The 68,548-nt window shown below is 53.5% G+C and overlaps 5 protein-coding genes across 5 annotated transcripts in view; 2 read left to right on the top strand and 3 right to left on the bottom strand.

Moving 5' to 3' along the window:
* The window catches only part of SLC5A5 (solute carrier family 5 member 5), a gene marked incomplete at its 5' end in the record, with an annotated part of 11,885 nt that extends 4,376 nt beyond the window's left edge, over positions 1–7,509 (bottom strand). Inside the window, 12 exons of the mRNA XM_081232907.1 lie at positions 742–935; positions 1,001–1,087; positions 1,556–1,626; positions 1,701–1,813; positions 2,520–2,608; positions 3,682–3,811; positions 3,892–4,032; positions 4,466–4,620; positions 5,529–5,596; positions 5,779–5,830; positions 6,208–6,273; positions 7,153–7,509. Coding sequence (XP_081089033.1) covers positions 742–935; positions 1,001–1,087; positions 1,556–1,626; positions 1,701–1,813; positions 2,520–2,608; positions 3,682–3,811; positions 3,892–4,032; positions 4,466–4,620; positions 5,529–5,596; positions 5,779–5,830; positions 6,208–6,273; positions 7,153–7,509 — 1,523 coding nt within the window. The remainder of the gene's footprint in view (positions 1–741; positions 936–1,000; positions 1,088–1,555; positions 1,627–1,700; positions 1,814–2,519; positions 2,609–3,681; positions 3,812–3,891; positions 4,033–4,465; positions 4,621–5,528; positions 5,597–5,778; positions 5,831–6,207; positions 6,274–7,152) is intronic.
* A 5,358-nt stretch (positions 7,510–12,867) lies between these two features.
* On the bottom strand, positions 12,868–16,349 carry RPL18A (ribosomal protein L18a). Its single transcript, XM_081233642.1, has 5 exons — positions 16,261–16,349; positions 14,729–14,908; positions 13,999–14,128; positions 13,229–13,338; positions 12,868–13,015 (listed from the first exon to the last, which is right to left on the bottom strand). The coding sequence occupies exons 1-5, from the start codon at positions 16,276–16,278 to the stop codon at positions 12,923–12,925; spliced, it is 531 nt and encodes a 176-aa protein (XP_081089768.1). The 5' UTR covers positions 16,279–16,349; the 3' UTR covers positions 12,868–12,922.
* Positions 16,350–30,136: 13,787 nt separating this feature from the next.
* Positions 30,137–45,955, top strand: JAK3 (Janus kinase 3). Its single transcript, XM_081231150.1, has 24 exons — positions 30,137–30,213; positions 32,495–32,691; positions 33,145–33,268; positions 33,580–33,691; positions 33,869–34,014; positions 34,439–34,733; positions 35,287–35,409; positions 35,509–35,666; positions 36,117–36,228; positions 36,438–36,624; positions 37,201–37,328; positions 37,558–37,689; positions 38,275–38,359; positions 39,164–39,291; positions 39,994–40,126; positions 40,209–40,360; positions 40,500–40,650; positions 41,296–41,435; positions 41,507–41,696; positions 42,195–42,319; positions 42,606–42,778; positions 43,102–43,219; positions 43,577–43,687; positions 44,634–45,955. Exons 2-24 carry the CDS (start codon positions 32,508–32,510, stop codon positions 44,739–44,741), a joined length of 3,315 nt encoding a protein of 1,104 aa, XP_081087276.1. The 5' UTR covers positions 30,137–30,213; positions 32,495–32,507; the 3' UTR covers positions 44,742–45,955.
* A 2,248-nt stretch (positions 45,956–48,203) lies between these two features.
* On the top strand, positions 48,204–49,423 carry INSL3 (insulin like 3; the record flags this gene model as incomplete). Its single annotated transcript, XM_081232354.1, has 2 exons — positions 48,204–48,393; positions 49,212–49,423. 2 exons carry the CDS (start codon positions 48,204–48,206, stop codon positions 49,421–49,423), a joined length of 402 nt encoding a protein of 133 aa, XP_081088480.1.
* Positions 49,424–52,296: 2,873 nt separating this feature from the next.
* On the bottom strand, positions 52,297–68,249 carry B3GNT3 (UDP-GlcNAc:betaGal beta-1,3-N-acetylglucosaminyltransferase 3; the record flags this gene model as incomplete). The annotated part of the gene is given in 9 exon segments (XM_081231243.1): positions 52,297–52,507; positions 52,509–52,543; positions 54,007–54,084; positions 54,088–54,393; positions 54,395–54,488; positions 54,490–54,625; positions 55,671–56,168; positions 57,313–57,446; positions 68,125–68,249. Coding segments are annotated over 6 exon segments (810 nt in total). The 5' UTR covers positions 54,576–54,625; positions 55,671–56,168; positions 57,313–57,446; positions 68,125–68,249.
* Between the last annotated feature and the right edge of the window lie 299 nt (positions 68,250–68,548).

Raw genomic sequence — 68,548 nt, 5'->3', positions numbered from 1 at the left:
AGGGAGGTGGAAATGGGGAGTGACTGCTAAAGTGTACAGAGTTTTATTTTTTTGGTCTTTTTTGTTTTGTTTGTTTTTGTTTTTGAGGTAATGAAAATATTGTTCAGTTAGTGGTGATGATTGTATAACCTGGGGGATATACTAAAAGCCACTTTTAAATGGCTAATTTTATGGTCTGTAAATGATATCTCAATTTAGAAAGAAAAGAATCAGATTCCTCTGGCTGGACCTCATCTCCTATCCTTACTCCTCGCATGAAAAATCCACCCCAACCTCACCATAGTTGGAATGAACTAAAGTGAACACTGCGGGACTTCCCCGGTGGCGCAGTGGTTAAGAATCCGTCTGCCAATGCAGGGAACATGGGCTCGATCCCTGGTCCGGGAAGATCCCCCATGCCCCGGAACAACTAAGCCTGCAAGCCACAACTGCTGAAGCTCGTGCTCTGCAACAAGAGAAGTTACCGCGATGAGAAGGCCGCGCACCGCAACGAAGAGTAGCCCCTGCTCGCCGCAACTAGAGAAAGCCCGTGTGCGGCAACGAAGACCCAACGCAGCAATAAATAAATAAATAAATAAATAAACAAACAAACAAACAGAACCCTGGTCTCAGAGCCTCTGCACTTTCCTTCCCCTCTGCTGGGAATGCCCTTCCCTCACTTCTTCCTGCTCCCCACTCCTCCTCTCAATCGGGCCAGGATCCCTCCCTGGCCACGCCTCCCGCTCAGACCAGCTCGCTCACCTGGAGGCCCTGCTGGAGGCGTTGGTGGCGAGAAGCTGGTCTAGGAGGCCAGAGGCGTTGGCCGAGGGCACAGCACAGCCGGCGGCCGATGAAGGCAGGACCCCCATGGACTGTGCGCTAGGCGGGTAAAGAGTGGCACCCACGGCCACCCACAGCGACAGCGCCAAGCCCACCGCCAGCCCGGACAGGACGCCCTGATGGGGGACCCAGTGTCAGTGGAGGGTACTCCCAGCCCCTCACCTCGCTCACCCCCACTCACCAGCGTATTGCAGGCGGGGATGAACATTCCCAGGATGAAGGCTCCTAGGAGGGGGCCGCTGATGACTCCCATGATGGTGAAGGAGCCCTGGGAGAGTGGGTGGGGTTGAGACTGAGAGCAGAGCTCTCCCACCTTTCCTGTCCTCAGTTTACCCGCTGGGAAAGGAAGACCTGGGGAATTCTACTGTGGACCTTGAGACTCCTCTGTGCCCTAAAGGGGAGGCGATCCCCAAAGGGGAGGGGACTCCTTATGCCTGCCTCTCTCCCAAAGATGCTGATTCTGTCTCTTGACAAACTTCGTTCCACCTCCAGGCCAGAAGGAGGCCCTTCTTGCCCCCAGGCCACCACTCCCCCTCCTAGCTCCCCCCCTGACCCCCACCCCACCCCACCCCCACCCCCGCTTCTGGCCAGGTGGCTGCAGGAAGTATCCTGCCTGTGGCATCAGTCAGAACTCAGTTCTGCCGCTGACATGTATAACCTTCTTGGAGCCTCATTTCAACGTGGATGTTGTCTCACCTCTTGGGGAGATTAGGGCAGGGTGGGGAGCGGGGCTCACCTCGAGAACGCCGCCCCCCAGCAGGGAGGACAGAGCTGCCACAGTGAGACAGGCTGAGCCATAGATGAGCGCTGTAGTGGATGGGGATGGCACTGTCAGCGGGGAGAGGCTGCCCTGGCCCCCCACCCGGGTCCCCCCAACTCACACAGCCCCTTGGAGATAATGACAAGTCTCCGGGGGGTCAGACTCGGCAGCCGAGGTTTGATGAGGTCCTCCACAGTGACGGCAGCCATGGCATTGATGCTGGTGGATGCAGTGCTGGCGGGTAGGGAGGGGGGAGGGGTGTCCTCAGGCCACATGAAGGGATTGACCACACCCCCCCTGGGGCCTACCTGCTAGGGGAGGCCTCCAGCTGCCCATACTATCTGACCTGCCAGGACCCCCAGCCAGCCCGAGGGCAGAGGCAGGGGCGACAGAATTCCTTAGGAGTGGAGATGTCCACATCTCCACACTCCCCCATAGACCTGAGACACCTTCGCAGGAGCAAGGACACCCATGACCAAGGACACAAATGACACAAATTCTCACTACAGAGCAATAATGGGGTGCAGAGAACAGTCACATGGAACTCTGGTCACAGCAGGAGCAGGCCAGAAGCTGTAGATGATTTGAAACCACCAGAGTGTGAGGCCCCTGAGGGCAAGAGTGGGGGACCACTTGGCCATGGCTGTGCCCCAGTATTTAGAACAGCAGTCCCTGCCCCATAGGTGCTTAACAAACATTTCTTTGGGGGATGGAGGACAGAAAGAAGGGAAAGGAGTCTCGTGTGGCCCTGCCGGGCAATAAGAAGGTAAAGACTCCGGAGCTGGGGTCCTTATGCCCTTTGCCAGAGCCCACCTGATGGGGACTGAGCAGTAAATGATGGACATGCCCAGCACATTCCATCTCACAGGGGAGTGGCTGGTACAGACAAGGAGGACCCACGGGCTCAGATGCGGCCAAGTGAGCAAGCTGCGCCACTCACCTGAGGGTGCCACTGTAGGCACAGGCCAGAAAAAGCCCAGGGACTCCAGGCAGGTCCACGAAGATGTCCAGCACCATCAAGGGCATGTACTGGGGGGAGTCAGGGGTCAACCTCTAGGACAGCAGCACCCCAAGGGCAGGGGCTTCTGTCTGTCCTTACACTGCACATCCCCAGCACCCTGTACAGACCAGGCTCACAGTGGGCACTTAGCGTGTGTGTGTTTGTTGATTGACTTTGTGATACCATGCAAAGAGCCCTGGGGGGCTTCCCTGGTGGCGCAGTGGTTGAGAGTCCGCCTGCCGACGCGAGGGACACGGGTTCGTGCCCCGGTCCGGGAAGATCCCACATGCCGCGGAGCGGCTGGGCCCGTGAGCCACGGCCACTGAGCCTGCGCGTCCTGAGCCTGTGCTCCGCAATGGGAGAGGCCACAGCAGTGAGAGGCCCGCGTACTGCAAAAAAAAAAAAAAATACCCAAAGAGCCCTGGGACCTGAGTGAAGCAAGGTCCTGTGTCATCCCCACTTTACTGATGGAGCCAGTGAGACCAAAGAGGTACACACCTTGCTTGAGGTTACACAGTCAGACAGTCCAGGATCTGACCCCAGAGGAGGATCTGATGGGATGGTCTTGCAGCCTCTGCCAGCTCTGAACCTCAGGGTCAGAGAAGCCGCCAGGGTGTGCAGGTCTAGGTCTTGGCCCTGGTGCTGCCCCTGACCTGCCTGTGGACCTCAGGCAATTGCTCTACCCACGACCTCCTGCCTCAGTTTCCTCATCTGTAAGTCAAGGGCCATGGCAACCTTGGCCTCATCACATGTTGAAAAATTTGATGGGAAATTAACTGCTTGTGAAGGGAACAGCATGAGGCACAGAGTAGACACTTGGGACATGAGAGAGGGTCATTATGGTTAATGTCATCATTTCATGATGGACCATGGTCCCATCTCCTCCTTGATAGCCTTCAGGGAGTCTGAAATGCCCCTCCCCTACTCCCTCCCATGGCTTCCCATCACCTCCCAGATCCTCCTGTGAGCTGAGCTCTTTCCTGCCTCTGGACCTTTGCACAGGCTGTCTCTACTTTTCCACTCTCACCCGCAGAGACTCATCCAGAGGTTCACAGTGGGGGTGGGTAGATAGAAGTGGCCTAGGAGCCTGGACCAGACTCACCTGGTCTGGGGCAGAGATACGCCCTGCCAGGAGAGGGTCACAGTCAAGGTAGAATGTGAACATGATGATACCACAGGCAGCAGCACTGGACACGATCAGGAACAGGCCCAGTTGGTTGATGAGCACGGCCCTGGGGGGAGAGGTGGTCTCAGAAGGGGAGGGGAGCAGCACATCCCCGAAGTATCCACTTTGCCCCTCCCAAATACTCACAGCTTGGCCTGTTTCTCCGTGCGACAGGCCATGTAGCGCTGCACCTGTGCTTGGTTCACACCATACATTGAAAGCCATACCAATGTGCCACCGACAACAAAAGTCCAGAATGTGTAGCGGCTCCTTGGGTCCAGGTCAAAGCTGGATGAGGGCAGGGCAAGTCAGCCATGTGGGGATGCCACACTGACTTCACCCTCCCAAAGTGCCCCAGATAGCCATTCTGCACCTTATGGGCCTTAAAGGGATATTTGGGGTAGGTTCTGAAGTGTGAATAGGAGTTTCAATCATTCATGTATGCATTCAGAAAACATTTTTTCTATGTTCAGCTGGGAGCTCAGAGAGCCTGCAGTCCCCAGTCTGGGCTAGGGGGTGGGGTGGTGCAGAAGTCTGGGCCCGATGGAGGGATGGGGGCTATGGGAGTACAGAGAGGGGGAGCCAGGGTTCTGTCCATGGGGAGTCTCAGGAGAGGAGCAAGGAGGGCTTCCTGGAGCAGGAGGCATTGGCTGGCTTCTCCCAGGGCAGACAGATGTCAGCTCCATCGTTTGGCAGTATCCCCCTTTATGTTTTCACTTACTCCATCAGGTTGATCCTGGAGTGGTTCTTGGCAAGCTCAAGTACTTGCCCAGGTCCACCCACGAGCATAGTTCCGCGAGCCAGGACAACCCAGAAACCACTCAGCATCACTAAGACCTGAAACACGTCGGTCCAGATCACAGCCTTCATGCCGCCCTGCAAGATGTGACAGAGAGGGAGACAGGGTGTCAGACGGGAACCTGTCTGGGGCCTACAGGACAAGGCAGGGGTAGGAGGGAGGAGTCAGGTGGCGGACCTGGCTGGGGTCAACCTAGCCTGGCCTCCAGCAGTGGCTGGGACCAATACCCCTCTCTGCCTCGGTTTCCTTATCTGTAAAATGGGGGTAATAACAGTACCTTCCTCAGGGTATCATTGTGAGGACTAAATTAGTTACTACAAGAAAAACATTTGGAAGAGCATCTGGCACTTAAAAGTGTTCAGTGAGTGATGGCTGCCACCATTATTACTACTACTGTTATTATTAGCTGTTGTTTTTACCCATCCAGCCTTCATGTCTTTGGCATGTTCTTCATGTTTTTGTCTTGGCAGCCCCTGGATTTTCCTTTGGAGAAGCCCCTTCCCCTGACCCAGGTCAGTTGGGGGAAGCTAACCCTGCTCCCAGCTCCAGGAATAGCCAATCAGAACATCCTAGCTACTCAAACATCTGTGAATGGCTCATCCTTCACAGAATACCAGAGCCAGCCACACAGAGCCCTTTGGGGACCTCAGCCAGCCCATCCTGAAATTGGAACTCACTTGCTGCTGGAAGGAAGCCAAAAGGGGTGGAAGCCTGGAGCTAATGAGGTCCCTAGAGATGGGAGAGGGACCCAGAGGACTCTGTTGTAGCCCCTGGATCCAGCCATGCATGAAGCTAGATTTTCCTTGGACTTTCAGCAATAAACCTTTCAAATCACCTTTCATAATAAAGATGAGGAAGTAGGCCCAGTTGGGACACAGGCTTCCTCCGGAGGAAGGGAAGGTAGGGAGTGGATGGGCCTGCCCACAGTCTCTCCCACTCAGTGGACATGGAGCCCCACGTCGGGTGGGGGTAGGGGGACATTCACCACAGTAGTGTAGAAGGTGCAGATGACTCCGGTAGACAGGAGCGATGCCCAGATGTCCAGCCCTGTCACTGCAAGGAGACCCTCGCATTAGGCCACTGTGCAGGGTGTAAACTTGGGCTCCACTGTCTTGGGCCCTCTTCTCTCCAGGAGGATACTTCCCTCCAAAGTCTCTCCTAGGGCTGCCCCTTCCTTCCCCTGGTCCAGTCTCTAGGCTTTTGTCCCCTCCCCGTCACCCTCCCCTGAGTCAAACCTTGGTTCAGGATGAGCGCGGGGGCGTAGATCACGATGCCGGTGTACAGCATCTGCAGGTAGAGGGCAGGGGCAGGTGAGTAGGGGCGGGGGGATTGGGGGACTCCTGGGTGAAGAAGGCATTAGGAGATAGGGGGAGAAGGGTGGTTGGGGTACGTGACTGGGGGCAGATGGACAGGGCCATGTAGGGTCGCGGCGGGCTCAGGTAGCCCGTATGCGAGAGGCCTGTGAGCCAAACTTGTACTATAGATGGAGCCTCTTGGGGGCGGGGCCAGAAGGATTGTGGGCGGGGCCTAGGCAAGGCTTTGCGGGGTCGGGGCGGGACCCACGGGGCGGGGTCGTGAGGGAAGGGAGAGGGCTGTGGGCGGAACCGACCAAGATTTGACCCGAGCTGGACCCTGGGGGCGAGGGCGGGGCCGAGGCCACTCACTGTAGCCACCAGGTACTGCAGGGTCCCGCAGAGCCGCACAGCGCGGCTGAAGCGCAGCTCCAGATACTGCAAGGAGGAGCCGAGGGCTCATGGTCACTTGGACAGGCCCTACCCAGGGGCCCGAGGCGTCTGGGGTCCTTCACTCGCCCTCTTGGCTTCTGCCCGCCCTCGGGAGGGCAACTGCGCTCTCCGCACTCTTGCCCACGGGGGCTACCGCCAGGAGCACACACTCCGACCTATCTGCACACACTTGCGCACACGCGCCATCCCCGCGCCTGTGCATATGGCGTGCGCCTAGGAGGACTGAGCCATCGAGTGTGTACACATCAGCCCCACCTACTCCCATTCATGTCTGATCGTCCCCCGAGGCTGCCGCCTCTCTGAGTCAACTTTGGCAAGATACAGACAGTGCCTGTAGCTGGCTGCCTACCGTACACTGGTCAAGATTTTAATCACTTTGCCCACTGCCCTGGAGGGAGGTCCTGTAATTAGCCCAGTTTGACGTTTGGGAAACCCGATCAGAGAGGCAACCCCATGCCGAAGGTAGGAGGAGGCGGGGATGTCGGATTTCGAATCCGGAGCCCGCCGCCCGGCGAGCACTCGGGTGTACGCAAGCCCAGGCATGTGGGTTGCAAGTGTGTGCCTGTGCGCACGTGAGTACGCCCCTGGCCGAGCCTGGCCACGCCCTGACCGGGTTTCCACCAAAGAGAATCCGGACGCCGGCTCCTCTTCCTCCTTCCTGCCCCTGGCCCCAGTGCCTGGGGCTTCTTCCCAGAACCCTCGCCACCTGTCCGCCCGGGGGCCCCCACATTAAAGCACTAAGGAGCCCGCCTGCGGCCCCCTGCGGCCCCCTGCACAGCAGTTCAAAGCCTCAGGATCTCCCCCGCCGCGACCCTGCGTTCCCAGCCAGGCAGGTCCTGACGCTGCCGGGCCTCTGCCTGGTACCTGGTAGGTGCTGGTGAGGCCCAGGCGGTAGAAGACCGGCAGGAAGAGCAGGGCAGTGAGCAGAGAGTTGAGCAGCTGTCCCAGGCACATCCAGAGGAACTTAAGGCCGTAGCGGTAGGCCTCGGCCGGCACGCCCAGCACCTGTACCGCCGACATGAAGCTGGCGGCCAGCGAGAGGCCAACGGGCAGGGCAGTCAGGCGCCGGCCCCCGGTGAAGAAATCCTCGGCGCTGCGCTGCCCGCCCCGGGCTAGCCCGACCCATAGCCCGATGCCGGTGGACACCAGCAGCATGAGAGCGAAGACCCCGTAGTCCCAGGCTCCGAACGTAGCCCGCGCCCCTGCCTCGACGGCGGCCATGAGGTGTGGGTGAGGGGACCAGGCGTGTCCTCCGCCCTTCCAGCCACCCCGTGTGTCTCGGGTAAGGGAAGCTGGCAGTGGCAGAGGAGGCAGGACTGCGCAGAGGTGGGAGGATGCTCGGCCTCGGCAACTACACGGCAAGCCTGTCCCCTTTGGTCCCCCGCGGGCCGGGACTCCCTGGGCAAGGAATCTGTGGCTCCTTGCTAAGGTCGCCTGTCTCCCTGTCCCTCCTCTTCGTCTTCGTGTCTGTCTCCACCGTCTGTCTGTCCACCTGGCCTCCCACTCGGTCCGATTGCCCGGTGCAACTGTGCGTCCACCACCCAGACGTCTGTCCCTCTCCCTGGGAGCTGTGCTCAGCGCTGACTGCAGGAGGTCTCGGTGGGGCTTAAAGGGGCAGCCCGTGGCGGCGGGCTGTGGATTTATTGGGCTCCCGGGTCGGCCAAACTCCGCCTCCAGACGTGGGGGCGGGCAGGACCCGCACCCTTTCCTCCCTGGATTCGATCGGATAAGCCGGGACAGGACACGTAGGTGGCTGCTGGGGGGGGGGGTGGCGGAGCTGGGGAGGCTCCCAAATGCCCCCCCCCTTGCTTCGTGTGGCACTTTCCGCTGACCATAAGCTGTTAATGCCTCCCTTTGACAGGTGGGGAAACTGAGGTTCTGAGATGGCATGTCACTCACCCAAGGCCACACAGCCTGGAGCAGTGGCTGCACCATTCAAATCCCCACTGTGCTTTTTGTACCTTAAGCTCACTCACCCACAGGAGTGGGGTTTACTTTCAAGGTTGCAGGGTCCCATAAGGAAAGTTTGCTCTGCTTGAACCACTGCCGCCAACTGACACCGTGACCCACTTCCTTTCTCTAGAAACTAGAGGGAGGGCATCACCAAACCCCGCTCTCAGGCTAAGCTGAGTGGGAGGCATTCAAGTCCTGAATGCATACATATTTGAGGAAGTCTTTGCTTCTCTCTGGGCCTCAGTTTCCCCATCTGTAAATGGGGGTAAAATAGCCCTTGCCTCAGAGGAATAAATTGAACCTGCATAACAAAAGCCTGACACAGAGGAGGTACCTCATTCATTCATTTCTTGTCCATTCATTGGTTCCTTCACCAAACATGAACTGAGTGTCTACGCTGTGCCAGACATTAAGTGTATAATGGAGGTCATGGGGGACGGATTGTCTGTGGCCATGAACCTGAATAAATGGAGACAGGACTACCTGGGGAAGTAGTGTCTGGCATGTCCCTATCGCACAAATGAGGAGACCAGAGGTACAGGGGAAGGGGAAGTCCCTTGTCTGGGGTCATGCCATCAAGAAACTCAGACACTGTCATCTGGAGGCTCTGACCTCTGGGTGCAAGTCCTAGCTCGACCTCCAATAGCTGGGTTCCCTCCTCCATAAGCGAGAGGGATCTAAGAATTTGCCCGGTTTCATGCTAGGGCACTGGAACCCTCCCCAGCCTCTGCCGCCCCCTGGTGGCCTCTTCTGGCCTACACACGTCACCCAAGCTGGGTCCAGCGTCCCCCAGGCATCCTCATGTTTCGCCCAGGACCGTCTTCTCACTCTCTCTCTGCGCAAGGGTGCAGAGCCGGCCTGCTCTTCCCTGCATCTGCTGCCTGCTGGTGTGCACCTTTCACCTGTGCCAGGAGGATGGGGAGGACACCGAATTCCTCCTCCTTCTACTCCCCTGCTGCATCCTCCTGGAAAACCTGGTGGGAAAGGGGTAATCCAGGATTCCCACAAGGCCAAGCAAGCGAATGCAAATATACGCAAATTGATGCAAACAGGCAAAACCTGTCCTATCTCCCCTATCTCCCCAGCGAGGTTCTAGGAACAGGACACTGGGGATACAACAGGATCCAGGTGGACCCACCCCGCTCAGGCCTCATGGCTCTGACCAAGCCAGCAGACGAATACCCATTTCAGAAGCTAATAGATGACAAGAGTGAAGCAAGGTCAAAGATGGAGACAGCCTGGGGGGCCACTTAATGTGGGGGTCTCAGGGAGGGGCCCTGCAGGCAGAGAATGAGCCAGGCTTCGAGAGAGCTGGGGGGAAGGCCCTGAGGTGGGAAGGAGCAGGACAGGGAGGGACACAGTGGACCTTGAGCCTTGGCGAGGGGTCTGGGTTTTATTCGGAGGGTGCTGGTCAGTGGGGACGGGCTGTCATTAGAGAGTCTGGAGCAAATGAGGGACCTAACGAGAGTTCTAGGTTCTGAAAAGCCCACCATGTCCAAGGCGGGGATTGAGGGGTGGGGAGAAATGGGTGGATTCAGGACATGTTCTGGACTTCCTGCACGGGAGGCCCAGAGTTGCAAGCCCTGCAGGGTGCGTAATGGAGAAAGTATGGAGGAGGGCAGGGGGCAGGGAGGGGAAGCAGTCACACCTTCCCTGACTGTGTGATTCGTCATGGAATGGGAGGAGGGCAGGCAGGACCCCAGGACCCCCTGTCGATGGGGGGAGAGGAGCAGGGTGATCCCTGAAGGCCCAGCAGCAGCAGTCTAAGCAAAAGGGGCAGGAATGTCGGGGTGTTGGGTGGGTGTCTGCTGCCCCCACTCCTGCCTGCTGCCTGGGTTCCAGCGTTCCCACATCTCACTGGAGACACGGCAAGGGGCGGAGATGAGAGGTCATAAGCTACTCTAGCCCCAGCATGACCTGCTGGGTATCTGTCCTTGAACGTCTAACCCTGCACTCAGTAAAAGCAAACCTTTATTACCACTCTGGGTGTCAGGATCTACTACAGGTCTCCTGGGCCTCCCCCCGCTCGTCTTGCCCTGGCACCTGCCCTTGGTCCTGACACAGGAGTGAGGTGCAGGGTGGGTCAGGGATGGGCGGCTCTTCCCCAGGGCTCCCAGCCCTGACCAGTCTGTGACACCCAGCACCTTGACAAGCCCAGGGGCGGGACCTGGGAGTACCTCAGCACCTGAGGAGGGAGGGGCCCACCAGGCCTCTCGGGTTCCAGATTCCTGCCCATCCTTGGGCTGGCTGGGTGAGCCCAGGCAAGGACCTGTCCCTGGGCCCCAGCTGACTACAGAGAGGAGTCAGTGATCCAAGTGGCCAGTCCTGCCTCACAGACCACACATGGATGGGCCCATTTCCTCCTAGCTCTGGGCCTTTGCGCTGGTTGGTCCTGGCATCTCAACTCCCACTGGAGATTGAGGGTTCAGTTCAGTGGTCCTCACCTCCAGCCAGCTTTGGGAAGCCTACAAAGGTGTTTACTTCTCGTGTTCTAGTCATGCAGACCCAGGGTAAAAACAGCTGCTGGAGTACCAGCCATTGTGCCTACATTCTAGCCAGATGGTAGTTCCTGGAAATGGCCCACATCACTACTGCTAGCATCACATGCCCACCCCTAAGGTAAAAGGAGGCTAGGAAACTTTTCCGGGTAGCATCTAGATATGGAGATTCCTGAGGAAGGAGAGAAGGAATATTTAGGGCAACCAGGAATTCCTGCCAGAAAGCACAGGGTTAATGAAATCAACTAGGGAAACATAAAGAAAAACTTGGCCTGGCCCCCCAAAATACACCTTAAACATCCGAAAGTACCCCGAGGAAAAAAGTATTTGCAACATGTAGAGAGATTTTTTTCAGGCTTTTGCCCCACATACCTGAGCTTTTTTTTCGGGGGACTGGGTGGGTGCACACCACATGGCTTACAGAATCTTAGTTCCCCGACCAGGGATTGAACCCGGGCCCCAGGGGTGAAAGCTCCGAGTCCTAACCACCAGACTGCCAGGGAATAACGATACCAGAGCTTTTAAAAAGTGATTCAACTTCGTAAGATTTTTTTCATTCATATAAATGATTTTTGTATCAGGGCAGAACACTTTCACATAAGGAAAAGCAAATTCAAATCCTAAGATGTGTTTTTTTTCAGCCACCAGCTTGCTAACCCAAGTTGTGGGCAAGGCTGGAGGAAAACATGACCCCTTCTTATTAAGTACTGTTGAGAATGAATTGGTACATCTGTGGAAGACATTTTGGCAGTTAACATCAACAATTTGACCCAGCATCGCCAGACCCAGGACTTTACCCCACGTGGTGCAGATACAGGTAGAGGGATATTCACTGGCCATCACTACTCTTCTCAGAGGTACTTAACTCCTCCTGGTGACGCAGTGACACAGGTGGTCCCTGCCCTCTCAGACTCAGTCTGGTGGGGGACAGAAACCCAATGGTTTACAGTCTTCAGCGAGGCAGTGATGATCTGTGGAGAGTAGTCTAGGCACAGCGCTCAGCAAATGCAAAGGCCCGGGAGGTGGGAAAGAAGCACCGGTGTTGGAACAGGTGAAGCAGCCAGCAAGGACCCAGGGCCTGTCTTTCCCATGAGAATGGCTAGCTGTGCCTGAGCCCTGCCTTGGGCACCTCTCCAAGAACAGGTGGGGTTGAAGTGAGCTGGTTTTCTGGAAACCACCCAGGATCGTCCTGCCAACTAGTCCCACCGCCACAGGTGGGGAAGGGGAGACTGTGCCCCTATCCAGGACCACCCTCCAGGACTGGTTGCTCTCCCTGCCCGCCCAACTACCTTTGTGCCTTATCTTCTTCCCAATCGACGGCTCTCTGGAACACAAGGCAGGTCCTCGTTGACCTGTGTACCCACTGCCTGCATAGTAGTGACTCCCTAAGGCTTGTCAACTGAGCAAATCGGGTCAGTGTCCAGACCTTCTGAAGAGAACACCAAGGTTCAAAGGGCCAGGGTTGCCCAGGGTGACACACCAAGGACAGATGTTCCCAACATCTGAGCTCTAAGCTGTGCCTCAGCCTCCAGGCTGAGGAGCTCAGGCCAGGGTGGGATTAGCTTCATGCCTGGAATTCCAGGAGACAGGTGCCCACTGTGAAACCTTGACCTCCTTGGGCAGGATTAGGACAGCTTCATTCAAGGGGCCCCCAGCTGGCGAAGGGGAAACAAGCTAGCACGGCAGGCTCATGACCCTCTTGGACGCCCCCTTGTGCCTGCTGTGAGGATCTTGACCAGGGTTGTAGGCTGGGTGGGGAAGGCCACACAGAATGAAACCAACCCCATCAGCCTGATCCCCCCCAGGGTGCAGCTGTCATCTCACCACCACAGAAATGGGGGGCGGGAGGCACAGAGCTGAGAACTGTGTCTAATCCAGCAGGTAAGAAAGATTTGGGGGCCAAAACCTGTGGCCTACAGCATACCCCGAAGCTCACAGCACAGAGCTGCCTGCTGGCACTGAGAGAGCTGAGGCGGGCAGGGGCTGGCCATTCCTAGAGCTCCCCTTCTGGAGAATCCAGTGTCAGGGTCCTACTCGAGGAGAGGACTCCTCCCAGAGCACTCACAGCTTGGCTGCACCCTTTTGAGTTCTGCAGGGTGTGCAAAGAAAACAACTGTATCGGGGCGCCTGGTTTTCCCAACGAGTTTTATTTGGGCAGACCTGGGGACAGGGAGGCCCTGCATCTAAAAGAAGGTGTTGGGCCTCTTGGTGGTGAAGCGTGGCTTGTGCTGGCGACGGAGGACCCGGTGGGGCAGTGGGAATTTGATCTTGGAGTCCTGTAATAAGAAAAGGCAGGCAAGGGGGTTTGGGGGAGGCTCTTAACCTCGTCTCCCAGGGACCACTGAGGTGTGGCCACCCCCACTGGGCTCCTGCGTCAAACCCGGTGCTTTACTGCATCTCCCAAGTCTGGAGGAGCTGCCAGGCCAGTCTGGTGTTCCAGGGCAGCCCCCTCAGCCCAGCCTGCCCAGCAGGGCCCCGAGGGCACTCACGTGGAACTGCTTGACTGCTGGTCGGCGGCACTTGCTGGCTGCGATCTCCTCCACCTTCATGATCTGGATCGAGTGGGCCCGGGCACGGTGCCGGGCGCCCATGTCTCGGTCTACAGGGATCAGGAATGGGGGCACTTGGGGAACGAGTGGCCACAGCATCTGGTCCCAGCAGGTACTGGCTACCAAATGTGTAGAACCTCCAACTTCACTTTGAGGGGCATGGCTGCAGGCCCCCAAAGGCGACAAGATCCACTTGCTGTTAGCACCTCTGTTTAAACCGCTGTTACAAGAAACAGCAGTTCTTGGGTTTAGGTGCTTGGGTTCTGGTCCTGGTAGGTGACCCACCCTGGGAGCACCTGGGGCTGCGAATGGCAGGTCCCAACACTGGACAGGAGCTGGACTAGGTTCTGAGCAGCAGTTGCCTCTACACAAGGCGCTGACCTCAAACCTCAAGGAGGTTCCAGATGCAGTTGGTGGTGGGCGACTGAACCGGCTCAGGAATGACTCGAGTACCCTCCCTCCAATCTCCTAAGTCCACTTGCTGCCAAGGTTCCAGAAAAAGGTGTGCTTGGGGCATCCTCTCCACTCCTGCCCCCAAAGCAACGCCTCCTGTGCCTCCCCTGTCACCAGCCCTGGGACTCCCACCTACCCCCAAGAAAGCTCTTGCGTTTGTCCTGCCTCAGTCTGGCAGGAAGGATGTCAGACTGAGCCGCAAGTGCCTGCCCTGTGAGCCTAAAGGAGGGGCCCAGTTTGGGGACCCGGTGGCTTACAGCACTGGGTGACAGCACCGGCTGTGGTCAGGTCCCGGTACTCCCGGTACATGTTGTGGGTGCCACTGCGGGAGTCATAGCGCAGCCAGATGCCGAAGTTCTTCACCCGCAGGGGAGATTTTTCGAACACCTGTGAAGGAGAGGAGACCAGCTGAGGCGAGAGCAGCAAGTGGGCTGCAATCAGACCCCCTCCATCCCTGAACCTCTGCTCCCGCCCCGCCCCGCCGCTCCAAAGGACAGCCCAGCCCCCAGGCCTCTCTTGCCTGTTTCCCAGTCCCCGCACCTTCAGACATCTGAGGGGAAATCTGCTGTGCAAGGGGAATTCCCATGGCAACAGCAGGGGTGCAGAACAGTCCAGGCCGAGATGCTTCCCCCATGGGGACTGACACAGCTCCTGACCACCCCTCAACACCACTCTCCTGGGACCATCTGGGCCACAAACCACCTGCTGCCCAATGCAGCCTCACAATGCAGAGTCCAGCATTTCCCCCCCACTTTACAGATGAGGCCCAGCCTCAACCAAGGGGTCCCAGCAGGCCTTCCCTGGGCCTCGGGCTTTCTCATTAGGAAAAGGGCACCGAGTCACCAATTCCATCCCAACCTAGGGCCTGAAGAGCACAAGGGAACAGGCCAGAATTTGTAAAGTCTGCTAACTCTGTGGGGTGACAGACGCCCCATGGGAGGGTGTTAAATCCTCTCCGGATCCCACCCAGCCTCAGACACCCCATACCTGTCCACAGTAGACAATTTCCCCTGAAGACTTCTTCATCTTCTTCAGCTGAGATACAAAGTACCAGAAGCGGGACTTGGCAACAACATGGTTAGGCGCAAAGATCCGCATGCGATAGAGGGGCGGCGTGCGGCACTTGGGGGTCGGCAGGCAGCGCCCCACCACCTTGTATTCTCGAAGCTGAAAGAGAAACGGGGGTGAGGTGGGGCCAGCACCCAAAGCCCAGAGGTAACTGTGGAGACTCACTCTGCTCCCCTTCCCAAGCCTGCTGACAACCGGATCAGGGGACGGAGAAGGGTAAGTCCCACCCCAGGGCCTCCACATGAAATCTGGCTGACTGTGGGTCATGCCACTGTCTGAACCTTCCACATAAAAGGGAGTGAGAGTGGGGAGGATTAACCAAGGTGCCTGTGTGCCCTTTGCCCTGGCTCAGGAAAGCTGGGTGAGGGTCTCAACCGCTCCCTTCCTCTCCCTTTCTATGGGCTGGCCTGGAACAGTCAAGCTGTCTCCTTCCTCCAGAGCATCTCTGCAGCTCACAGTAACTTGCCAAGATCCTCTTTCATTCCGGACCCCAGAGACAGTCGGCAGCCTGAGACCTCACAGCCAACTGCAGGCAGAACCAGGACAAGAATCCAGTTCCCTGCCCAGCTCTGGGCTCCCTGCACTGCTGTCATGACTTGCAGCTGCCTCAGTTTTCCCAGCTGCTGTCCAAGGGGTTGGGACTCCCAAGTGTAAGCTCCCTGTTTACACAGATGCAAAAGGTGAAGATGTCTGCCAGGTCCAAATCCCGTGCTATACTAGAATGGAGCCATCTCCATAAGATGACCCGTCACCATTTTACTAATATCAATAGAACATAACCCCAAACCTCACAAACTCGGTTCCTACTTCTATCTCTCAACCTGACTCACCGGCCTCCCGGACCACCCATTCAGGAAGGGATGCCGATGCGGTCGGTCCCTTTTCCAGTGTGGAAACTGGGACTGGAAAGCTGAAAATGACCCACCCATACTGTTTCTCCCCAGGGCCTACTCTTCCATCTCTGTGCTATTAACACCCTCTGATTTTGCCCAGCACTCTCCACAGCGATAAGGCTCGCATTCTGCATGTCAGCTCGAACTTATAAATTTCTTCTATTTCTCTCACAGCCATGCCAGGAGAAACAGAATTCTATTGCCCTCCCCCCAACTCCGCCCTCCCGCCACCTTGTCCACTTTGCTGACGGGAAAACTGAGGCTCGGAAGCTCGATGAGGTCCCGCGGCGCGTGTTTCCACGCCGCGCAACTTGTCCCTTCCCCTGGAAAGGAGACTCGGCCTCCCCGGCCTCCGCGATCCCCGGGCCGGCCAGGGCCACGCACCGGTCTCCCCACGCGGCTCCCGCAGTGGCCGCCATGTTGGCTGCAACTGGGGACGGCGGCGCGCGGGACCTAGCCGGAACAAGCACTTCCCGCGTGTCCCATGCCTCCTCCCGTGGCCCACGATTCGGCCCGCTTCGCGTTCCCCGACTCCCTGCCCCACCGTGCTCGTCTTACCGTGCCCGAGGCCTTCATAGCGCTCTATCCACGGTCGCCGCCACCCTCGAAAAGGAAATAATCGCTCTCGCGCAGCCGCTCATCTCGACTTCGTGGCCGGAAGTCCCTCCCATTCGAGGCCGCGAGCCCATTGGCTCGTCGGCCCCGAGCTCAATAAGATCTGCTTCTTCATTGGCTCCAGATCCACCAAACTCTCACAGCCCGGCCTCCGTTTGCGGCGAGACTACAACTCCCAAGACTCAGGGAGACTAGCCCTCCTGTTCAAACGCGACGTAAGAGAGCGTTGGCGCGCGCGCATGCCGGGCGTGATAGGTACTCCGGGAGGTCTCGGTGGCCCGTTCCGGGTTCCAGTACCCCGGGATGCTTATGTATGTAGAAGCGGACCTCGGGTGGTCCAGGGGCTATGATGAGGTCGCGGCGCTTCCTCCCACTCCGGGTCTCTTTTCTCCCGGAGGTGTGTTAACGGAGTTCTCGAGTTCTCTTCTGTTAAATGGGAATAATACTGGTGTTTTTCCTCCTAGAAATGTTACAATAATTAGATAAAATAGGGCTTCCCTGGTGGTGCAGTGGTTAAGAATCCACCTGCCAATGCAGGAGACATGGGTTCAAGCCATGGTCCGGGAAGATCCCACATGCCGCGGAGCATCTAAGCCCGTGCACCACAACTACTGAGCCTGCGCTCTAGAGCCTGCGAGCCACTACTACTGAACTCGCGTGCCACAACTGCTGAAGCCCGTGTACCTAGAGCCCGTGCTCCGCAACAAGAGAAGCCACCGCAATGAGAAGGCTGCGCACCTCAATGAAGAGTAGCCCCTGCTCGCCACAACTAGAGAAAGTCCACGCACAGCAATGAAGACCCAACACAGCCAAGAATAAATTTTTTAAAATTAGATAAAATAACTCGTGTAAAACGCCAGGCACAGAGCGATTAACAATCGCTAACGTTCATTAAGAGATGGAATGGTAGTTATTATTATTATGGGGGGGGTGTCTGATTTGTGTTTCATAGTAGCAGATAGTTAAACCCCATCTGCTTGCTTCCAGTACAGATCCTGGGGCAGCGGGGGACGGGGGGGCGGGGCGGGGCGGGGGGAGGCGCTAGAACCGATCAAGGTGCAGCCCCACCTTTGAGGGGCTCCGGGCTTAGCAATTTGTTGGGGCAAAAAGAGGCTCTCCTGGAGGGGAGACCGAGAATAGAAAAGGAAAGAACTCACAATGTCAGGCTGTGAAGAAAAACAAAGAGGAAAGAGGGTAAATTGGAGGGTTTATTTTAGGAGGGAGGGCTCTTGGAGGAGGTGACAAATGAGCCCAATTAGAATTTTTTTATTATTAAGTAAAAAATTAATAATGGCTTAATTAAGTTATAATTCACATGCCATACCATTCACACATTTAAATTGTACAATTCAATGGTTTTTTAAATTGCATTTACAGATATATGTGTATATATATATATATATATAAATATATATATATATATATATAAACACACACACACAGTTGTGCAACATCACCATAAAATTTAGAACATTTCCATAATCCCCCAAAGAAGCCCCTTACCCTTAGCAGTCACTTTCCATTCCCTCCCCCTTCCCCAGCCCAGGGGTACTAAGAATCTACTTTTTACCTCTATGGATTTCCCTATTCTAGACATTTTACATAATTGGAATCATACAAAGTGAGATCTTTTGTGATTGGCTTCTTTCACTTAGCATATGTTTTCAAGGTTCATTCACATTATATCATGGATCAGTACTTCATTTCTTTTTATGGCTGAATAATATTCTATTGTGTAGATATATTTTATTTTGTTCATCCATTCTTCAGTTGATGGACATTTTCATGGTTTCCACTTTTTGGGTATTGTAAATAAGGAGATAAGACAGTTGCGTGCAAATCTTTGTGTCAATGTATGTTTTCATTTCTCTTGGGTATTGCTAGAGGTGGAATTGCTGGGTCACATGGTAATTCTATGTTTAACCGCCAGAGTATTTTATAAAATTCCTGCATCATTTTACATTCCCATCAGTAATGTGTGAGGGCTCCAAATTCACTTCCTCACTGATGCTTTTAATTATTTGTCTTTTATTATAACCATCCTAGTGGGTGTGCAGTGGTATCTCATTGTATTTTTTATTTGCTTTTCCCTGATGACTAATGATATTGGGCATCTTTTCCTGTGCTTATTGGCCATACATATATCTTCTTCGGAGAAATGTCTATTCAAATTCTTTGCCCATTTTTAAATTGAGTGTTTTTTTAAAATAATTGAGTTGTAAGGGTTCTTCATATATTCTAGAGATTCATAGTTTCTTATCAGATATATGATTTGCAATTTTTTTTCATTCTGTGGGTTAACGTTTCACTGTCTTGATGGAGTCCTTTGAAGCACAAAAGTTTAATTTTGAAGTCCATCTTATCTATTTTTTCTTTTGCTGCTTGTGCTTGTGGTGTCATGTCTAAGAAACTACTGCCTAATCCAGTTATGATGTTTATGTCTATGTTTTCTTCTAATACTTTTATAATTTTAGCTCTTATATTTAGGCTTTTGATCCATTTTGAGTTAATTTTATGTGTGATATGAAACAACAGTCCAACTTCATTCTTTCACATGTGGATATTCAGTTGTTCCAGCACCATTTGTTGAAAAGATTATTCTTTCCCCTTTGAATTGTCTTGTCAAAGATAAATGTGTTTATTTCTGGATTCTTAATTTTATTCCATTGATCTATATATCCACCTTTATGCCGGTACCACATTGTTTTGATTGCTGTAGCTTTGTAGTAAGTTTTGAATTGGGAAGTGTTAATTCTACAGTTTTGATCTTGTTTTTCAAGATCAAAAAAGCTATTTGGGGTCCCTTAGATTTTCATATGACGTTTAGGATTAACTTATCAATTTCTGCAAAGAAGCCAGCTGGGATTTTGACAGGGATTGTTTTGAATCTGTAGATCAATTGGGGGAGTGTTGTCACTTTAACAACAGTACATCTGCCATTTTACTTTTTGTTTTTCTATGCGTCCCACATCTTTTTTGTCTTTCCTCTATTCTTCCTTTACTGCTTTCCTTCTTTTTTCCCCCAGTTTTATTGAGATATAGTTGACAAATAACACTGTATTAGTTTCAGGTGTACAATATAAGGATTTGATATACATATATATTGTGAAATGATCACTACAATAAGTTTCGTTAACACATCCATTACCTGACATAGTTACAGTTTTTTTCCCTTGTGTTGAGAACTTTTAAGATCTATTCTCTCAGCAAATTTCAAATATACAATACAGTATTGTTAGCTCTAGTCATCATGCTGTACATTACATCCCCAGAACTTATTTATCTTGTCACTGGAAGTTTGTACCTTTTGACTCCCTTCACCCATCTCCCCTACCCCACCCCCACCTCTGGCAACCACCAATCTATTCTGTTTCTATGAGTTCATTTTTTTTAGGATCCACATATAAATGGAACCTATGTGTGGTATCTACATGTAAGTGGGGATCATACAGTATTTGTTTTTCTCTCTGTGAGTTATTTCACTAAGGATTATACCCTCAAGGTCCATCCATGTTGTTGGAAATAGCAGGATTTCCTTCTTTTCAATGGCTAATAGTCCCTTGTATACATATTCCACATTTTGTTTATCCAGTCATCTGTTGATGAACACATAGGTTGCTTCCATGTCCTAGCTATTGTAAATAATGCTGCAATGAAATGGGAGTGCAAATATCTTTTTGAGTGAGTGTTATTGTTTTCCATCAGATAAATATACAGAGGTGGAATTGCTGGATCATATGGTAGTTCTAATTTTAATTTTTTTTAGGAACTTCCATACTATTTTCCATAGTGGCTTCGTCAATTTACATTTCTACCAACAGTGCAAAAGGGTTCCTTTTTCTCCATATTCTCCTCTAATTGTTATCTCTTGTCTTTTTTTGGGGAGGGTGGCGCACAGCAGGCATGTGCTATCTTAGTTCCCTGACCATGGATCGAACCCACACCCCCTGCAATGGAAGCACGGAGTTTTAACTGCTGGACTGCCAGGGAAGTCCCACTCTTGTCTTTTTTTTTTTTTTTTTTGACATATGTCGTGAATTTATTTATTTATTTACTTATTTATTTATGGCTGTGTTGGGTCTTCATTTCTGTGCGAGGGCTTTCTCTAATTGTGGCAAGCGGGGGCCACTCTTCATCGCGGTGAGCAGGCCTCTCACTATTGCGACCTCTCTCGTTGCGGAGCACTGGCTCCAGACACGCAGGCTCAGTAGTTGTGGCTCACGGGCCCAGTTGCTCCGTGGCATGTGGGATCTTCCCAGACCAGGGCTCGAACCTGTGTCCCCTGCATTGGCAGCCAGATTCTCAACCACTGCGCCACCAGAGAAGCCCCCGCTCTTGTCTTTTTTTTTTTTTTGCGGTATGCGGGCCTCTCACTGTTGTGGCCTCTCCCGTTGCGGAGCACAGGCTCCGGACGCGCAGGCTCAGCAGCCATGGCTCACGGCCCCAGCCGCTCCGCGGCATGTGGGATCTTCCCGGACCGGGGCACGAACCCGTGTCCCCTGCATCGGCAGGCGGACTCTCAACCACTGCGCCACCAGGGAAGCCCTGGCAGGCGGATTCTTAACCACTGTGCCACCAGGGAAGCTCTAGCTTGCCTCTTTATTGGCTTTTGAGCAGCGAGCAGCCAGACTGCAATTTCAGTAACATTACTACCTGGTGTCATTTCCTGACTTCAATACAGCTTTGTTCCTCTCATCTCCTTTGCGCTATTATTGACAAATATATTACATTTCTACATGTTATAGGCCCCCAAATAAAATTAATATATATTTTTATACACCCGCTTTTTAGAATCAGATGAGACAAAAGGAGAAGAAATATGCATGTATGCTGTTTTTTATAATTACAGAATTACCTTTATCTGTGGTCTTTAAGTTTTTTGTATGCATTCCAATTAATGCTTTTTTTTTTTTGCCCCCTGCATTTTGGGGTCTTTCTGTGCTGAAGAAGTCGTGAGCCCAACATGGGAAGGAGATTAGTTAGTCCATGTCTTCCAGGTGGACACTTAGGTTGTGAAAACTGGGAAACTTGGCCGGAGAACATGATGGAGGAAGGGCGGTCAAGGCATCAGGCCTACACCCTCCTGGCTCTGGCCCCTTACCTGGGCCGTCCGACAGGCAAGAGACGACTCCACCCGAACAGCGCCGCCGCAAGTGTCCACCAGGTGGCAGCAGAGCCTTTGCCCGTCTTTGCCGGGTCGAGGCCAATAGCCGGGGACATCTGTGTGGGATAGGCACAGGTTCGAATCTCACCGAATGTTTCCTGGCGCATCACTGTTCTGGGCCTCAGTTTCCCTATCCGTAAGGTGAGGTTAATAATAGTCCCCAGCTCTTAGAATTGTTGGGAGGTTTAAATGGTGTATAATTGTTTGGACTGAGGTGGCAGGGGCAATGCCTTTGCTGACTGTGCCCTTCCCACTGTGCCTGAACTCTAGGCCTCGGTTTCCCCAGGCTGCGGGGAGGGAACAGGCGGTGGAAAGAGGTCCTGGAGCCTGGGGCACAAATCAAGTCCTGGGAGGGCAGGAGAGGGTCCAGAGAAAGGGAAGTAAGAAGGACAGGAGAGGAGAAGGGAAAGGGGAGGAGGATGAAGTAGAGAGGGAGGGTCACAGGCAGAGCCCTGGCCTTGGGACCTGGCGCTTCTATCTCCAAAGCCTGGGTCAGGGTGACCCCTGCAGCCAGGAGGAGGAACGAACGTGTGGGGTGTGTGTGTGTGTTCTGCCTAAAAAGCTTTTTTTTTTTTTTTTTTTTTTGGCATTTTGGTCCTGCCTGGCAAGTTTTGCCATGGTCTCCGCCGCGCCCCTGACCCACCCTTTTGCGCCTGCGCATCCCTCCCGGCTCCCCCACCTCGCGCCACGCAGGAACTCGAGCCGGATAAGCTGGTGCTGGACCGGGGATCTCAAGCCAGGCGTCCCTCCGTTTCTGTCATCACCATTCAATTTGGTGCAGCCAGGTTCCTGGTTCGAGAGGCGGCCCCTGAGCACCCGGGAACAGTTTGTTAATCCAGGCTTCTCGTGTGCACCTCGGCTTGCATCACCAAGTAGCCCCTCCTATCTTGACTGTCACCTTCGGAGCTCCCCTATCTTGCCCACTCCCTTCTCCATCTCGGTTACTGGCACCTCCATCCTTCCAGAGCCCGGCTGGCAGGAGTTCTGCTCCTTTCTTTTTGTCCCCAAAACGTCCCCAAGACATCCACTCCCTTGTACCCCAGGTGCCACCCCATCCTGGCCCTAGCCTCCTGCCCCCTCCTCTCCTGTCCCCAATTGTCCCTTCTCCCAACTTCCTAAGGCTCCTCCGCCAAATTCATTCATTCATTCATCAGTGCTTACTGTGTATCGGGAACTGGGACACAGCCCTGACAAGGTTAACCAAAAACTCCAGCCCTGGGGGAGCTGACATACTAATGGGGGAAATGGACAAAAACAAGATAAATAAGAAAAATGCATGCCACAGCAGAGCGTGATGTGTGCTAGGGAGAAAAATTAAGTGAGGAAGGTGCTCTCTGTGGGCTCTGTGCAGCTATCTCCCCCCAACCCACGCCCAGGGGCCAAACCCCCATTTCCCTTTCTCAGCCTAATTTGGGGTGGGGGAGTCCTAGGGCGTTGTGAGGTGGGGAAGCAAAGCAAGCTGGAGGCTCCACTTCCCCCAGCTTCAATTTTCCCATCTGTAAATGGGAATCACAGTGCACACCTCTGAGGTTGTTTTGAGGATTAAATGAATTCCTATGTGTCAAAAGCCTCAGTGGGGGGCTTCCCTAGTGGCACAGTGGTTAAGAAACTGCTTGCCAATGCAGGGGGCGTGGGTTCAATCTCTGGTCCGGGAAGACCCCACATGCTTGGAGCAAGTGAGCCTGCGCACCACAACTACTGAAGCCCGCACGCGACTACTACTGAAGCACACGAGCCTAGAGCCCGTGCTCCGCAACAAGAGAAGCCACCGCAATGAGAAGCCCGCGCACCGCAACGAAGAGTAGCCCCTGCTCGCCACAACTAGAGAAAGCCCGCGCACAGCAACGAAGACCCAACGCAGACAAAAAAAGAAAAAATAAAATAAAAGCCTCAACGGGTGCCTGGTGTACTGGTGAGCGCTTGATATGTGTTTGTTGTTCTCATTATCAGTGATTGGTTTGGTTCACGGTCAAGCTCCGAACAGCAGCTCCAGGCATTCCCATTTCCCCTCGCAATCTATGTAGTTAAATATGTTTCGTTTTTTTGATCAAACACTTAATTTTTTTTTTTTTGCGGTACGCGGGCCTCTCACTGTTGTGGCATCTCCCGTTGCAGAGCACAGGCTCCGGACGCGCAAGCTCAGCGGCCATGGCTCACGGGCCCAGCCGTTCCACGGCATGTGGGATCCTCCCGGACCGGGGCACGAACCCGCGTCCCCTGCATCGGCAGGTGGACTCTCAACCACTGCGCCACCAGGGAAGCCCCAAACGCTTAACTTTTAAACACTATTAACAGATACAAAATTCAACAGGCACAAGAAGGTAAGCAACATAAACTGTCTCCCTCTTTCACCTATCATGGCTGCCCGGTTCTCTGCCCCAGCGGACACCATGGGAACAAGTTGTTTATGTTTCCCTGCAAAGAGAGTCTTCACCAATACGAGGAAATCTTCATTGTCTCTTCTCTTTCTATACAAACTGAAGCTTCCTGCCCAGACTTCCTGCACCTTGCTTTTTCCCTCACAGAATATCTGTGAGGTCTTCCCACACTGTCAGCATTGGGCTACCTTATTCTTTTGCATATCTGCATAATATTTCATGCGGAGAATAGCCATAGTTTATTCAGTGAATCCCCTGTGGCTGGACATCTAGGTTGTTTCCAACTGATTGCTGTTATAAGAATGCTTTGATGAATAAATAACACTGCATAGGTATCATTCCTGGAAGGCTCATTTGCTAGAAGGAGACTTGCTGGGTTTCAGGGCAATTTCTTCAGGTTTGTCTGGTCCCTTCCATTGAGCTGGGTCATTTCCACTTTTTTTTTTTTTTGGCTGTGCTTCACGGCTTGTAGGATCTTAGTTCCCCAACCAGGGATTAAACCCACAGCAGTGGAAGCGAGGAGTCCTAACCACTGGACCACCAGGGAATTCCCTCATTTCCACTCTTGACAGCAGCAAACGAGAATTTGTTCCTGCAGACCCTCAAGAATACACCAAGTTCTCACACTTTTCATCTGTGATGGTCTGACAGGTGGGAAACGGCCCTTTGGTATTCCTCCCTACCACCCATCTTTTCGGCTTGACTGAAGTATAATTGGAGTCCACAAAATTGCACTTATTTAAAATGCACACTTTACATAGTTTTGACAAGTGTGTAAATCTATGAAATAATGACTTCGATCAAGATCATGAACACCGGGCTTCCAGGTGGTACAGTGGTTAACAATCCGCCTGCCAATGCAGGGGACACGGGTTCGAGCCCTGGTCCAGGAAGATCCCACATGCGTGGAGCAACTAAGCCCGTGCACCACAACTACTGAGCCTGTGCTCTAGAGCCTGCAAGCCACAACTACTGAACCCACATGCCACAACTACTGAAGCCCGCGGGCCTAGAGCCTGTGCTCCACAACAAGAGAAGCCACTGCAATGAGAAGCCCGTGCACTGCAACGAAGAGTAGCCCCCACTTGCTGCAACTAGAGAAAGCCCGCGTGCAGCGACAAAGACCCAACAACGAAGACCCAATGCAGCCAAAAATAAATAAATTTATTAAAAAAAAAATCATGAACGCCATCCCCCACAGTATCCTGCACCCCTTTGCTGTGATTTTTCTCCACTTTCATCCCCAGGCAACCCTGATCTGCTTTCTGTCACTAAGATGAGTTTGCACGGTCCAGAATTTTATATGGAAGTTTTGTGCTTGTCTTCTTTCACACAGCATCATGATTCAGAGATTGTTCCATGTTGTTGTTTGTATCAATAGTTCATTCCCTTTTATTGCTGAGTTGTATTGCACTGGATGGCTGGACCACAGCTTGTTCATTCATTCACCTGCTGATGAACTTTTAGGTTGTTTTCCGTTTAAGACTATTACAAATAAAGCTTCGATGAACGGTGGAATACAAGGCCTTGCATGGACATCCATTTTATTTCCTCTAAATACCTAGGAGTGGAATGGCTGAGTCAGAGTGTGATTCTATGTTCAGCTTTAAGAAACTGCCAAACTCTTTTCCACAGTGGCTGCATCATTTTGCGTTCCCACCAGCAATGCATTGTCAATACTTGTTATTGTCTGTCTTTTTAAATTTTTCCCATTCTAGTGGGTGTGAGGTGGTATCTTCATGTGGTTTTTTTTTTTTTTTTTTTTTGCAGTACGCGGGCCTCTCACTGTCGTGGCCTCTCCCATCGCAGAGCACAGGCTCCAGACGCACAGGCTCAGTGGCCATGTCTCACAGGCCCAGCCGCTCCGCGGCATGTGGGATCTTCCCAGACCGGGGCATGAACCCGTGTTCCCTGCATCGGCAGGCGGATGCCCAACCACTACGCCACCAGGGAAGCCCCTTCATGTGGTTTTGATTTGCGTTTCCCTCTTGGCTAGCAATGTTGAGCATCTTTTCATGTGCTTGTTGGCCATTCATACGTCCTCTCTGGTGAAGTGTCTGTTCAAATCTGTTGCCCAATTTCTTATTGAGTTGTTTGTCTTTTATTATTGAGTTGTTAGAGTTATTGATATATTCTGGATACAGGTATTTTGTTTATTTAATATATGCTTTGCAAATATTTTCTCCTGATCTATGTCTTGCCTTTCTGTTTTCTCAGTGGTGTCTTTTAAAAAGATATTTTTTTCTTTTTAAGATTTTTTTTTTTGACATGGACCATTTTTAAGGTCTTTATTAAATTTGTTACAATATTGCTTCTGTTTTATGTTTTGGTGTTTTGGTCATGAGGCATATGGGATCTTAGCTCCCTGACCAGGGATCGAACCCACACCCCCTGCATTGGAAGGTGAAGTCTTAACCACTGGGCCACCAGGGAAGTCCCTCTGTGTGTCTTTTGAAGAGCAAAATGATGAAGTCTAACTTATCAATGTTTTCTAGCTGAGACAAGTTTGCCTACCACAGTTTGCAAAATTTTTTCTTCTATGTTTTTTTCTAGATGTCTTATACCTTTAGGTTATACATTCAGGTCTGTGATCCATTTTGAGTTAATTTTATGTATGGTGTGAGGTAAGGGTTGATGTTAATTTTTTCCCATATGATGTCTAGTTGTTCCATTACTGTTTGTTGAAAAAACTTTCCTTTCCTCCATTTAGTTGCCTTAGTATCTGTGTCAACAATCAACTGGTTATATTTACATGAGTCCGTTACTCTAATCTATTCTGTTTTATTGATCTACCTGTCTATCTTTTCACCAATACCAAATTGTCTTGATTACTCTAGCTCTATAATAAGCCTAGAAGTCAGGTAGAATAAGTCCTCTGATTTTATCTTCTTTTTAAAAGTCACCTTGGCCCTTTGCAATTCTATATGAATTTTAAAGTCAGTGCCAGTTTCTATAAAAAAAAATTCTGCTGAACTTAGATTGGAATTACATTGACTCTGTAGACCATTTTGCGGACAACTGATGTTTTAATAACATTGAATCTTCCAACCCATGAACATGGTATTTCTTTCCATTTATTTATGTATTCATGAATTTCTCTCAGCAATATCTGTAGCTTTTAGTACAACAATCTTAGACTTCTTTTGTTAGATTTATTCCTAGGTATTTTATCTTTTTGGTGCTGCTGCAAATGGCATTTAAAATTGTTTTCATTTTCAGTTGTTTCCTGCTATTATATAAAAATTCAACTGAACTTTACACATTAATTTTTTAACCTGTGAACTTGCTAAATTCATTTATTAGTTCTAGTAGTTGTCATAGATTCCCTTGGATTTTTATATAAACAATCATATCATCTGCAAACAGGGACAAATTTACCTCCTCCTTTCCAATCTTTAAACCTTTTATTTATTTTTCTTGCCTCATTGCAATGGTTATGACCTCCAGAACAATGTTGAATAGAAGAGGTGAGAATGGACATCCTTGTCTTTTTCCCAATCTCAGGAGGACACAATTCAATCTTTTACATTAAGTATAATATTACCTGTAGCCTTTTTTGGTAGGTATTCCTTAACAGATTGAGGAAGTTCCCATTTGCACATGGTTTGCTAAGACTTTTTATCATGAAGAGGTGTTGACTTTCATTTCCTGCATCCATTAAAATAATCATATGGTTTCACTATACAGTTGATCCTTGAACAACTTGGAGGGTTAAGGGTGCTGACCCCCATGCATTAAAAAAATCCATGGATAACTTTATATTCAGCCCTCCATATCTGAGGGCCCACTGATTTCATCAACTGCAGAATGTGTAGTACTGTAGTACATATTTATTGAAAAAAATGTGTGTATAGGTGGACCCTCACAGTTCAACCCCATGTTATTCAAGGGTCAATCCAGCTTTTAATTTGCATTTCTCTTATTATGAGTGAGGCTGAGCATCTTTTTCTGGGTTTAACAGCCATTTGTATTTCATTTTCTGTGATTTCTGGGTTCATATCCTGCTAAGTCATCAGCATTTTCTTATTGTCTTCTAGGAGTTGCTTATATTATGGAGATATTTTATCCATGACATGAGCTTACCTTTGTTTTCAGTTCCATTTATTTATCCTTTGTATTTATGGCTTTTTGCCTCGAGAAAAGTTGGGATATTTGCATCACTGAAGTTTCCAATTTATTCTTTTTTAATTTATTAATTTATTAATTTATTTATTTTTGGCTGTGTTGGGTCTTCATTTCCGTGCGAGGGCTTTCTCTAGTTGCGACAAGTGGGGGCCACTCTTCATCGCAGTGCGCAGGCCTCTCACTATTGCGGCCTCTCTTGTTGCGGAGCACAGGCTCCAGACGCACAGGCTCAGTAGTTGTGGCTCACGGGCCTAGTTGCTCCACGGCATGTGGGATCCTCCCAGACCAGGGCTCAAACCCGTGTCCTCTGCATTGGCAGGCAGATTCTCAACCACTGCGCCACCAGGGAAGCCCTCCAGTTTATTCTTGGGCAAATTCTGGGCTCTGCTTCCTGGAATCTCCTCATGGAGACATCACATGCTCCTATCTGGGACTCGTGGTGCCACCTTTGTCCTGACTCTGTTCCCCTTCTGCTCACTCTCAACATACCACAGTGACCATAGAGTTATCAGGGGCCTAGAGACTCACTGTCCTTCCTGGAGGGCAGGAACCTCCCTCTCAGGGCCAGGGATGGGAGTACACGTTTGCATTCTTCTCTGCTGAAGCCACCCAGGAAATGAAAGAAAAATACTATGACTAAGCTCCCATGCAGCACTTCCTGCCACAAGCCTGCTCTGGCTCCCACTGTGCTGAGGACACACCTCATACCTCTTCCCTCCACCCACAAGTCCCTACTGATGCCTCCAAACTTCTCAGCACACCTTTTCCCTGCCACCCTGTCCTTCTCAGGAACACTGTGACCTTGCCCATCTTCTCAGCCTTTGCCTGGGCTGTTCCTCTGCCAGAACTCCCCACGCCTCCAGATCACTCTCTGGTTAATTCTATTTGTCCTTGGATTTCAGTATCAAAGTCACTTCCTCCACGCATCTCTCCCAGACTCAGAGTTTCTCCTAGCAGCCTGGCACTGAGGGCCACTGAAACACTGATTCGATAATAGTTTATTTATTGTCATCTCCCCCACTAGACTGTTGGCTCCTCCAGGCAGAGACTGGGTCTGCTCTGTCCCCTGCAGTGTCCCCAATGCCCTGCACACAGGAAGTGCCCAAGAAGTGTCTGTGGGTGACTGAATTAAAGTCAACAAAATCGTACCGAAGCCATTTTAGTGCCAGGGCTTGTGACGGGATTACAGAGATGAAAGGGTCCTCTTAAATCTGTCCCCAAAGCTCTACTTTCTGGGGTTTGTATCCTACTAAGGACACTGGCCCTGGTCTGACCTGGACACTGCCCCACTCCTCCACTCATGACAGCCTCAGGGGTGTTAAAAAACATCCATCGGACCCCGCTGTGATCTGGCCCCAGCTGACTGCCCTGCCATCCCCCTCCCTCCTCACTGCACCCAGCCACGCCCTTGGGGCCATAAACAGCTCGACTCACTCCCACCTCTGGGCCTTGGCGCTGGTAGTGTTCTCTGCCAGGAGCCCTCTTTGTCCCGCTTCAGATTCCTGCTTGATCCTTCCTGGCCTCTACACAGAGCCTCGGACCCCTGCACCGGAGCCCCAGCCTGTGCCTGTCCTGTCACCTTGGTTTTCTTTGTTATCCATAATGATTAATTGCCTCCCTGCCAGACCAGATAGTGAGGTGAGCCTGAGGGCAGGTCCGGGTCTGTCTGGTTTTCACAGTTTCTAGGGCTGGGCTTAAGGCACAGAGCACAATAGTGGGCTATTATCCCTCCCAGGGTCTCTTGGGAGAAATACCCTGAAGGAGAACTTGACTTTTGTCTGGGGCAACTTCCCTGCCTCCTTCCTGGGCAGATCCAGCCCAGTTCCCTTCCTTAGGTGCGAAATTAGTTCATCTAGGTGCCCAACCCACACATGCCACAGATGGGTAAACTGAGGCTGGAGAAGCCAGGGTGTTGCCAGGGCCCCACAGAGAGTGAGTCCTGCAGCCTGCTGAGGCCCCCCTGTGTGACCTGGGCCCTTCTCTGTGCTGTCACCCCTTCCCTTAGGTCTGGGGTCTCCAGCAGCCTGTCTGAGCAGGACTGCTGCTGCAGAGGCTTCCGGAACTTTCTGCCCCTCCCCCCCCCCCCATCGCCCACATGGCCATGACTTTCGGTAAGTGACAGCAGCTCAGGAAGCTGAGGGGCCACACAGGAAGGAGCGAGTGGGACTTTCCTCCCGCTGTTGCTCGCCTCTGCCCTCCCGTAGCTGGCCCAGAGGTCCTCACCTCCAGGTAAGAGCTGGTGGTGCCACAGGGCTCTGGTCGGGGATGGGCGTGGGAGGAGACTGTGTGGATGGTCGCAGCTGGGGACAAAGGCAAGTTTGCCTTTCAGGCCTCTGAGGAAAGCTGCCAGATGTGAGCTGGGACAGCTGGGTGTGTGGCCTCTGGCAAAGCGCTCCCCTCTCTGGGCCTCAGTTTCGTTCTGCATAGGAGACCTCGAATTCCCAGCTTCCTGGACCTGAAAGAATCATTGCGCATGCGCCCAGGGCTCCCGGTCCCTGAGGGGACAGTTCGAAGCCCCTAAAATCCCAGGTCCCAGGCCGGAACACTGGGGGACCAGCCAACCTTCCCGGCATGCGGGACTTTTGGTGTTAAAACAGGGGCATTTTTCTGGGCTCCAGACAGACTTTCTTTTTTTACTCTCAATATTTTAAAAATCATGTTTCTTTCTTTTTTTTTTTATAAATGTATGTTTTTATTTTTGGTTGCGTTGGGTCTTCATTGCTGTGAGCAGGCTTTTCTCTGGTTGCGGCGAGCGGGGGCTACTCTTCGTTGCGGTGCGTGGGCTTTTCCTTGCGGCGGCTTCTCTCGCTGCGGGGCACAGGCTCTAGGCACGTGGGCTTCAGTAGTTGTGGCATGTGGGCTCAGCAGTTGTGGCTCACGGGCTCAGCAGTTGCGTCTCGCGGGCCCAGTTGCTCCGCGACATGTGGGATCCTCCTGGACCAGGGCTCGAACCCGTGTCCCTTGCATTGGCAGGTGGATTCCTAACCACTGAGGCACCAGGGAAGCCTTAAAAATCATGTTTCTTTAAGATTTATTTTAAACACAAGACACACTGTGTGATTCCATTTACATAAAGGTGCAAATTTGGGCAAGATCAGGACGACTGAGAAATAAGACTGTGGGCACCTCTGTGGGGAGTGACAAGATGGGGTGGTGGCGGGGAGGGTCAGAGCTCACGGGACAGGAACGTTCCAATTCCTGGTCTGGGAGCTGATGACAACGGACTGTCCCTTGGGGAAAGTTCTGTCTCCTCCACGCCCTGCCTCCCTGATGGTAACCCCTAAACCACTGTGCTAAGGGACCTTCCTGTCTGGTTCATCTGGCATTTGTCAAGGGCTTGCTGGGCATGTCACCAAGGATTTGTGCCACTTAGCATGGATTAAACGTGTTGACAGCTCAGGCTGGGCTCAGCAAGCCACCTCACTGAAGCAGGTGGGAATCAGCACATTTCACAGCCGAAAAAGCTGCGTCCCAGCAGTGGAAGCCCTGCTGGGGTCATGAAACCAGAATGCGGTGGGGCTGGGATTCGAACCCAGAGCCTGGGGTTTTTACCTATCCCCAGTCCCAGGCTTATATTCTGGGTGTGTTAAAATCTCATTAATGCTATCAGCCCCCCTCCGGCTATTATTTTGGAACATAGTTTTTATCCAACATTCTCTTTTTGTATCTTCTTCATTTGGGTCAATTTACGTGGCTCTTCTCTGTCTCCACCCTTTTCCTCATTGGGTTTGAAACCCAACTCCTCCCTCTACCCAGCCAGGGGTCCTGAGCTCTGGGCCCCCCAGGGCGACAGAGGTCTGGAAGTTGGCTGGTGTAGAACACCTGGGAATAAGATGGGTGGTTTCCTCCTGGGCCTATCCCAGGGAGGGCTTCCTACTATGGGGACCTAATGGTGGGAGTGATGAAAGGAACTGAGATGCAGGGAGCAGGGGAGACACACAGAGATCTCTGTTGACCGAGTCATCAGTCTGGATCTGCCCCCAAGGCATGCATCACACCAGCTGCAAAAGCTTCTAGCCCCAGCCTCAGAAATGCTTGAATCCTCCAGCTTCACAGGGAGGGATGGCCACTTCTATCCCCACCCATGTGCACAGGCCAGTATCTATCTGCTTTCTGTTTAGCAAATCCCTATATCTGTGATTGATTGGTCATGCCTGTCTGGAGAATTGTTGGAGAGGTGGTATGTGTGGAGGCTGGAGATCGACTAGAGATGTCTGTCCTGGGCACCAATAGTCTGGAGTGTCAGTTCACACAAAGTTGTGTGAACGTCTTGCAGCCTCCCAGCACAGCCCTCACCTGGGGGGTTATGGCTCCTCACCCACCTTGCACACTCAGCTCCCCCTCTCTATCTCTCTCCATCTCTGAGTTTCCCTCTGTCCCTGTCTTCTCCCTCTTTCTCCAGCTTCATCCCTACCTCACCCATCAGCATCTCTGCCCCCAACCCCACCCCAGAAGCTTTGTAGCCTTGTCCCCTGATCACAACTGAGGGGCTGCCTCTTTCTGTGTCCAGGCAGGCTGCACTCATGGCACCTCCAAGTGAGGAGACGCCCCTGATCCCTCAGCGCTCCTGCAGCCTCTCCTCTTCAGAGGTTGGTGCCCTGCACGTGCTGCTGCCCCCTCGGGGCCCTGGACCCCCGCAGTGCCTATCCTTCTCCTTTGGGGACCACTCAGCTGAAGAGCTCTGTGTTTGGGCTGCTAAGGCCAGTGGTGAGTGGGTCCCTAGAAGGCTTGGCCAGAGGGAGGGGTAGGACTGTGCGGAACACAGATTGGGAGCTGCCAAGTGGAGTCAGCATTGGAGCTGGGGTTAGAGGGATGAGTAGGGGTGTGGTAAGGGAGGAGGGTGCACAGGAAACGGCATGTGCAAAGACTCAGAGGCGTGATGGTATACTAGGGGAAACAGCTGGTCATCCCTCGAGGTAAACTGTACATGGAAAGAGATGCTCTGGGTAGAGGGGCAGGGAGCCCTGAGAAGCAGACTGAGCACATGGCTTCTCTCCTAAGGGCAATGGGGAGCCCTAGAATGGGTGCGAGCAGGGGTGGGACATGGTGTCAGAGCTGAGGATGAGAAAAAGCCTGTGGGGCTGCATGGGGATAACATGGCAGCCCTGAAGGGGACAGATGGGGAGACTTGGGAGGGAACTGATGGGGGCATCCCCTCAGGCATCCTGCCCGTGTACCACTCCCTCTTTGCTCTGGCCTTGGAGGACCTGTCCTGTTGGTTCCCCCCGAGCCACATCTTCTCCGTGGAGGACACAGGCACCCAGGTCCTTGTCTACAGGCTCCGGTAGGAAGTATCCCCTGCCCCCCACCCCAGGTATGGGTTAAATGATACCGAGAGGGCATGCCTTTGGCTGAGGGAAATGGGAGTTTAAAACAACAGTGACCCTTCGATCATCATCTCCACGTACCTCCTGGTGGATGCCCCAGGGAGGGCGTGGTCACTGCTCATTTCACAGGTGAGGAAACTAATGCCAGAGAGGGTAGGTCACTTGTCCAAGGTCACACAGCAAGTCAGTGGCATAACCTGGGCTTTTTGAGGTCCTGGCACAGTCCCTCCATCGTATCCCCACTCCAGGGTTCTCCCCTCTCGCACAGCTTTTACTTCCCCAACTGGTTTGGGCTAGAGAAGTGTCACCGCTTTGGGCTACGAAAGGACTTAGCCAGTGCCATCCTTGACCTGCCAGTCCTGGAGCACCTCTTTGCCCAGGTAGGGGTCTGCCTGGGGCTCAGCCCAGGGGTGAGGTCCCTGGGGCAATATCAGGGCTCGTGGTTGGGCAGCCTCGGCTGACCCTCCCTGTGGCAGTCCAGGGGTGGAGGTCAGCCCAGGTGTGGGGGTCTACAGAGCAACATCAGGGCTCATGGTTGGGCTGTGACTGGCCTGCAGCACCGCAATGACCTGGTCAGCGGCCGCCTCCCGATGGGCCTCAGCCTCAAGGAGCAGGGTGAGTGTCTCAGCTTGGCTGTGCTGGACCTGGCCCAGATGGCCCTCGAGCAGGGTCAGCGGCCCGAGGAGCTGCTGAAGACCATCAGGTGAGGGCTTCCAGGCTGTGGCGCCCAGCCTCTACCTAGGAGTGAGCCAGCATGGCTCCACCAGAGCACTGCCAGAGTCCAGGCCCACCTTGGGGTTGCCCACCTTGGGGCTGCCCACCTACAAGCCACCAGTGTGTTCATATCACCCAGCCCACACCCCTCCTTTCAACACAGTCCCACTGAGACTCCATTGTCGGGCTTCAGGCAGCTAAAAGGACTATGTGTGTCTCTGTCTGTCTTATGGGCCCCAATGGCCCTTCCTATAGAGAGGCCCTACGCCCATGCCTGTCCCTGAGTGTGTCTCTGTGCCCCCCTACTGAGGCGACACTCCAGCCCCTCAACTAAAGCCTGGGTTGATGTACGTCCCTGCCCTCCCTGCGGAGGCCCTTCTCCACATTGAGGGCCCCACTCCCCCCGCTCTCAGCTACAAGGTCTGCCTGCCCCCCAGCCTGCGCGACCTGATCCAGGGCCTGAGCTTCGTGACGCGGAGGCGTATCCGAAGGACAGTGCGCCGGGCCTTGAGCCGCTTGGCCGCCTGCCAGGCTGATAAGCACTCGCTCATGGCCAAGTACATCATGGACCTCGAGCGGCTGGACCCAGACAGGGCCACCGAGACCTTCCGCGTGGGCCTCCCCGGAGCTGCTGGTGGTCAGGATGCGCCGGGGCAGCTCCGCGTGGCTGGCGGCAGTGGCATCGCCTGGAGCCCGGGAGAACACGAGGTGCGAGGTCGGGTGGGTTGGGGCTCTGGGCAGGGCCAACGGCGGGGGCGGGGCCAGGGGGAGGGACAAGGAAGTGGGAGGGGCTGTGAGGGGCGGGGCCGAAGAGAAGAGGGACTGTGAGAAGGCTTGTGGGGGAGGGCACCCGGCTAAGTGAGGTGTAGGGCTGAGCGAGGAGGTGGGAATGAAATGGGCGGGGCGTAGAGGGAGGGGCTAGTTGGGTGGGCGGGGCTCAGAGTGGGGCTAACTGCAGGTTGAGGGAAGAGGCAGGACTGAGGGTGGGTGGGGCTCCCGACTGTACTAAGAGACACCGCGAGATAAAGTGGAGCTAAGTGAGGGAGGGGCTCGGGGTGAGGTGGGCTGGGGGACCTGCCGAGAGAAGGAGGCGGGGTTTGGCAGTGGTGGGGTGGGAGAGGGACGTGACTGGATGAGGCTGAGAGGGGCGGGTCTCATGAGTATGGGTTGTATGGGTTGGTGGGGTCCAGGCTTCCAAAAGGGAATGGGGGGGCTCGGAGTGGGAGGGATCCCCAGCTTCAGTCCTCCCCCTTCTTCCCAGGTCCTCCAGCCCTTCTGCGACTTTCCAGAAATCGTGGATATCAGCATCAAGCAGGCCCCACGCATTGGCCCCGCCGGGGAGCACCGCCTGGTCACCATCACCAGGACAGACAACCAGATCCTGGTGGGTGCTGGACCCCGTTCCCCTCCTGCCTTACCCGAGGGCAGGGATGCGGGACTGTCACCCTCGGGCCGCAGCGTGCACTGACGCGGATCCTCACAGGAGGCCGAGTTCCCGGGGCTGCCCGCAGCGTTGTCCTTCGTGGCGCTCGTGGATGGCTACTTCCGGCTGACCACTGACTCCGGGCACTACTTCTGCAAGGAGGTGGCGCCGCCGCGGCTGCTGGAGCAGGTGGCTGTGCAGTGCCATGGCCCCATCACGTAAGGACCCGCCCCCATGTGGCCAGACTCACCGGGACCGAATCTCAGTCACTCCCCATCTTGGAGCCTCTGTGTCCTCGCCTTTCAGGAGCCCTGGACAAGGGATCAAGTGCTTGAACAGCGCCAGGTGCATAGTTGGCGCTCAACGAGTCTAGGGTCTCCTTTCTGCTGCCAGGGCAACCGCTTCCCTCCTCGAGGTCCCAGAGCCATTTTCTGGGGATGCTCGCAGTGCCCGGCTTCACCTGCAGCCTCCTCTTTAACCCCTGAGGCAGAAGCCTAACTTCTGGCTCAATTTATAAATGGGAGGGAGTGAGGGAATGTTACCTGGTGACCTTCCCAGGGCTTCAGAGAAACCAGAATTAGAACTCAGGTTTAGTTTGGTTTCTCTGCCTCTATCTCTCTGTTTCTCTCCATCTTCGAATCTCAGTTCCCTCCCACCTTTCCCCACAGCTTGGATTTTGCCATCAACAAACTCAAGGCTGGGGGTTCACTTCCCGGCTCCTACGTTCTCCGCCGCAGTCCTCAGGATTTCGACAGCTACCTCCTAACTGTCTGTGTCCCGGTCAGTCTACCATAGGGGCCAGGAGGGCAAGGAGGGCTTCCTGGAGGAGATGATATTTGAGCTGAGAACTGAAAGATGAGTCAGCATTACTTCCTGAAGAAGGGGAGGGAAAAGGCATTCCCAGGGAAGGGAACAGCATAGGCAAAGGCTTGGAGATTTGATGGGGAGGGTGCCGCCCACTCCCACTCAGGGATCACTCCTCTTTGCAGACCCCCCTGGGCCCTGATTACAAGGGCTGCCTCATCCGGTGCGACCCCACAGGAACCTTCTCCCTGGCTGGCCTTGGCCATCCCCACAGCAGTCTTCGAGAGCTCCTGGCAGCCTATTGGGATGGTGGGTTGCACGTGGATGGGGTTGAACTGAACCTCACCTTCTGCTGCACCCCCAGACCCAAAGGTGAGCCTGCCTTCTCCCCTGAGCTGAGTGATCAATCTGGGCCCCTGCCTTTCTGTGTCTGTTCCAGCTCTTGTATGGCAAGTGGCAGAGACTGCAGGTCAAGGTAGTTTAGGAGGGAAAAAAAGGTGATTCGGGACTCGTGGGATAGAGGCTGCTTTCAGGCATGGTTAGATCCGGGCACAGCTGGATCTGAGTGATGTCACTAGCACTTAGCCTCTGTCCATCTCTTGCCTCTTCCTCTGGGTGAATTTTGCTCTCAGACAAACCCCTTCGATGGGACAGCTTTGAGGTGTGAGTTCTCCAGAGTCTCCCAGAATCCCTAGCAGGACTGAGACCAGGCTGCCCACAGCATCATCTGCTCAGTTGCACCCCCTGCAGGGTTTCTTCCCTCTCTGTCTCACTCTCCCACCCCTCAATGGGACTTCCTGGAGTCTCCTTTCAAATAAATTATGTGCCCTGGAGTCCTCCTCTTAGTATTGGCTTCTGAAGAAGACTCCACACTGAGACAGGGAGTGAGCAAACCTTTGAGGACCTTTCACCTCTGACCTCTGGTTTTCTTCCATCCACTCCCCATAGAAAAGTCCAATCTGATTGTGGTCCGGAGAGATTGCAACCCACCCACATCATCCCCTGTTCAGCCCCAATCCCAATGCCAGCTGAGTCAGATGACATTTCACAAGATCCCTGCTGACAGCCTGGAGTGGGTAAGGGGCCCCAGGAAATGGGGGGGATACCTCAGTTGAGATCCAGAAAGACCAGGTCTACATCCCTCTCTTCTGTGTGGCCTCAGGCATGTGATGTAACCTCCCTATGCCTCTGTTTCATCATCTGTAAAATGAGTCCATTACCTGTGCCTTGCTTGGACCAGGGCTAGGGGACTGGATCCATGGGAGCCCCCTTACTGGCCTCTCATGTTGCCCCCTCACTCTCCAGCATGAGAACCTGGGTCATGGGTCCTTTACCAAGATTTACCGGGGCTGTCGCCATGAGGTTGTGGATGGGGAGGCCCGAGAGACAGAGGTGCTGCTCAAAGTGATGGATGCCAAGCATAAGAACTGCATGGAGGTGAGCAGGGTGGGACCAGGCCTCCTGGGTTAGAGCCTGGGTGGAGAGAGGGTCATGGATTCAGAGAAATTTGAAACACACAGGGTCTTAAAACAACAGAAATGTAGCCACAGCATCTCCATGAAATATAGAAGGGTCAGGGCAGTTAGATGCAAACAGAAAGAGTACACCAGACAGAGGGAACAGCCAGTGCAAAGGTCCTGAGGCAGGGCCAAGCTTGGCATGTTTAAGGAACAGCAAGGAGGCCAGTGGGTCAGAGAGGAACGAGCAAAGGAAAAGAGAGGAATGATGCTGATGGAGGCATCAGCAGGGGCTGGGCAACACAGAGGAAGGTTTGAGCCCTTCTCAAACCCCAAATCTCCCACTTGTGTGAGAGATTCAAGGTAGAATACAGTGGGGACTTCCTGCCTCCATCAGAAAATCATGATACAGAATGCTGTGTGCACAAATGGTGGACTCCAGGGCCAAAGGAGGCTGGCGGCCAGGTCTCCTGAGGCAGGTGTGAGAGCAGCAAGTTTGGGGTCCTTGGTCTGACCCTGAAGTGGAAGAAACCCACGCATCTTCTCTCCCTTCTTTCCTCCCCAGTCATTCCTGGAAGCAGCGACCTTGATGAGTCAAGTGTCATACCAGCATCTCGTGTTGCTCCATGGCGTGTGCATGGCTGGAGACAGTGAGAGACATTCCCCGCCCCACCCCTGCCCTGCCTCATTGAGCCCAGCAATAGCTATACACATCCAGAGCCTGCCCTGGCTGGGGGTCCATTCCACCAGGGTCTATCACCCTCCCCCTCAAATCTCCAAGCCTATACCCATCTCCATGAATCATCACTCCTTGGGCAAGCAACTCCAGGCTCCCACCTATACCAGCCCCCCAAATTATCTCAAGTCAGGCAGACCTGGGTTCCAGTCTCACTCTGTTGCAGATTTGCAAGGTCCACGCCACCTCTCCATGCCTCGGTTCCATCAGTTTAGCTCATCAGCTATTTATTGGGAGCCCAGTATGTGCCAGGAGCTGGGTGCCTAGCGTAGAACACGATAAGCTGAGCAGGATGATAAATGATTTTGTGTGATGGGGGCAGCGCAGGGCATCGTGGGTGATCAGAGGCTGCTAACCCAGCTTGGAGGTCAAGCAGTGATTCTGGGTAGGCAAGGATAAGTTCTAAGCTGGAAAGGCAAGGATAAATAGGCATTAGGGAAGTGAAGGAAGAGGGATGTCCCAGGAAGAAACACAGAACATGCAAAGGGCTGGAAGTGAGTCATGGAGAGAGCTTGGCACCTTCCAGGCATTTCAGACAAATGGTTCTGAGATGGGAAATGGGGAGGAAGAGAGGTGAGTGGGGTAAGGATGGAGGAATAGGGGAGGGAAAAGTCAGAGCTGAGAGTTCAAGGGACCCTTGAAGGTGGAGATGGGGCAGAGCCTGTTGAACACAAGTACAGTCTTACCTCCCAACCGTGCCCCTCCCTACTGCCACCAGGCATAATGGTGCAGGAATTTGTATACCTGGGAGCACTGGACACATATCTGCGCAAGTGTGGCCAGCTGGTGCTGGCCAGCTGGAAGCTACAGGTGATCAAACAGCTGGCTTATGCCCTCAACTATCTGGTGAGTGCTCCTCTGCGGCTCCACCCTCCATTCACAGAGTGTACGGGACTTTGAGAGTGGGCTCTGTCGTGTGGACAGGAGTTTGGCAAGGGTGCAAGGGGAGGGCATTTTAGAATGAGAGAACAGCATATAAACAGGTTCAGAGGTGTAAGAGCAGAAGGGAACAGCTTGTAATTCATGGAAATTGAGGGGAGTAGTGAGCAATGAGGCTGGCCAGGGAGGGAGGCTTTCCAGAAGAAAGAACATTAGAGTTGGGACCTTGAAGACTAAGTAGAAGTTCATTAAGAGGAGAAAGGAAGGAGGGCATGTCAGGCTGAGGGAACAGCCTGGGCAAAGGCTGCAGCTCAGAAGGTGTGTTGCCTGTCCTGGGGTGCACCAGGCAGGTTGCCTGGCAGGAGAACAGGGTGGAGATGTGGGAGAGAGAAGCTCATGGGAAGAGTGAACAAGAGCTGGATCTCAAAGGGCCTTGAGTGCTGGGCTGAGGACCTTTGACTTTATCCTGAAGGGAGTGGGGAGCCATGGGATGGGGGAGCAGTGTTTGAGAAGAGGGTGGGACATGGTGGGTGGACTGCCAGTAGTCTAGGGAAGATGCTGAAGTATGGCCTGAGCAGTACCAGGTGGGCTTTGAAGGATGTGCAGGAGTTCGCCAGCCAGAATATTCATTCATCATTCTTGGCATTTTCCTATGCTTGGTCCACTTAGGAAGACAAAGGTCTCCCTCACGGCAATGTCTCAGCCCGGAAGGTGCTCCTGGCTCGGGAGGGGGCTGACGGGAACCTGCCTTTCATCAAGCTGAGTGACCCTGGTGTCAGCCCCACTGTGCTAAGCCTGGAGAGTAAGTGCTGAGGGGTGGAGGAGGGAGGGGCCTCGTGAGGCAAGGAAGTAGATCCCTGACCCCATCTTTGCCTCTCCACCAGTGCTCACTGACAGGATCCCCTGGGTGGCCCCTGAGTGTCTCCAGGAGGCCCGAACACTTGGCTTGGAAGCTGACAAGTGGGGCTTTGGTGCCACAGTCTGGGAGGTGTTCAGCGGTGTCACAATGCCCATCAGCACCCTGGATCCTGCCAAGGTCAGAGCACAAGTATTGGCCTCTAGAGCTCTCATTTGACAGAAGGGTAGACTGAAGTCCAGCTTGGGGAGGATGGGGGTGTCTGGGGGTGCCTTCTGAGGGTGCACTGGGGGTGACCAGCCCCTCCTCCTGCCCTCAGAAGCTCCAGTTTTACCAGGAACGGCAGCAACTGCCTGCACTCAAGTGGATGGAGCTGGCCCTGCTGATCCAACAGTGCATGGCCTACGAGCCAGGCCAGAGGCCCTCTTTCCGTGCTGTCATCCGTGACCTGAATAGCCTCATCACTTCAGGTGCCCACTGGGCCAGGCAGGGTGGGGAGGGCCAGCATGTCATATTGGGCCCAGTAGGAGAGCGAGGTTTGCATGTAGAGCCTGCCCTGTGTGCCTGGCAAGGTTGGAATGGTTGGTGACTGTGACAGCCAGCACGAGTTTCAACAGCTGCTGTAACAAACAGGCCCCTCAATTCAAGGTTGAACATGATGGATGTTTAGCTCTCATTCAATGAGGGTGTCCAGGTCAACAAGAAACTCTCCCTTTGTGGTTCCCCCCATCCCATGGCCTCAGGCCCCTGCTGGATCCTCTGCAAACAAGAGAGAGTGTAGAAGGTCCCACCTAGGTTTCCATGGGCCAGGCCTAAGGGGGCATTCAGCATGTCCCTGTCCCCTATCAGCCTGAGCTCAGTCATTTGACCATACCCCATGGCAGTGGAGTCTGGGAAATGCCCTTCTGTCTGTGTACAGCATGTGCACTGCATAAGAGGGCTGCCTTTGCCCAGGAGCACCTTTTTCCAGCCCCACAAAGTACTTCTTGGCTTGCAGAGGCCCTGCCATAATGCACAGAGAGGCTAAGCATTCAGATGGAGGTCACACAGCAAGTCAGTTAGGAGTGGGGGCTTAGGGTCCAATGCACTGCTCACTCACTGCCTGTGCCCCCCAGATTATGAGCTCCTCTCAGACCCCACACCTGGTGCCCTGGCTCCCCATGATGGGCTTTGGAATGGCGCCCAGCTCTATGCCTGCCAGGACCCTACCATCTTTGAGGAGAGACACCTCAAGTACATCTCACAGCTGGGCAAGGTGAGGAGGATTAGGCTGGGGTGGGTGGGGTAGCACCCATGCACGTGGACACCAGCCCTGCTCTCCTCCAGGGCAACTTTGGCAGCGTGGAACTGTGCCGCTATGACCCGCTGGGCGACAACACAGGTGCCCTGGTGGCCGTGAAGCAGTTGCAGCACAGCGGGCCAGAACAGCAGAGGGACTTCCAGCGGGAGATCCAGATCCTCAAAGCCCTCCACAGTGACTTCATTGTCAAGTACCGGGGTGTCAGCTATGGCCCAGGTGAGCCACCTCCCAAGTGGATGCTCTTCAAATCACACATCCTCATCCTTCTGCAGTACCATTTTAGGGTGGTCTGAGAACGCCAGTGCAGGTGCTACTGACTGGTCTTTTTTGTTCTTTTAATTAATTTTTATTGGAGTACAGTTGCTTTACAATATTGTGTTAGTTTCTGCTGTACAGCAAAGTGAATCAGCCATACATATACATATATCCCCCTGACTGGTCTTGTTTACTGATGTAGACTGCCTTGGGATCGACAATTTCCCCACCGGAAAAAATGGGTCATTATGAGGTTTAAAAGAATCAATGAATATTGTAGAAAGTACTCAAAAAGACATTAGCGATAAGCGTCACTGTGCCGTTCCCATTTTACAGAAAGCAATATTGAGGCCAGGAGGGACACGAGGTCCCACTCTCAACCGGGAAGGAGAACAGGGAGGGGAGTAGACAAAGTTAGGCCCTGTGGTGACTTCTCCCTGCCTCCCCCGCCTCCCCTAGGCCGCCTGAGCCTGCGGCTGGTCATGGAGTACCTGCCCAGCGGCTGCCTGCGCGACTTCCTGCAGCGGCACCGCGCGCGCCTTGACGCTGGCCGCCTGCTCCTCTACGCCTCGCAAATCTGCAAGGTGCGGGTCGGAAGAGGGTGGGGCGCCCGTCAGACCTGCGGGAACTGACCTGGCTCGACCTGGGCAAGGTCTGCGTGGATTCGCCAGGAAGGCTGAGGGTTGAAGTTTGGGGTCCTGGTCAGGCTGGAAGTGGGGTTGAGTTAGGGCTAAGGTCAGGACTGGAGTGCAGGATGGGTCAGGGGTAGGGTTAGGCTCGGGGTCTGGGTTGGGGCTGGTGTTGGATTCCATGTCAGACTGGGGCCCCTGCGGAGTCATCCTGGGGTCCATATTCCGTGTCCTCCCGCAGGGCATGGAGTACCTGGGCTCCCGCCGCTGCGTGCACCGCGACCTGGCAGCCCGTAACATCCTGGTGGAGAGCGAGACGCATGTCAAAATCGCTGACTTCGGCCTCGCCAAGCTGCTGCCGCTCGACAAAGACTACTACGTGGTCCGCGAGCCAGGCCAGAGCCCCATCTTCTGGTAGAGACCTCGCCCCTGCCCCACCCTTCCTCCCCACTACCCAGGCCCCTCCCCTGCCCCCACCTTCCTGGCCCCGCCCCTCCCCCCAGGGTCTGGGGCCCGCCCTGGCCACGTCCCCACGGCCCCGGCCCCTTCCGGACCACGCTCTTTTTCTTGTTCTGGCTCCGCCCTGACCCCGCCCAGGCCCCGCCCTGGGGCACCCCAGGGTTGGAGACTTTCTCATAACTCCCACCTACCGTGACCAGCTACCCCAGTCCGAGGCTGCGTCCTTTCCCGTCCTCTTCCTTACTGTCGCCCCCCAAGGCCTCCCTGTTCCCCTCCAGGTACGCCCCAGAGTCCCTCTCGGACAACATCTTCTCGCGCCAGTCGGATGTCTGGAGCTTCGGGGTCGTCCTGTACGAGCTCTTCACCTACAGTGACAAGAGCTGTAGCCCCTCAGCCGTGAGTCGGCACCCTTGGACCCCCAAGACCCTCCTCCCCCACAACCCCTTCCTGGCCAACACCCGTCCTGTTTATGCCCTCGTCCCTCTCTTGCTCAGGGTCCTCTGGTCCCAGCATTAGAGGCTCCAGTAGGACCCCTTTTCACTATGGCTGACCCCCACCTCCCATACCACCACAGGCAGCCCCTCCCCCATGCATCACAGACAATTCCTCCTCCTCCATTAAGGAGGGCCCCCCCCTTCCCCCACCACGGGTGGGTGATTCCCTTCCTCCCTTCACTGTGGCTGACCCCCACATCACGGGCGGCCATCATGGATGGCTCCTCCCCCACCTCGGGCCCTCCCCCCTTGGCTCCAGGAGTTCCTGCGGATGATGGGATGTGAGAGAGACGTGCCAGCCCTCTGCCGCCTCCTGGAGCTGCTGGCCGACGGCCAGAGGCTGCCCGCACCTCCTGCCTGTCCTGGTGAGGTGAGCACTGGAGGGCCTGCCTCAGCTTCCCAACTTTGTAGATTCACCAGGGGGCCTGGGCAAGCCTGCTGGTCCCTCTGGGTCTCTCCGCCACAGACGTCTCTTGATTGAGAGCAGGGACCAGAGCATGAGGCTGAAGGGGATTTCTGGCCTCTACTTTGCTGCTCTCTCACTGTATGGCAAGTCACAAACACTTTCAGAGCCTCAGTTTACCTGTCTCCAAAATGGGAATAACAATGCCTTATAGGGTGGGAGAGGATCAGATTAGCTAACATCTCTCCATTGCTCAGCTCTGAGCCTGGCATACAGTCGGTGCTCAATAAATGATGATGACTCTTACAGTTTCTCATCACAGCTTTTGTGGAAGTGTCTGACATGTGGTTGGTTATTCACAAATTAATCTGTTCAGGCCACAAACATTTACTGAGCGCTGACTGTGTGCTGGCTCTGTGCTGGGTGCTGGGGATCCAGCAGGGGACAGAAGAGATACTACCCCTCCTCCCTGTAACCAGCAGAAGCTAACAAGAACATTCTGGTGGTGATCAATGTCTGGAAAGAGATGGGGGTGTGTGTGGTCAGGGATGGCCTCTTAGAGGGGTTGAAGGAGGAAGAGGATCTCACCCATGGGGAAAGCTGGGAGAGGGCATTCTCAGTGGAGCACACAGCAGGTGCAAAGGCCCTGAGGTGGGAATGAGTTTGGTGTATTTACAAAATGAGATGGGGGCAGATGTGGCTGCATGGAACAAGAGAGGAGGTGATGGAGGTGATGGTAGAGGGAGGGAGGCAGGGGAGGTGATGCAATTTTGTTCTAAGATCCATAGGGAGCCATGGGAGTCTTTGGAGCAAGGGAGGGGTGGAGTCTAATTTATATTTTAAAACTGTGAACAGGAGTCATGTCCTTCCTACCACTCACATGTGACCCTGTTGTCTCTTCCCACCCCCTCAGGTTCATGAGCTCATGAAGCTGTGCTGGGCCCCTAGCCCACAAGACCGGCCACCATTCAGCGCCCTGGGCCCCCAGCTGGATGCACTGTGGAGTGGAAGCCAGGAATAGTGTCCAGAGGCAGGAGACCCTGACCTGCTTGTCTAGAGGGAGAACCCCATTCTGTCTTTTTTATATCTCCTGCACACAGACCTCTGGGTTCTGGTCTCCATGGACTGGCTGTGTGACCTTGATCAGGGACCTACCCCTCTCTGGCCCTCCTGCTTCAGAGACCCCCTCATGGGGCAAATGACATTGCACTTGGGGGAGCACCCCTGGCTTGTAGAGCAACAGCAGCCTCGTAGCATTGGGAACTTGTAAAGATTCAAGACAGATGCAATGGTGGGGTCTACTGAGCGCCCCCCCAGAATTGAGGGACCAGAGTTAAGTCCCCCCGATCTTCCCAACCTCTGAGGGCCTGTCCTGGAGCTTCCTGTCTCATTTCCAGAGGAGACATTATATAGCTTTAAATATGTGATCTCAGGCTTCTATTCCCCACTCCCTCTTTAGCTGGAGGAAGCCAAGGACAAGAGAGCTGCCCTGGCTGAAAATTCACTTTTTTGGGGGAGCCTGTGTGACTGTTTAGAATTGTGTAAGAGACCAGGAGAAGCTGATGTCCCAGTCCACCCTAACTGAACCTGAGTGTCCCAGGGCTTCAGTTTTCCTCCCTGTATGCTGGGGCCCTTTCTGTCTGGACCAGAGGATCACACAACTGATGACAATGGAGCCTAACAGGAGTTTTTCAGCGGGTGAAGGAAGGAAAGGCACTCTTGGCAGAGGGAACAGCATGGTGAAAGGAGGAGGCTCAGAGTACAGAGGTTAAGAGCACAGGTGTTGGAGCCCGTGGTTCTGCCACTTATTTGCTGTGTGATGGTGGGAGAGTTGCTTCCTCTCTCTGGGCCTCAGTTCCATCCTCTGTATAATGGGCAATAGTGTTGGCCCTTTGGCTATACAGAGTCAACTTCTGGAGGCTTGTGAGAAGGCATCTTGTGCAGGTTAAGCTTACCCCACCACTCCTTCACACCAGCCTGTAAGGTTTTTCTGCCACTTTTTGCCTCCCTGGAAAACTCTCATTCATCTCTCAGAGCCACAGCTATCACGTCCTTGCAGCGTTCCCTAGCGTTCTCCCACCACCCCCAGTCAGCCCTGTACTTCTGACCCTAGGGCTGGGGTGGTGTCTGCGTCCAGCTCCGTCTCTTCTGATGTGGAGGCTCCTTGGGGGCTGGGCTGGGCACAGAGGGGACTCTGGGAGTGTTTGTTGAATGAATAAAGAAATTCAGTGAAAAGGATGGTTTGTTGCTGGACTTGGGCAATGGGGATCCTTGGGGGAGTGTGAGCCGGGGAGGAATGTGCTTAGGGCTGGGGGATAGAGACCCCTGGGGGCCACAATGGGAGCCTCAGGGCAGGCTGGGGGAGGAGGGACAGGAGGATGGGGCTCTCGAGGACAGAAGCCCTCCCCCCAGCCCCAGCTGCTGGCCTTGGCACTGTCCTGGGGAGCTGATTGCAGGCTCTTGGTGGGGGGAAGGAACAGGCTGCTCTAGTGGGGGCCAGAGGGCAAGGCCTGGTTGGGAGGGTTAGGCTATGGGGAGGGGTCCAACATTAGCAGGGCCCAAACCAGTCCCTCGTTTGCTCCTCAGGACTGCTGGAAAGATTTCGAGAGTGACAGAGACAGAGAGAGAAAGGCCAAGAGAGACTCAAGAGAGAGACAGAGGGAACAGGGGAGAGACACAGACAGAGATCTCTGTGCCTACTGTCATAGCCTGCTTTGGTGAAAAGGGGGAGGGGCTGCAAGGCCGGGTTTTCAGCTCAGGGTCTCACCCACGTTGGGTTGAGTAACCTCCCTCTCTGCCTTAGTTTCCCTCCTTGGTAAAACTGGCACCCAGACTGGCACCCGGTAGAGGCCCTCCATCCCCTGCCCAACCCAAGGAGACCCTGATGTGGGAGAGGCAGAACCGACCAAGACTCGCAGCCCCAGGGCCCATCCTCTTGTGACCTTGGGCAAGTGTGGGGGTCCCCTCTCTGAGCCTCAGTTTCCTTATTTGTCCACTAATAAGGACAACAAGATTCTGAATGGCCCTGGTCTCAGTTGGCTGGATGCCCACTGCCACCATCCCATGGAATGATTATTTCTCAGTTTATCTATTTCTCCTCTTTAAAATGGTTAAAAAATAAAGACTCCTTGGGCTTCCCTGGTGGCGCAGTGGTTGAGAGTTCACCTGCCGATGCAGGGGACACGGGTTCGTGCCCTGGTCCGGGAAGACCCCACATGCCGCAGAGCGGCTGGGCCCGTGAGCCATGGCCGCTGAGCCTGCGTGTCCGGAGCCTGTGCTCCGCAATGGGAGAGGCCACAACGGTGAGAGGCCCGCGTATTGCAAGTAAATAAATAAATAAAATAAAATAAAATAAAGACTCCTCAACCAGTGGTCCCCCTGGGAGAGATACGCCCAAGGCCCTGGCCCAGGGAGAGAGACCATGGCTGTTTTGTATGGATCTCGGCCTATCAGTAATCAATGCTGGGCTTCCCTAGTGGTACAGTGTTTAAGAATCCGCCTGCCAATGCAGGGGACACAGATTCGAGCCCTGGTCCGGGAAGATCCCACATGTTGCGGAGCAACTAAGCCCGAGCACCACAACTACTGAGCCTGCCCTCTACAGCCCGCGAGCCACAACTACTGAGTCCATGCGCCACAACTACTGAAGCCCACGCGCCTAGAGCCCATGTTCTGCAACAAGAAAAGCCACTACAGTGAGAAGCCTGTGCACCGCAATGAAGAGAAAGCTGCCGCTCACCACAACTAGAGAAAGCCCACGCGCAGCAACGGAGACCCAACGCAGCCAAAAAATAAAATAAAATAAGAATAAATTAATTAATTAATTAAAAAAAAATCAATGTTGTGGCTGGACCGGCCCTTGAGTTCTTATTATGATTGAAAGATGCCATTCAGCAACAACCATCAGGAAACTTTGAGAAAATAAAGGTTTATTACTTATAAATTACACAGCACACCTGGAAATTACACAGCACTCCCGGGGCCACAGAGCAAGGTCCTGGGTAGAGAGAGAAGGGTGGGTCTGGGGTCCTGCTTTTATTGGGGTCAAGGGTGGGAGCCTAAGAGTTCGTGGGCTCACTCTTTATTGGTGAATTTAACATAGGTTGGAATTTAAAGCATAAGAAGAGAAAACAAAACAGGCAGCCAAGTGGCCCAAGTGGTAAGTGACTGAAATCAGCCGAGATGTGTAAAACAAAAGTGCCTCAGTGGGAGGAGGTGGCCTGGCCCTTTACCTAGTCACATTTATTGGGGAGCCATCTATGAAGCCGATGCCTCCGCAATCAAAGGTTGTCAGGCACTCATATCATAAAAAAAAAGGAAACCCAACTATCAGGGGTTCCAGTATGCTTGCCCTGACCCTGCCCTTGACCTTCTCCCTGGACCATCCTGCAGGAATGCTCTGTCCCCCTTCCAAGGCTCCCAGTTGGGGCGGGCCAGCTCCTATAAGGGGGATCCCCGCTGGGGCCCGGTGCCTCCCGCAGCCATGGACCCCCGTCGGCTCACCTGGGCGCTGGTGCTGCTGGGCCCGGCCTTGGCGCTCGCCCTACGCCCTGTCCCCGTCCAGGAAGCGCCCGAGAAGCTGTGCGGCCACCACTTCGTGCGCGCGCTGGTGCGGCTGTGCGGGGGCCCGCGCTGGTCCCCCGAGGATGGGCGACCTGTGGCTGGCGGCGACCGTGAGTAGGAGTGGGCGAGGACTGTGCTGTGGGGTCTCTGGGGCCGGGCGTGGGCAGGTGCATGCAGACGGGTTTGCATGCATGTTCTGGGGTCCACCTGCCGGCTGCGCGGGTGTGTGCAAGTCCACGGGGTATGCGCCCCCTGCCAGGAGCGGGAATCAGTGCGCGGCGAACGACGCGAGCGAGTCTGAACAAGTGCGTAGCCAGATCAGATCTGTCTTTATTTACAGTTTCAATATTTTGATCTTCAGGAACTTCTGCATTCATTTTAATTTTTAAATATTCCGTTACAATATGTTTGATCTTGGTTGTTGAGGTTTTTTGGCACCCCCTTAAAATTGTGGGCTCCAGGCCCGAGCCTGGCTCTCTTCACCCTAGTCCCGGCCCTGGTGCAGGGAGTATCAAACAGCTTTGTGTACAACGTCTGTCACATGCGTGTGTGTCCTGTGTGTGTGACCGGGTACAGATGGGTGTGCAGAGGTGTGCAGGGAAGTGGGAGGGGCTATGAGGGTGTGCGCCTGCGTCTGTGTGTACATGTATACGTCGTATGTCACCCCTTCTGTCATCTGCTCTGTGAAGTGTCTGTGCCTTCTTACCATAGGTGACACGTGGGAGTGTGCCTAGCTGGGGACTTAAGTGTGGTGTGGCTCGAGACTCCACACGTCCGGATGGGGGATTCAATCTGTGCCTGGTATACACTGGGCACTCAATAAATGCTTACTTTCTGTTTCTGTGCATGATGAGTGGAGGCTGTGTGTGCAGCGTGAGTGGGGTCCTCTGGGGTCCCCCCTCTATGCTGAATTCCTCCCTGTCCCCAGGTGAGCTGCTACAGTGGCTGGAAGGACATCATCTCCTCCACGGGCTGATGGCCAGTGGGGACCCCATGCTGGTACTCGCCCCACAGCCCCTGCCCCAGGCCTCTCGTCATCACCACCACCGCCGTCGCCGGGCAGCTGCCGCCAACCCTGTCCGTCACTGCTGCCTCAGTGGCTGCACCCGGCAAGACCTGCTGACCCTCTGTCCCCACTGAACCCTCCTGGGGTGCGGCCTTGGGGGAGCCCGAGACCCACAGGGGTCCGGTCTGGTGAACTCCTGATGCCACACAGCACCATGAAGCCCCATGTCTGGGGGGACTTTGTTGATTACCTCCTAGGACAAGGTGCTCACCACCTCACCCAGGCCACCTGTCCTCTGGGGGGCCAGCTGGGGAAAACACCAGATCCCAAACCTGGCTTGGAGGATCCTTGGTTTTGTGGAGATGCCAGCCACCTGTTCTCAAATGTTCTCACCTCAGAGGAGCCCAGTTACCGTGCTCCCTGCATTTGACACCCCTCTTGCTGTCCTATCAATAGTAAATAAATAAGATGCCTGCAGAATCTGAAGAAACTTTTTGCATTTTCTCAAGAAAAAGGCACAAGCCTGGGTCAGCCTTTGTGTGGAATTGTCCTCTGGCAGCCGTGGACCCACCAACACTTCCAGAAACTTAATAACAATTGGAGAAGCATCACAATAAAAAGGGGGGAAACTGAGGCCAAGGGAGCTGGCTGTTTGCCAAGGTCAGACAGGGAGGGAATGGTCAAGTTCAGGATTCGAATCCAGGCCTCTGTCATGGCTCATGGGGGGCCTTAACCTCACTTAACGTCCAACACAACACATGAATGTCTGAATGTCACAGTGGATTTTTTTTTTTTTTTTTTTTTGGCGGTGCTGTGGGGCTTGTGGAACCGTAGTTCCCTGACCGGGGATTGAACCCGTGCCACCTGCAATAAGCATGGAGTCCTAACCACTGGACTGCCAGGGAATTCCCCCTCACAGTGGATATTTAGTGATCCAACTCTCACCATTCTTTTCACTTGTATCCTCCTTTCATCCTGAGATAGGAATTGTATGATTTGACCCTCTTGAAAAAAATGCTTGGGCATCTGACTATGTGATCTGTTCACATGTGTATTAGTTTCCTAAGGCTGCTGGAACAGCCACAGACTGGGCGGCTTAGAACAGTAGAAACTTATTCCCTCCCAGTTTTAGAGGCCAGAAGTCAGAAATCAAGGTGTTGGCAGGGTTGATTCTTTTTGAAGGGCTCTGAGGAAGATTCTGTCCCCCTGCCTCTCTCAACTCTGGGGGGCTACTGGCAATTCTTGGCTTGTAGCTGCATCACTCCAAGTTCTGCCCCCATTTTCACATCATCTTCTTTTCCAGGTCTGTGTGTTCATTTCTGTCTCTGCTAAAAGCACTCTCATTGGATTCAGAGCCCACCCTAATCCAGGATGATCTTATCTTGATCCTTACCTTAATTACATCTGCAAAGACTCTATTTCCAAATAAGGCCATATTCTGAGGTGCCAGGTGGATGGGAACTTTTGTGAGACACTATTCAATCCGGTGCAGCAGGGGAGCGGCACTCTTTCCCAAGGGCAAAGGGGAGGAACAGAAGGTGTTTGAGCAGGGGCAGGATGAGATCAGATCGACCTGGTAGAAACCCCTGCAGCCCCTGCCTCATCCAGGCCTGTCTCCTCTGGCTTGGAGGCTGCCTCAGCCTCCACCTTCCTTTTCAACAGTCTCCATGCAGCTGCAGGGCTTCTTAAAACTTAAAAATCAATAATGTCGGTACTTCCCCCGTGGCACAGTGGTTAAGAATCCGCCTGCCAATGCAGGGGACATGGGTTCGAGCCCTGGTCCAGGAAGATCCCATATGCTGTGGAGCAACAAAGCCCGTGCACCACACCTACGGAGCTCGTGCCACAACAACTGAAGCCCACACGGCTAGAGCCCGTGCTCCGCAGCAAGAGAAGCCACCGCAATGAGAAGCCTGCGCACCGCAACCAAGAGTAGCCCCCGCTCGCCACAACTAGAGAAAGCCCGCGTGCAGCAACGAAGACCCAACGCAGCCATAAATAAATAAATAAATAAATAAATAAATAAAATTAATCATGTCATTTCCTTGCTCCAAAGATGCCGTAACCCTCAAAATAACACCCTCTCTCCTCACCCAAACCCACAAGGCCCCATATGACTAGTCCCTGTGATCTCCTGTCCCCTTTCCCTCCATCTCCTCCTTACCCACCTCCAGTCACAGCTTCCTGGCTGCAATTTAAATGCTCTCAGATCGTCTCACCTCAGGGCCTTTGCATATGCTGTATCCTCTGCCTGGGACATCCTCCTCCCAATTCTCCCCAAGGCCATAACCTCCTCCTTCAGGCCCCATCTCTGCAGTCCCAACCCCAACTTCCTTCCTGGCTAGTGCCCGTCCCCATCACAGTGTATCCAATTACCTCGTCTGAATTCTCCTCAAAGTTCTTACCACTTCTGGTAACTTCCTGTTTCACTGTTCACAGGTTTGTGTCCTCACTATAAAGTGGGTCACTGCCCCCTGACCTTTTCCATGGGGCTGGGAGGAGGAGTACAGGGCAAGGCGTGTAGCACACAGTAGGTGCACAATAAATACTTAAAGAAGGGACACAAGGAGTGAGACAGAGGACAGTAGAGCTGTAGTCCCAGTGAGAGGAGGTGAGCCCGCGGAAGAGAGGGGAGGCTGCGTGGTGGCGGGGCAGGATTCAGTAGGAGCCTTGCCAGAAGCAGGTGGGTCCAGCGTCCCATGCAGCTCGGAGCAGTATCACCCCTGTGTCTCTCTCTCCGGACCCTGCCATCAAGCTGGCAGTGAGAATCAGTCTGCAGGGGGGAATGTAAGCTGAGGGCAATAGGGAGCCATGGAGGGTATGTGTGGGGGGCAGGGGAGGATGATGTGAGATCTGCCAGATAGAAGCTTCCATAGCCTCTACTTCATCCTTGCTCTGTTTTACTGGTGTATATTTTCTTCTGGAAGTGAGATTTTAAGGATGAATGTAGACTGATCTGAGTTAAAACTTATAAATCACTTAAAAAAACAACAACAAAAAAAGACCTCTAAGTCTTTGCAAAACATTTTATTCCCTGAGGACCTGGTCTCCCGTCCTCACTCTGCTGTGAGGTCCCCTTTGCCACTGCCCCAATTCCTGTGAAGCCTGTCTCAGACACCTGTCTGAGGTGGTGGTCAGGGTTGTCGCCCTGTAGGTAGGTGACCACGTTGTCTGGGTGGGCAAAGACGTCATCATCCCAGTTGAGCATAAAACTGGCATGTGCACCGTGTCTTCTGCCACTGTAGGAAGAGCACCTGCAAGGGGGGGTGGACAGGGCACATGGGCTTGGTGCCTGGGGCCATCAGCTTTCGGTCCCTGTCAGCCACCCCAGCCCAGCGAGGCCAGGCAAGGATGTGTTTTCCAGTTAGGCTATTCTGGGTTAAAGAACTCACTCTGTGGTCCTTTGCAACCAACTGTCCCTCTCTGTGCTTCAGTTTCCAACTTCCCAGACAGGACACATCATGGGACCTGCCTCCAGGAGTGTTGGGGATCTACAGAGATGATGCTCTGTAAAGCAGCAAGAAGTGCTTGAAAATTGTCATATTTACATTTATTGCTATTTCTTCTGACTCTGCCCTGCCAAGCACTACCATTAAATAATTACTTGTATGATTGTTATATAACATCTACCTCCCCCATCAGACTCTGGGGTCCGCCTGGGTGGGAGCTGTGTCTCTCCTACGTGCCATCTCTTCGGCACCCATTATGGGGTCAACACTTTGTAGGCACTGGATTCATGTTTGTCAAGTTGATGTTTATCACATGCTTTTGTGTTCTGCGTTAAGAACGTGGCATGTTAAGAGGTTCTGGGCCCTCTACCCGCCTCGGCTTCAGTTACCTCCATAACTTTGGCTGCATGCTAGCTAGGCACTGTACTCAGTGCCTGCCCTACCTTGAATCCTTAATACAATTTTAAGAGGCAGGTGTGGTCTTCAATCCCATTTACAGATGAGGAAATAGAGACTCTCCAGAGAAAGTGCCTTGAGCAAGGTCATACAACAGAGAAGGTCTGTTGTTCAAAGTCTTGAACCCAGACCTGTCTGTGCTTACTATGAGCAGGAACCTGCACTGGGCCCCTTTCAACTTGTATCTCTACTCAGCTTACTCCATCCCCACCCTCCACATCCTGGGTACGTCCTTGGAGCCTTCAATTCCTCCTCTGAGCATGGGCAAGTTTCTGTCTACCTCTCATGGTTTCTTTTCCATCAGAAAGGTCTTTGTTGAGTATCTTCCACACAGACCTGGGCCTCATGGGGAGACAGAACCAGAACAAAGAAATAAGATGTGTTCTGTCCAGCTCTCCCCATGTGCCATTGCCAAATGTTATCTGAGCACCTGGCACTGGCCCAGGTGCCTTATGAATATCATCTCATATAATCCTCACAGCAGCCCTCAGAGGTGGGTGAGTTCAATTAATATCCCATTTCCCTGATGAGGAAACTGACGCACAGAGAGGTGAATGATCATCCATGGCAAACAGCAGATAAGAAGCAGAGTCTCGATTTGAGCCCAGGTCATCAAGGTTTGGAAAGTCAGGCTTGTAAGTCCTTTCTCCCTGCCTCCCTTGGACAAAGAAGACTTTGGATCACCATGAGGACAGTAGATGGGTTGGGGGGAGGTTGATGGGAGTTTCTGGTCCCCAGAGCTCCTCAGAGGAGGTGGTAGCAACTTTGGGCACCCCAATCAGGTGACACCCTCCCTCCCTCCCCCAGCCCACCTGTTTGAGCGTGAGGTTGAAGAATGAGTCGTAGAAATCCCACTGCAGGATGTCACCGTGCATCCGTGCCTCCGTGGCCTAGAGCCGGTTGAACTTGCGCGCCTCCAGCGGGTTGGGGTCCGTGCCCACGAGGAAGAGGTGGCGCAGCTGGACGCCATGGACCTGGCACTCACGGCCCCACCTGCGCCGCACCAGCTCCCGGTGCCCGTAATTGCTGGGCGAGGACTTGATCACCAGCAGCAGAAAGACTGGCTGCACGCACTTGTCAGGCGGCACGTCCTGGAGCAGCACAACGTCACGGCAGTGTTTGTACAGCAGGAAGTTGCGGATGTGCTGTGGCTGCCTGGTGAAGTCTGGCGGGGCGGCTATGGAGGTGTTGGCCAGGCAGTGGGGTGGGCGGTGGGCGGGAGGGTGGCGAGGGCCAGACCAGAGCCACGGGGGTGCCTGGTGGCTCCTTCAGGCCTGGGCAGGTGGGTGGTGACCTGCAGACTGAAGAGGAAGAGGAGGGTGAAGGTGCCCAGAGCCACAGCCAGGCCCATCTCTGTCCGCAGGGGCCGAGAACACCTCATTCTGGTCCGTCTGAGTTTGGGATTGGTCCGAAGAGACCCCTGGGCAGCTCCTGCAGACAATAACACTCACTGAAGATGCCTGAAGATGCCAGATGGGCCAAGCACTTTTCCAGAGCTACCTGTGGACCCCAACACCTGGTTGCAGCCCTATAGTTGCTCAAGTTGGAAAAATACTGAAATTCACCCCCAGAGATTCCCCTGGCTCCCACCTCCTCCAGTACCCCATGTTGGCTCTGACTGTTGCCCAGGCCCTACCGGGGATCAATATTTACAGAGAAAACAGGCATGGAGATGCCAAGGTGAGCCTCCCAGATTCAGTGTGCCCAGAATCCCACCCCCCACATCCAAGCTGGTCCTCTTTATGTCCTTCTCTCAGAGATGGCCCAGGAGCCTCCCGGAGAGAGGGAGAGAACTCCCTATTTAGCAGTTGAGAGCTGCTGGGATCCTTCCTGCTTCCCTTTTCACTTACTCCTCCAGGAAGCTCTGAGCTTCTGGGATTCTGATATAACCGTCACTCATTCTTCTTGACTATTTTTAATGGTCCTGTGAGCTGAGCATGGGCCCTGGCTCTTCACAGAACCCTCAGGCCCAGCATGTCTCAAACAAAGCTATCTTCCTTGGCAAACTCCTCTTCCTCCTTTAAAACCTATCTCAAATAATCCATTCTCTGGGTAGTCCTCTTGGACCTCTCAGGAAGGGTCCTGGTTTCCTATTTAGCCCTGTCTCCCTCTCTGGCTAGGTCACTGAAACAGGAGGGAAGGGGGCAGGGCACAACCTCTGAAAGAATGACATAGCCCACAGACATGACATAAACTGATTAGAACCAAATGGATCCAGGATGGCAGATAAGTCAACTTCCACTAGACCCTGAGCCTCAGTATACACTCACTGTAACACATCAGCGAGCTAAATGACACTATAGGCACCATGACAGTTCCAAGACCGACCATAAGGATCAAAAAGTGGGCGGTGGCCCAATTCCTGGAAATCCCCGCACTTTCCCAAAATAGCTGGAATACTCCTCCCACTCATTAGCCTATAAAATTACCCACCCCTATAAAAACTGATAACCCCATACCCTGGTGCCTTTCTCACCTGATATGGTGTGTGATGTCAGTTGGAAGACTGTGGGTTTTGGCCGGGTTCGAGTCCAAGTGTCAGTCTGGGTTTAGGCTGGGTTCGAGTCCCAGCAGGTGGGTTCAAGTCCCAATCTGAGGTTTCATCATGATCTCTGACTTTTTCTTCCCAAGACTGGGGGCTTCTTGAGGGTCCTGGCATTGCCCAGCATGAGGCAAACACACGGGGAAAGCAGAGAGGGTCTGAATGAATGAATTTATGAATAAAAGTAAATTCATTAAGTTTCTCTCTGGCACACTTTTTTGGGCGGGGGAGGGGTAAAGTAGAAAAGAAGAGGGCTTCCCTGGTGGCGCAGTGGTTGAGAGTCCACCAGCCGATGCAGGGGACACGGGTTCGTGCCCCGGTACGGGAAGATCCCACATGCCGCGGAGCGGCTGGGCCCGTGGGCCATGGCCACTGAGCCTGCGTGTCCAGAGCCTGTGCTCCGCAACGGGAGAGGTCACAACAGTGAGAGGCCTGCGTACCGCAAAAAAAAAAAGAAAGAAAGAAAAGAAGAGCTTTATTGCTTTGCCAGGGAAAAGGGGGAAGCAGCAGGCTCCTGACCCTTAAAACTGTGTGTCCCAACCCAGGAGGATTTGGCAATGGTTCAAGGGCAGGGTTGCTGATAAGGATTAGGGTGTGTGCAGGGCCTGCACTCCTTTAATCTGGTCTCAGGTAATCTTTTTTTTTTAGTACTCTCACTGTTGTGGCCTCTCCCGTTGCAGAGCACAGGCTCCGGACACTCAGGCCCAGTGGCCATGGCTCACGGGCCCAGCCGCTCCGCGGCATGTGGGATCTTCCCGGACCAGGGCACGAACCCGTGTCCCCTGCATCGGCAGGCGGACTCTCAACCACTGCGCCACCAGGGAAGCCCTCAGGTAATCTCTTGATGAGCTTCTTTGGTTCCTTGAATCTGGCCTCAGGTGGTCTTTTCTGGAGTGAAGAATGCTAACATTTTCCATTTGTTGGGGGTTTTAGTTCTGGTCTCAGGATTTAACAAAGCTCAGGTTCTTGATGTCTTGTCACAAAGAATTCAGTGAGAGACAAAGTGATAGGTAAGAAGTGGATTTATTTAGAGAGAAACACACTCGACAGAATGTGGGCCATCTCAGAAGGTGAGAGCAGCCTGGCACACTCTTATTTATCCATCAACCACCCCCCACCCCCACCCCGCCCGAAGACTTCATTTCCCATATGTAGGCAGAGGCTTTGGTCTCCTGTCCCGATCCCTTTCCCAGGCTTCCCTGGACTCCCTCAATGTCGTATTGTCTGGAAAGGTGGTATCTGTGCTGTGTTCCAGCCTTAACTTTGAAGATCTATCTTCCAGTTCAGCATGAAAATGCCAGATTAGACCCAAGGCAGAACTTACCAATTCAGTAAACACTTATTGTCTCACCTCAGAGAGATGCCCTCTGGAGCCCAACTCCTGGGTTTAAATCCCAACTCCATCACTCCCTGGCTGTGTGCCCTCCACACCTAGGGTCTCAGTTTCCTCAGTTATAAAGGGGGCATCTGAGCAACTCACTAGATTGTGCAGGTGTGAAGGGAGTTCCTGGCACCTGGTACCTAGTGGCTATTCAACAAGTATTTGTTGAATGAATATGTGAACCCCAGCACTTACCTCAGATTGCCTCAGGATGTCTGTGCTCGTCGGGGGTCTCCTCGCTCTCCCCTCTGGCACCTGAAACACTGTGGGGGTAGTCAGTGGATTCTGGTAGGCCCTTCGAGCTCCAAGCAACACCACCCAGCAATTGCCTGGGAGCAAGAAGAGAGTAGTTTCCCATTTTATCTAGAGCCACAAACGGGTGTTGGTGCTGGGGACAGAGGCTCCTTCCCTGATCCATGAGGCCATTTCCCCAACGTGCCCATCACTGCCTCTGCACACTGCCTGGCCAAGGCCTCTCCAGCCAGGTGTCTCCCCGAAATGGGGCTCAGATCCCACTCCACAGGTTCTGCTGTGTGACCTTGGGAAAGAAGCTTGACCTCTCTGAGCTTCAAAGTAAAATGGGAATTAACCCTATGTAAGAGTGTGGTTGGGATTTTAACCTCAAACATGCTGAGCACGGTCCTGTCTCAGGACCTTTGCACAGGTTGTTTCCTCTGCCCGATTCTCCAGATTTCTATACAACTCCCTCCTCCCCCTCCTCTTGTCTTTGCTCAAATGTCCCCTTCTCAGGAACACCTCCTCAGGACACACCATCTCACTGGCAGCCCTGATCCCCCACCCTAGCCTACTTTTTCTTTCTTCCACAGCACTTTTCACCTCCTAAAATAAAAACTTAAAAAATGGGGCTTCCCTGGTGGCGCAGTGGTTAGGAACCCACCTGCCCGTGCAGGGGACATGGGTTCGAGCCTTGGTCTGGGGAGATCCCACATGCCGCGGAGCAACTAAGCCCGTGCGCCACAACTAATGAGCCCGTGTGCCACAACTTTTGAAGCCCGTGCGCCTAGAGCCCGTGCTCCACAACAAGAGAAGCCACTGCAATGAGAAGCCCACGCACTGCAACGAAGAGTAGCCCCTGCTCGCCGCAACTAGAGAAAGCCCGTGCGCAGCAACGAAGACCCAACGCAGCCAAAAATAAATAAATTAATTAATTTTAAAAAACCTTAAAAAATGTACTGCTTCTCATCCATCTTCCCCACCAGAATACAAGCTCCATTCAATAAGTCTTATTCATCATTTTATCCCCAGCCCCTAGAACTGTGCTTGGTGCATAGTAGGCGCTCAGTAAATGTGTTGAATGAATGAATGAACGAACAAATGCTGGGATGCCACAGCATCTGAAAAAATATTGACTCTTGGGACTTCCCTGGAGGTCCGGTGGTTAGGACTCTGTGCTTCCATTGCAGGGGGTACGGGTTTGATCCCTGGTCGGGGAACTAAGATCCCGGAAGTCGCATGGTGTGGCCAAAATATATACATATTGACTCTCAGAATGAATTTATACATTCATTCATTCGAGCCAATATTTACTGTGCTTCTCCTGTGTGCCAGGCACCTCCCAGGAGCGGGGACACAGTGGTGAACAGGCACGGGATACCTCAATGTCTCGGCCACTCTGGGACCCACATGCTTGAGGGGGAACAAACACTAAATAAAAACCTCGGTGAAGAGATGCAAGGGGATGAATGCCACGGAAGGAAATGGGGTTGGGTGGCGGGCGTGGATTTTGAGGTCTGGATGACATTTAAGCTGGGATGTGAATGGCACAGAGGAGCCATCATGGCTGAGGTTGTGAGGGAAAGATCCCCAGGGAGGGAACAGCAGGTGCAAAGACCCTGAGGTGGGAATGAGCTGGTGGAGTCTGAGCAGCTGGGGACCCTGTCTGCAGGTGGCACAGAGCCTGTCTTGTTTCCATGGCATCCCTGGGTTAGCTGCCAGCCTCAGCGGGTGGTTCACCATCCTGAGGGCAGGTCTGGGAGACCCAAAAAGGCAAATCATAATCTTGAGAGGAGACTGTGAACTGAAAAATGATGCAAGAATGAACAGAATCCTAGAAGGACATTTTCCTGAGCTGAAAAGGGGCCCGAGTCCAGAGTGGACCACAAGAAAGGAGCGTTCCCAGGTGAACCTTGCAGATCCCTGAGCTCCGAGGACGGGAAAAAACTCAAGAGCTGCAGTAGAAAGCCCAAGTCACCAAAAATAAGACCAGAGATGTCACAACATTCTCTTCGGTGACACTGGTGGCCAGAGACCCACAGATGCTGGAAGACAAGGGTGTGCCTGGGACCCTAACTTCTGGCTAAGAGACACCCTCATTCAGAATCCCATGAAAATTTAGAGGGTGATTCACCCCCTACCCCATCTGCAGTTTAGAGTCTAAATCAGTTTTCAATTAGGGGTTATTCTGCTCCCACAGGATACTTACTGGGCAATGTCTAGAGACATTTCTGGTTATCATGATTGGGGCAGGGTGGAGATATGGGACTGCTAATGGCATCAAGCAGGTGGAGGCCAGAGATGCTGCTTAAATTAACATCCTATAGGGCACAGGATGGCCCCATGACAGAAGATGATCCAGCAATTTCAAGATTGAGAAATCCTGGTCTAAATAAACACAGAAACCAGAATAGAGAAGTCAAAAGGAGGAAGGATCCAAAGAGGAGAATGAAGGACTGAATAAAGAAGCTTGATATAGGTTTAGTTAAGTTCATTAGATGGAGTATTTATGAGATTTATTGCTATTTAAATAGAAAATCAAACCTAAATGGCCAAGGATCTGTTAGCTGGGAATGTGTTTAGCGCCAAACAAGAGCTCCAAAACAAAGAAAGATACCTCAACAAATAGGAATATTTACAACTCAGCCAAACCTGGTCACTGGGGAGGGGGAAGGTGTGAGAAGAGGTAAAATGACTAAATGGCTCATATCACTGGGATCAGGGTATCTGGGCAAAATAGAAGCTCTTGGGGGTGGCCATTTGGTTTTAATTAAATCCATTAATGCCCGTTCTTTTCCTTGCATTTTCTTTCTTGTTTACTTGTAAGATCCCTTTGCATATGAAACACTTCATCTTTGTTGGCTACCTGCATTCCCAACTTTTTCTTGCCAGGTCTCTGGTTTCTTTAAATGGAGGAATCTTACAGCGACGTCACCCTCCCAGCCCCCATAAGGCTCCTGATTGAGGTCTGAGAGCTCAAGTTGGGGGTGGAGGGGATGGAGGCTCACGTCCCCTTCCCCTTATACTAGACCTCTATTAATGCATCCCATATCCCCTTCCCTTCTCCAGCCACCAAGGCTACCTCCACCTCTAACTCATGGCCCCTTAAAACTTCAAGCAGCAAATGTTTCCAAACTCGCAACATCCCACATCCAGACTGGCATAAAAAAGAAACTCCAGGCCCCGCTTTCAGCCAGGCTGAGAGTGCTGGGGATTCACTGGTCCAGGATACCTTGCTGGGTGTCTCAGTGGGCTGTATCCCAGGTAGTCCCCAACCTCTCCTTACAGGCCTTACTTTCTAAATGGGCTGGGACCTCACACCTACCGTGGGAAAAGCTGGGGCTTACGGGCTCCACTTGGCCAAGGACAGGAAGCCTCTTGGTATTACTTCCTCCTAAGCGACTGTGCGGCAGCTCTGGGGACTTTGCTGGTGGGGCTGTATGGCTGGTGAGAAGTTCCTCTCAGGTCTGCTTTCGATTCCCTGACCCCACACAAGATTCTCCTGTCTACCCTCTCCAGTTCTGGAAGGATTGGGCTTGTGGAAGCCCAAATAGCTGCTCACTCTGAAGTTTGGGGGGTCTGAATAACTCTGGGGGAATCCCCACCCCCATTTCATAGCTGGAGAAGTGAAGCTCAGAGAGTTGTCCCAAGGTGGCCCAGTGGGTGACTCACATCACCACAGAAATCCACATTATCTCCAAGTCCTTCAGCTCTGAGAAGGGTCTCAGTGGCTCTTATCTCAAAACACATATATGAAAACTATTCATTCGTTCAACAAATAGGTTCTGGAGGAATTGAGAAGCCTCAACCCTGGGCCTGGCCCCCCAGAAGCCCTCAATCTGGGGGAGACAAATCCAGACACCTGTGGGATCAGGGCTGGGCCAGAAGAATGGATCAGGATATTGAAGTTGAGGTTTTGAAGGATGCATATGAGTCCACCAAGGGGAGTTCAGGTAGCAAAGAGAGCAAATACAAAAGCAAGGAAGGGAAAGAAAACAAAGCCTATTCAAGGAATCATGTGTAGTTTATTTTGCTGAAAAGCAGAATTTGGAAAGGGGTTGATTTCTGAGGCTAAGAGGTGGAGCCAGACCCTGTAAAGACCTTGAATGCCAGGCTGAGTAGTGGGGCTGTTTCCTGGGGGCATGGGCGAGCCATGGAGGTGTGTGAGCAGGGAGCAGAGAGGTCAGATTCCTTGTTGAATGGTACCTCTTTGCTCTGAGTTGACCTTGGTGAGTCACTTCCCCTTGGGAGTCTATTTCCTCATTAGCACGTGGAAATGCTGAGAATACTCCCTGCCCTACAGACACACAATGGGTCACTTTCTATTGAGTATTAAAGGGCTTGACATACATTGACTATGCGATGACAACCTCAGTGACTTTGGTTCATTGTCCTGGCTCCTTTAGTGCCCCCACTTACAGATGGGGATATTGAGGCTCAGCATAAAGCAGGAGTGTCTATGAACATGTACGAATCCAACCGTTTTACTTGTTGCACTGACTTGTGGGCCATAGAGTATTTACTAAGCACCTACTGTGTGTAGGGTGCAGGGGACACAGCCATGGCCAAGCCAGCCCTTCTTTTATGATATTAATACATGAGGAAGTGATTTGTTTAGTCGCAGCTGCAATAAATGCTGTTGAAGAAGGAGGGATCCCTGTCAGGGGAGGGACCTGAGCAGCCTGGGGACATCCTGAAGGATGAAGGGAAATCACCTGGGCAGAGCCCCAGGGGAAGGGCATTCTAAGCAGAGGGCACAGCAAGTGCAAAGGCCCTGAGGTGGGCCTTTAGGTTATCAAAGGGAGAGAGAGGAGGCGGTGTGGTTGGAGAAGTGGAGGAGGAGGGAGATAAAGGCAGGGTTGCCAGATGATGGCAGGGGGAGGATCAGGAAATGGGGCAGACCACAAAGCAGCTCTTATGTTGCAAGTAAGGAGCAACGGGGATCCATGGACGGTGTGTGAGTAGGGGAAGGACAAGATGGAGTTATGCTTTGAAGAAGTCCCCTGTGGGGCCACTGAAGGGGAAAAGGCGATCAGGGCAGGAGTTAGAGGCCAGGGCAGCAACCAGGAAGAAGAATTTGGGGACCTGGATAGGGGCTGGCTGGCGGGGTACAGGGACGTGGGTGAGTTCAGCAAATAGGATGAAGGGAGTCATCAATATTTAGAGCCTGGGACCTCCCTGGCAGTCCAGTGGTTAAGACTCCGCACTTCCACTGCAGGCAGCACGGGTTCGATCCCTGGTTGGGGAACTGAGATCCCATATGCAGTGTGGCATGGCCAAAAAAAAAGAAACAAAATTTAGAGCCTAGATGTGGGGGACAGAGAAGGATGGACCAGGGAGAACAAAATGTGAGAAGTCTCTGAGCCTTTCACAAGGGGAGTTTTGGGCAGCAGGTGACCCAGGTGTGGTGTCTGGGCGAGAGCCTTCGGGACACGATGCCATGTAAACCAGGAAGATCCATCAGGCATTTGATGGATGAACACATCCATATAGTGCCTGCACGTGGCAGGGCCTCCTCCATGTTCCTCCCTACAGACCGTAGTGCCATGGTGTACAGAGTCACAGCAGTGATGTCTGGGCTGACTCTCAGGGCCCATCACCGAGTCCCCTCACTGCAATACCGGCCAGTCCTGCTCGGGGCTGTTTGCCCTCCATGCACTGTTGCAACTTCACCATCACTCAGAGCCTGCTTTCTGCAGCGCACCCAGCAAAACCACTTGTTTTCGTTGGCTGCAACCCAAAAGCCCCCCCCCCCGGGGTGCTCTCAATCTCCTTCTCCTCCCACCCCATGTCCACTGCCCCCTTTCCTCCACTCTTGCCACACCAGCCTCTTCACAGCTCCTTCAAACACCCGGGCTCAGCCCTGCCACAGGACCTCTGCACCTGCCTTTCCTTCCACCTTGGATGCCCCTCTCTCCTGCTCTTCCCCCGGTTTCTCCTTGATCTTCAGGTTTCTGCCCAACATCACCTCCTTAGAGACGCCCCAACCTCCCAGCTAGAACACCCCACCCCGGCTCTGCTTTCCTCTGCTGCTCTCACCGCCATTAGACAAAACTGCTCACTTCCCTCCTGTCCATCTCCCCAGCCAGCCTGGAGCTCCAGAGGGGTGGGGCCCAGCATCTTGACCCTCACAGCTGCGTCCCCAGTTGGTGCTCACTGCTGTTTGCTGCATGAGGAAAAATGCTAACAATGACTCACATATTGGTTATTTCCTTGTGCCTCACTTCAGGCTAACCCCATTCTAGGCAGCAGCTGCCACCGTCCCCTATCTGGGACCTTGGGGATGCAGGTGATTCAGTCCTGATAAGTCAGCAAGCACATCCTTGGAGCCAAGGGGGCGGGACCAAGAGGCACTGAATATTCCTGACTCTGAATAGTCCTAACGTGCTAAAGGGCCAAATATTCATGGCACTAAAATATTCAGGATGCATTTAATAAGCAAGAAGCACTGAATATTAGTGAAGTGCTGAATATTAATGATCTGTTAAATATGCAGGAGGCACCCAGTATTTATAATATATGAAATAGTTATAAGACAACAATTAATAGTTGCAAGGCACATTTGTGATGCATTAATGAATATGCATATTATCACAGTGAATATGATATGAATGAGCCACTAAACCGCCCTGAATAGACAGTCACTGAATAGTCATGATTCGTTGCATATATACACTCAGTACTAAATATTAATAACTCACTGAATATTAATGAGACACTAGATGTACGGAAGGGGCTGACCACTCAGCAGAATTAATTAGGGGCCCCCGCTGGTGACAGTGCTCTAGTCCCCCAACCTCTGCCTACACCCGCAAGTGACAGTCAAGGTCTGTCAAGGACCCAGGCACGTATGGCTCCAGGCACCTCTGTCCCCCTCACCTCCCCTTGGGAGGCCAGGAAGGCAGAGAAGCTGAGACACATGGGGAAGTGAGAATGTCACACAATCCAGGTGGCAAGGCCCTACCCATTAGCACCCTTGGGGGGCCTGGACCAGCCCCCCCATCCCCACCCTGCACTATTTCACAGACAGTGGGGGCTTGCCTGACACTGACTTGGAGGCCTCCATCACATCAAGGTGAATCCCCACATGACGCTCCCAATTTTCAGATGAGGAAACTGAGGCTTGGAGAGGGTGAATCTTGGGTCCCTCTCCAGGCCTGTCAGACACATACCCATGCGCCCCCCTCCTTACCCCAGCTCCGGGGACCCCCAGGCCTGGGTGCTCCCAAACAGCCCAGTCACTGGGGCTCAGTTCTTGAATCAGGAACATGAGGGCTCGTTCCCCCCACTCACCCAGCAGCCGTGAGGACCAAGAGAGCTGATGTTCCTGAGACAGCCACCGTGGCCCCCGGGGAAGGAAGGCCTGACCCGGCTACTGGTCATCTGTGGGTGCGGGGTAGGTAGCTGCCCCCTGCCCGCTCCAGGCCTCAGCAGCCTCATCTGGGAAGCTGCCTGGCGTCAGCTGCCCACTCACGGCTCGCCCCCAGCAGGTGCTAAGTATCAGCTCCGCTGTGGCTTCAATTGCTCCTGTACGCCCCACTGACGCTCAGCTGGGATCTGGATGGGGATGGGGGCCTAGAATATTCTGGGGCTGCCAAAAGGAGAGGTGAGGGGTGGGGGGTGACAGGAGAACCCCATTTGTGTGTATAACCCCCTGAGCCCTGGGAAAGGCTAGAGGACTAAGCGGTCACCTTTTCTCCAAGTCACACATATACGAAGTGCCAACAATGACGATATTAGTATCGCAGCAGCAGCTACCGCTATCACTTGCACACTGGTCACTGCTCTGGGCTGAACGCCCGGTGTGTACCATGCCCTGGTCTAGGTTCTGGGCACCCAACCAAGTTGATGGAGACAAACCACCATGTTTGGGGAGCCAATGGGCTAATGGGGAACAGAGGCAGCGAAGGAGACAATTTTCCAGAAAAGGGTAAGTTCCAGGAATGAAGACCCAAGGATGGGAGCCAGGGGTGCTCGCAGGAGAGGGTGTGAACCACTGGCCTGCGGATGGGCCCCCATGGCTCTCACTGGGCCTCCCAAGGAGGTCCCCTGTTCCAGTTCCCAGCGGGGGCAAGGTAGGCACAGAGGAGGCACCCACCTACCAGAGGCCAGGTTGCTGGAATTTGAACACTGACGAGCTGGACCTGCGGGTGATCCCTCACAGGTTCATACCAGTTTGGCCTTCCAGTAATGACGGGCTGGTCCCTTTTTACAAGGACCATGAGTTGCTTTTGTAAACAGGAAAATAAAAGAAGAGAAAGCCCAGTAAAGATAATTCGTAAGAAAGCCTCATTATGGGCCAACTCTGCTTACCATGTGTGTAAGTGGGTTTTATGCAAATATACGTCCAACATTCACTTTGGTGAACCCCTGGGCGTGGAAGAAAGGGTGGGAGGGGGCAGGGTGACACACACACTTTGGACCCTTGAGTCTTCTGTTTCCAGGTCCCAGGGCTCCTAATGGATGACTCATTGGGTGAGCCTGCCCTCCCCCACTGCAGAAACTGCCCGGGGTACCTAGGATGGGTCCAGGAAGGATTCTGAGGCTGGACATAGGCCCCTGATTAAATGCCAGCCCTGCCCCCAGCTGAGCCTCAAACGGCATCTCTGGGCTCATTTCCTAGATGGGGAAACAGGCTAGGGAGGCAGGCTGTGCATCGCAGTTCAACCTCAGTATCTTCCCATGATCCAGGGCTGATGCACAAATTGAGCCTCTGGGAACCTTCTGGAGGACCTCCACACCTGGTCAGGACCCTAATCCAGGCTTTGTCCGACATAATTTCTTTCATGCAAAGATAAATATCACCAATGAGCCACATAATCAGGATTAGAGTTAACATGCCATATCCTGCATGCAGCCTTTCCACCATCAGCTCATCGACACTCCACACTTGTGCTGGGAGGTAGGGCTATGTTAGCCTCATTTTTATTGATGGGGAAACTGAGACACAGAGAGGTCAAGGAACCCATTCAAGGGAGGTCAAGTGGTAGCCCAATCCCTGCCTTTAACGACCACCCGGTGGGACCTCCTTTAGTCTGCTATCTTGGTAGTGAGTTCCCCTATCACGGGGGGCAATCAAGCTGAGCCAGACTCCCATCAGGTGGAGGGACCACAATGGGCATCCTCCCTGGCTCATGGGGGGTGGGGGGCAAGTTATTGACTCACTCTGGGCCTCAGAGGCTGTTGGCAGGAAGAGAAGACACTCAGTGATGTCTTATCTCCTCCTCCTGGGCTAACCCAGCCCAGCCCCAGGGTCCCTGGGCTAAGCAGGCTTGTCTGGATTCCCCAAGCTCTGGCCTGGAGCAGAGAAGCTCCAACGCCCCTTCTCAGTTCCCCCACACCCAGAGTACCTGGCATGAATCACTCTCTGCACCCTGGGGGCGAGGGAGAGGGGAAGGGAGGGTGTCCAGGCTGGGCTGGGCAAACATGAGCTGCTCACCTAGGCTGCTAAGAGGTGGGGGCCCAGTGACCTGACGCAGGGGCCACACCTCTTCCTCTGGACTCTTCAGCCCTGTCTGTCATGGTGGCCGCCTTGGGAACTGAAAGGGCAGTGGGAGAAAGTGGTGGCCCCAGGGCCAGCCTCAAATCCATCAAACTTCCTCTGGGCCCTGAATTCCAGATCTGGACAACAGGGAGGCCCTGGCCCCAGGGGGTGGGAGGTGAGGGTAGGGGGTAGGGAGAGGGGGGAGGGGAGGGTTGGCGTAGAGGGTTTGGGGGGAGGGGGAGGGGTCCTCAGTTTCCCCATCTGAAAAGTGGCCATGATAAAAAAAATCTGACCCAGAGGGAAAGTTGGTTGAGAACCTGGAAAGGTGGCTAATGACGTAACTGTAATATACTTATGGTGATGGCTGACATTCTGTGGGCCCCACTGAGTGGCCATTGCACTTACTGACTTATTTCACCTTCACCACAGTTCCGTATCATGAGCCCCACTTGACACATAGTAAAACTGAGGCTCAGAGACCTATAGTCACTCACTTGAGGTCTTTCAGTGGCCAGAAGCGCCCCCATCATAACAGCTTCCACTGCCTAACCCCTCAGGCATCCTCATGGAAGCCAGGTCATTTTGCTACCTCCCAGAGGGGACACTGAGGTGCATTCAGAGACCAGGAGCAACCAAAAGGAAGCAACACAGCCAGGCACTGGCTGAGCAGGGACCTGAATGGATCCCAGAGGAAACTGTGAACTGGGGTGCCCAGGCCGGAACCTGGTCCAGCGCCTGGCAGCGCTGGGGTTCAGCAGTGGTTCCCTCAAGAAACAATAATAAACCCAACCTGGGAACCCGGGTGTTGTTCCTGCCTATACCCTCTCAATCAGTATGCTAACAATCTCAACAATAACGATAACAGTAATAGTAACGGCCAGCGCATACAAAGCTCCCTCCACTCCTGGGTTCCGATCCCACCCTATCCTAGGAGGAGGATGGGAGGTGGGGGTCCAGGGTCGCTTCACTGTGTCCACGACTGCGACGGGACATTGTCCAGGATCAGGGATGCCACAGCTCCACGTGGCCTCGGTCTCCCCCCATTCCCCAGGCGTGGGTGAGGCTTCCTTCCCGGCCAAGACTGAGCCGGCCTTGGCACGCAGGCGAGTACTATTACCGATGGGTGAGGGCAACAGGGCTATTGAGACCCGGGGCTCCAGGATCTCCCTGCCTGTTCAGGGTAAACGCGGCAGATACCCGACCCCAGGGACCTGCAGGGGCTTCCCTAGAGCCCCAACTCCGCCCCCCACCAGGGTTCCGCTAGATCCTCCGAGGCCCCCAATACTCACCCCCAGACAGCCGTCCAGCCTCCGACCCCTATCCCTGCTCCTCGTGGCTCGCGAGCAGGAGGAAGCGTTTCACCTGAGCACGAGCCCCCGCCCTTCCCGGCTTCTCTGCTTCCTGCCTGCCTCCCGCCGGAGCCCCCACTTCCAGCTGGGCCGTTTCTGCAGGGCCCAGTACAAGTTCTCCTGCCGGCCCCTCCCTTCTTCCCTCCCCGGCCCCGCCCCTTCCCCTCCACTGACCGCATGGCACCACCCAGGCTGCTTCTAGCCTCCCCCGCCCCTATCCCGGCTCACGACCCCACTTGAGTCCTGCCCACAGTCAGAGAGTGAGCTCCCCGCGGCTGGAGGTGTGCAAACAGCGCCTTCTTCGGCACAGGGCCCCGGGCAGGGTTGGTCCAACGTGTGTTCGATGAAGAAATGATTGAAAGAG

Source organism: Mesoplodon bidens, assembly GCF_964165515.1.
Source record: "Mesoplodon bidens genome assembly, chromosome: 4".
Lineage (NCBI taxonomy): Eukaryota > Metazoa > Chordata > Mammalia > Artiodactyla > Ziphiidae > Mesoplodon > Mesoplodon bidens.
The sequence above is the reverse complement of the archived record's forward strand: the minus strand, read 5'-3'. Positions and strand labels throughout refer to the sequence as shown.

Excerpts from the sequence above, each read along its gene's own strand:
- RPL18A (XM_081233642.1), bottom strand. Across the intron at positions 13,339-13,998 it reads CGGTGCTGTCACCCAGTGCT|ACCGAGACATGGGCGCCCGG; the intron begins GTAAGCCACCGG and ends TGATCCCTGTAG. Across the intron at positions 13,016-13,228 it reads CAGCAGTCAAGCAGTTCCAC|GACTCCAAGATCAAATTCCC; the intron begins GTGAGTGCCCTC and ends TTCTTATTACAG.
- JAK3 (XM_081231150.1), top strand. The coding sequence starts at position 32,508 with ATGGCACCTCCAAGTGAGGAGACGCCCCTGATCCCTCAGCGCTCCTGC. Across the intron at positions 32,692-33,144 it reads TTGGGCTGCTAAGGCCAGTG|GCATCCTGCCCGTGTACCAC; the intron begins GTGAGTGGGTCC and ends GCATCCCCTCAG. Across the intron at positions 36,229-36,437 it reads TCCTAACTGTCTGTGTCCCG|ACCCCCCTGGGCCCTGATTA; the intron begins GTCAGTCTACCA and ends TCCTCTTTGCAG.